This window comes from Protomyctophum parallelum (genome assembly GCF_964188405.1).
Source record: "Protomyctophum parallelum genome assembly, chromosome: 16".
In the NCBI taxonomy this organism is placed as follows: domain Eukaryota; kingdom Metazoa; phylum Chordata; class Actinopteri; order Myctophiformes; family Myctophidae; genus Protomyctophum; species Protomyctophum parallelum.
In genome coordinates this window covers 12,928,268-13,000,356 of record NC_139711.1, presented here as the reverse complement: position 1 = coordinate 13,000,356, position 72,089 = coordinate 12,928,268, and the positions used below count along the sequence as shown (strand labels likewise).

Below are 72,089 nucleotides of genomic sequence, written 5' to 3'. Positions count from 1 at the left end.
GCCTCCCTCTGGGAGCAGGCAGCCAGTGCGGCTGACTGTAGCGCTGACAGCCAGAGAGCATTAAGCACAGGGGCTCCTACGGCCCAGTGCAGGGGCCCAGTGAGCCATGACGGTGTCATTTCTTTTAATAGGGCCTCTCTTTCTCTCTCTGTATCTCTCTGTCTCTCTTTAACACTCTGTCCAACTCTCTTTATCGCTCACTTTCTCTGCTTTTTCACTCTCTCCTTATCTCTCTATAGCTCTCTCACTTTGTCTCTTCTCATTCTGTCTACAAGCTCTATTATATTTGCTGTCTGGGTTCTCGTGTATTCCAACCCCCACAACACCACCCCACCTCATCCCATCCTCAGGCGTCATTTCTCTCCGAAAAGTTGTTCCTCTCCTTCACTCGCCCACTTCCTCCCATCCGCCCCTCGTCCCTCTCCCCCCGCCTGCGTGGAGTGTTTCAAATGCAAGTGGAGATGCGGTTTGTTGCAGAGAGAAGAACCGCAGTGGTGTGCGGGGAACTCTAATTGGTTTGCTTAACCTTCAGAGCAACAATGAGCGAGCCATGCAGGCTCATGATTCACGCCCAGGTAATACAGCTCTCACACACACACACACACACACACACACACACACACACACACACACACACACACACACACACACACACACACACACACACACACACACACACACACACACACACACACACACACACACACACACACACACACACACACACACCTCGAAGACGCCTGCGGCCTGCAGCATTAGCACACAGCTGCATATGGGGCTTTAAACACAACAAGCGTGAGTGTGTTTGTTAGACAAGCTTGGGGTCCCTAATAAGGCCTTAAGCTATTCCGTTGAAGGACGATTGGGAGGCGTTCTTACATGGCGAGAGCATTTTGTTTAATCAAAAACATGCAAGCGGCATGGCGACCAGGTGTGGATAATTTAAACATTGCATGCCAACGGGGGGAACTATCAGGGGGCTAAGGGGGGGGGGGGGGGACTATCAGTCCTTGGTGACAGTTGACAACATAATGCAAACATTTTGAGCAGTCAGCAGCACTGGCGTCCAACAGCGCGAGCCGTTGACGCGCCTATGTGGCGTGAAAACCGTCAACACGACTGAGACTACTTGGAAAAACATACGTTAAATATTGGTGCTGTCGGGCAGAAACATTGTATCTCCACATTTTTCCACGGAAATGTATCAGTTCATCATACCATAGCGTCACACAAAACTATATAAAATACCAGTACCAGGTCTCCGAGCTCACAGCGCATAATAACATCCTTGGAAAAAAAAAGATATAAGTGGTTAATTATGTCTTGTCTGTGGGTTTTATGAACACTTCAGTATTCATACAACCCACAGACAGACATAATTCATGGTTCGGTATTACTGAACCAATGGAAAGTATTATTAACAAGAGATTGTGTGACTACATAATGAATACGTGGAATCCACTGGAACACATGGTTCTTACAGTTTTTCACCTATTTCCAGAAAAGTACGTGTTTTGGACATACTGTACATCAATTAAGGTTTCCACCCATCATGAATATACTGTACATGCCTGAACAACCTATGTTTCTATCAGTGGTGCTCAACCATTTTCATGTCAAGGACCCCCAGCATTATCTGTATTTGGCTGTGGACCCCCATCTGAAAATATGTTCTTCCAGGGACCCCCCAAGAAGGAGAATATATATTCAAAGATTTGCACATCATTTTTCAAAGATAGCAGATAGCTCGTAGATGAGCTTGTAGATCTGCTATTAAATAGCTAAAGCATAACATAATGCTTAAAACACCAAAAGGGGCCCGGACGGTTAGCTCAACCGTCTGGGCACCTGGGCCGCCAAGCCAGCCTGACGGCGTGCCGCGGGTTCGACTCCCGATCCCGACGGCCTTTGCCGCGTGTCATCCCCCCCATCTCTCTCCCCATTTCCTGTCAGTCTACTTTCAAGTAACCTATCAATAAAGGCAGGAAAAGCAACAAAAAAAATATTAAAGTACCAAAAGTAGAAAGTAGTACTCATTATGCAGAATGTCCCATTTGAAAATAGCCGAGTAGATCGGACTATTTTCAAATGGCCGAAATGTATAGGGCTGAAGTGGGTAATGTTTGTTTTGTAACATTTACCAAAACCGGTAGTAACTAAAGTTTTCAAATAATTGTAGTAGATTAAAAGTATTATATTTGACTCTGAGAAATAGATCAAGGCTCAAGGTTGTACATAAGAGTAAAACTTATTTATGTTTGGCTTCCTTACAGACAGGCAGCATTACATATAGATAGCATAACATTCAAACAACAAAACACAGAGGGATAGAATAATGAGTGCAAGAAAGAGCATTCAAAGAGTAAAAGTAAAATAAAAATAAAATAGTAACATATGTGCATGTTTTCCCTGTAGTAGCAAAAGTTAGGTAAACTTTATGTGAACAGCTTCACAGTAGGTCATGTTCCATATACAACACAATTTAGTTTAAGAAGGTGTATGTTCCGTATATATACAGCAATTTTAGTTTTAAAAGGTGCAATTAAAGCCTGATAGTGCAAGATGAGGTGGGGGGGGCAACGTTTTCCCGGTTTCGCTCTGGTTCTTATCAGTTCATTCGTGTATCTGATCGTTCGGGGGAAGAAGCTTTCTTTGCTTTCTCTGTTTCCAGTGGCTTTGAGACTGAGAAAACGTTTTCCATGTGGCAGCATCTCAAACAGTCTGCGGTTGGGATGGCTTGGGTCTTTCATAATAATTCCACAAGCCTTGCCGACACAACGATGGTCGTACAGGGCTTCGATGGGGGGGGGGGGGATCTGCTATTTTCAGCAAGTGTAGAAACAGTCATTACGACGGCAAAATACATTTTTGTCGACTAAATCAACTGTAGATTTAGTCGACTGAAATCTTATATTTAGTCGACTAAAACATTCCAGGTGACTAAAATGTAACAAGTAAATGTTCTTAGTTACTTTCCACCACGGTACTGTATACACGCATCAATCTAAAATCAGTCCGTTTAGGAAGGTGTTGCGCGTGGGAACGAAGTCGAACGTCTGTTGTGGTAATTAATGAGAGTACGCTGTGATGAGGAAAGGCCTTCAGGAATTCAGAACAAACTATCCCACTATACTGCATGCAGGGGGCCGAGGGAGTCTTGTTATCACCATAGGGCACAACACACACACACCACAAAACTGAATTAACTTGCCACACGTGCAGAGTGTGTGTGAGTTTGTGTGCGTGCGTGCATGTGTGCGTGCGTGCATAACGTCAAGCCTGAATGTACATGCATGAACACAGTACGTGTATACTTGTATGTGTGTACACACACCTGCATTGGTATTAAGTCTGAATGCAAGCACAAATGTGCATGAATATGCATGAATGTGTGCATGTGTGTGTGCGCACATGTGTGCCTGCATTGATATTAAGTTTGAATGCGTGCCCGCATACACATGAATATGCATGATATACAGTGCACACACACACACACACACACACACACACACACACACACACACACACACACACACACACACACACACACACACACACACACACACACACACACACACACACACACACACACACACACACAGTCTGAATGCGTGCCCATATTCATGAATATGCATGATATATATTGTCTCTGTCGGGTGGACACCTCATATGTCCTGCTTTTCAGGATTAAAATTCAAAAGTATAGCAAAAGTAGCATGCATGAGTTAATATGGAGATAAGAGGTTTCCGCCCGACAGCATAGATATCTGCGTGTGTGTGTGTGTGTGTGTGTGTGTGCGTGTGCGTGCGTGCACTGATGAGGTGTTTTAATGAGGCGGAATAGAGGCAGATTCCGGGCAGCAGGTTGCTGCGTCAGGGTATCGTCTGCCTATTTTAAGGGCCCTCTTGAATAAGTGATGATATTTGTGGAGATAATGAGACGGAGGAGGGACGGAAGGACAACCAGGACATGAAGGAGGACTCTTCATCAAGCGAGGGGGGACGGGGGGGGACGTCCCTGAGAGCAATGACGTGACAGCTGGGAGAGGGAGGCTGGCGGGGTGACGTGTTTGTGGCACGCACGCAAGCGAAAGGCGCAAAGGTATTTTTCCTTCAAGTTGTTGTTGTACTGCTTAATTCCCAAAGGTGTAAATTGCAGACTTGTAAAGAAAAAAAAAGGAAAAAAAGGGAATCCAAATAAAAAACAAGACCTACGAGTTTCGACCGATAAAGGTCTCCGTCAGGGTCCATCTGATAGAAAAATACCTTGTTTGTCTATTATATGGTCCTACCTGTATTACCAAAGAGCACCCATCTAGAAGAGCCACTAATTGATCCATTTCTCTATTTTTAATAGATCTGTTACTTTAGGTATTTTTTGAGGCATAATGAGGGGTCCACCCGACAGACAATTCAATTCAATTCAAAGGGCTTTATTGGCATGAGAAAACATACGTTTACATTGCCAAAGCAGAAAGAACAACAGACACGGTATCCGTTTAGGGCTAAAACTATCCATTATCTTCTTAGTGATTATTCTATTGATGTAATATTTTTTGGATTCATCAGATAATCAAAAGTGTGATAATCTTTTTGTGAGTTTGCATGTTCTCCCCGTGTCCCCTATAGGGTAGGCAAAACATGCAGTAATCCTGGTCTCTAAACAACCTCCCCCTGGCCAGTCAGGGTGCCTGATGGTGGGGAGAGGAACTGGTCGGAATAACATGCTCCTTCCACGCGCTACGTCCGGCCCAGGGAAATTCCCCCCTGTCAGGTGAAAAGAACCAGCTTGGACTCCTCATGCGTATAAGGAAGCATGAGGTCAGTCCGCTGCCCCCCCCCCCCTGTCTATATTATGAGATATATTGTGTAAGGTTGACATTTTGGCCTGAGGGTGGCGCAAAAGTTCAGTCAAGGACTGTGCACATGTGCATGTACAATCCATCCACTGTGCACAGCATGTACACGCCATCCACACATTGGATTTTGAGATATCTCTTGTGCAAGTATAGCAGAGTGTAGCCAAAGGGTAGCGCTAGTGGAAAGGCCATGAGAGATCATCCAAATCAGTATTTAAAACAACCAACTCCCGCACACTGTCTTCAAATGCAGTTGAAAAAGTTTTCATGGGAAATCACAACATTCCGGTCCGTTTTATCAGGCTATATCTGTAAAGATAAACAGACTGAATTTGTGTTTTCCCATTCACAATTTTTCACCTGCAATTGAAGTCAGTGTGTCGGAGTCAGTATGTTGGGCCCTGGCTTGGTCTTCTCCTACGCACCTGTCACCGTTGCAAGTACCCGTGCAAGAGTCTTTCTTTCTTGTGCAGCCTTATCCTTTAGCAAATCTAAAGTCAGTACACTGCTACCCTTAGAGCCTCACCGCCTGCAGGGTTAAAACTAAAAAATAAGCTGAAAGAGCAAAAAGTATGTTTGCCCTAAAGCAGGCTTATTTAGTCTCTGTGGTGTTAACTTCTTATGCATAAACTTGGTAAACAAAAAGAAAAGAAAAGTGTCTCTTCGGTCATTTGGGAGGTATATAGACTATTCTTGAAATGTGCCTGGAATCTCCATGCAGATCAGATAACTGCTGTTGATTCACAGCACTGCTGTTCTTGTCTTCTTTAATACTATATAATATAATAATAATAATCATCATACTATAATTAACTCAATGTCTGTCTGAAACACTGTCATAGCTCCTCACTGCCTGCACCAATCACTCACTGCCTACACCAATCACCAAACACAGGCATTGACCATAATAATATGGAGGTCTTGATGAAGCCCTTTTTCCCATTTACCACATTCAAAATTAATAATTACTTTATTAGTGAATTAAAATGTCCCGAATTTTGCGCCGCCATCTACCTCCGCCCCCTAGCGACACCTGCATCACAGGCCACCGTTATCACTGTTACCTCACTGGTATGCTTCCTCTAGCTACCGCCGCAACACAACAAACAGTGGCCTATACAATTTTGCGCAGCCATCTACAGCCAGTCTACAGCCCAGGTCAAAATTACAGCTACTTTCGCAACGCACGTGTGTGTGTACAGTGGCCGATACAACCATGGCACACAGTGGGGAGACACGCGTGCACACACACACACACACACACACACACACACACACACACACACACACACACACACTTCCGCCATCTACAGCCCAGATAAACAATTCCAGCTACTTTCGCAACGCACGTGTGTGTGTGTGTGTGTGTGTGTGTGTGTGTGTGTGTGTGTGTGTGTGTGTGTGTGTGTGTCTCCCAACTCACGCAGCGCTATGGCTTACAATTACTGCAAACAGCAACCAAAAAAATATATAATACAAGTTAAAATGAACGGCAATAACAACGGGTAAGGACTAGTAATAATAATATAAGGAAGTGGATCATAGTGGACTTCAGTTCTTAGATCTTTACACTGGCTTCTGTCAGTCACAGCATTGATTTCCAAAATGCTACCGTTGGTTTGGTTTATAATATGCATTGAATGGTTACATTTCTGATCCCGTACGGTACAGTACCACATGGTGAACCATCCAGACATCTCAGGTCTTGTCTGGGACAGGTCTGATTTCTGAAAACACGCAGCGTTCCATTTTTACACAGACGCATTATCTGGAAGTCACAGAAAACTGCGGTGGGTCTTTTTTTACTGAGTTTTATTTCTCCGGCTGTTCTCTTATCTTTCTTTTATTGTAATTCAGATGTTATAATCATAATGTCTGGACCGTTCCCGGAAAGGCTTCAGACGTGCCTTCTGCAAGGGGAGACTTGGCTCAGATCTTCAGATTTGATTATATTTATTTTAATGTTCTCAGAATTCACGCTCAATGTTCTGTGTAAAGCATTTTGAATTGCCCTGTTCAAATGTGCTACAGTATATACCAGTGCGTCCCCAAGTGGGGTCCGGGGACCCCTAGGGGTCCTTGAGAGAGTTCCAGGGCGTCCCCATCTAAATTATAGTTTGGAACCAAATGGACCCTTATGGGTCTGTAACTCAGAGTGTACAAATGGAACAAAATGGTTCCATTTGTACACTCTCAGAGTAAAAAATTAATCAATTTTACAATATAAATTGGGGGTCCCAGAGATAGAAATTCCAATAAATGGGGGTCCGTAGACTAATGCAGGTCAAACTGGAGGTCCTTGAAATTAAACGGGTTGAGAATCCCTGGCTTACCTTTTCAAATGGGTGTCAATTTGGGGGTCCTTGACATGAAAAAGGTTTGGGAACCACTGCTCTATACAATCCAACTCCCCTTTCCTTTCTATGCCTGAATTGCCTTACTTTACCTTGCAGTCTGACAGACTACAGGTGAATTTAATGCACGAGGAACATGTAATAAATGTACGTAGGGGTCAGAATTCTGCCCTCTTGTTCTACACCTCAACTGTGACATTGCCCTTTGACCCTTTCAAACCAAAACATAACAAAAGGTCTATACTCTATTCTCTCCTACTACGTTTCATGAAATTCTACCACCATCCGTTCTCGGCAGGATCAAATTAAACCACGAAAGTTTTCTTTCCACTTCACAGAAAAGTGCATCACTTTCAACCTAGCGTCTCTATTTTGGGCAAGTCATTATACCGGTATGTGAAAATTGGGAAGGTTCACCAACTTTGCTACTACATGATCTTTTTTGCATTTTCTTGAAACTCGAACCTTGAGATAGAGAGAGAGAGAGAGAGAGAGAGAGAGAGAGAGAGGTGGTGTCATACGGTATATGAAAGGTTGGAGCAATAAGAATATGACATCATATTAGTGTTGAATTAGTGTAGGATAGAGTGGATGTTGAGTGGAGGTTGGTAACATGTGGGAGGTTCCGCTACAAGACACACATTGTGTGTGCGTAAGTTGGGTCATCAATAGGTCCGTAATTTTCTCGAGCCATATGGGAAGGCGAAGTTGCCATTTCCATTTCATAAGTACATAGGCGTCTTGCCAATAATGTTACAAAGGCTATCAGGTCTGCTTGAGAAGGTCAGTTGAGAATTAGGCTCAAACAGTGTCCCGGTTAACTCTAATCTGGAAGAGTATTAACAGTCTCAGTCAAAATATATATTTTTAGAGCCTAGCTTTCATCCAGTAGTTTCATTGGACAAATTTACACGGGAGTAGGTCATGTCTGGCATATCAGACTTTAATAAGGGGGTGTTGACTAGTCCTCTGTGTACTTTATGGAGGCTGGCAGAGGCTGCTCTCTCTGAGAACATGTGTCTCACCTGAGCATCAGCAACATGGTGGAAGGCATCCAGGAGAACATAGAGAGGCTGTAAAGCACCACACTGCTGCTGGCACGCACACACACAACCATGCAGGGCACACTGCTACTGGCACGCACACACACAACCATGCAGAGCACACTGCTGCTGGCACGCACACACACAACCATGCAGAGCACACTGCTGCTGGCACGCACACACACAACCATGCAGAGAATTCCCCGTCCGGGTCATACCAAAGACTGTAAAAATGGATCGACCCAATGCCTCCCTGCTTGGCACTCAGCCTTGGCACTCCAAAGGGATTGGGGGGGGGGGGGGGGGGGGTAGATCAACTACAAATGATTCCTGAGCGTGGCACGGCTGCGGCTCACAGGGGAACAAATCTTGCATACAGCAATGTATGTGACAAATAGTAGGACTTTAACTCATATTGCAGAATGTCATGTTTCAGAAGTTTTGAAAATAGCCAATCTACAAGCTCACAATGCGTTGCATGCCGCATTTGGCTGAGGACCACCAGTCTAAATAGATACAGTCCACCAGCACAGGCCGGGGGTGAATATGTTCTCAAAGTTTTCCCACTCTTACTCCTCTATCTACAAACAGCCGCCTTGTCCTTGAAAGGCGGCTTCCCCCTGCCAAGTTCTTGCCTATTTAAAGGTAATTTATTAAACAGAGTTGTTTTTTGCTGTGAGAGATCTATTTTGGGCCTCCGGCTCTGAGCGGCATCTCCTCTGTGACTTCTCCCTGTCTAGTACAACGGCGGAGGCATGCGGTGCCACTGGTGCAGTCACGCCTCCGTAACTGTGTTTATTAATGAACAACATGGGGGTCCTGATTGACGCCCGCCACAGAGGCTGACCTCATCCCCGCAGAATACGAGAGCACCGCAGAGCTGCCCGGTGAGATCAACGACGTGACAGGCGAGCTGATAACAATCTCGCAACCATTAAAATATTACATCCGATGTTACACAAGCCGCTTTTCCCCCCCTCGCTTCCAAGTCACGAAACGTCTCAGAGGAGGATATCTGTGGAAAGAATTTAGCAAAAGAAATAAAAAATAAAGAAGAGGAAGAATAAAAAAAAATTGGAATCAAAATACATTGAGCTAGTTGTCCAAGTCATATTTTCATGGTCGACTGCCAACTCCAGCATACGAGGAATGCGTGTGTGCTGGAGGAGTCTCAGCTCATGTTGCACAGTAACTCGGATCAGGATGGATGTGAGATGAGATGTGTACCTATATGGACTTGTATCTCGTCGTATTTGTGTCATGCAGTCGCTGTCGCCCGGAAACCTTGTATCTCCGATTCTCCATGTGTTGATGTTTTCTACGTGTGTGTGTGTGTGTGTGTGTGTGTGTGTGTGTGTGTGTGTGTGTGTGTGTGTGTACAGTGTTTATAACCTGTCTCTCACAAAACACAAAAGTAGACAAAATAGCCGATCTGGAAGCTCACGAACGACGCAACGCATTGCGATTACAAACCAGTGAAAGTGTGTCTGTGGGGTTTTATAAAATATAAATATATATAACCAATGAGAAATATTAGATTGTCTGTCGGGTGGAAACCTCATATGTTCAAAACTGCTACTGAGTAGCAGAGACGGGTGCTCGCTCGTGTAGCGCAGGAGTAAAGTTCCTGTCCACAGAGACTATCGGTTTGAGCATTTCCTCCGGCTTGGTCGGGCATCCATAGGAGCACATATGGATTGTGTCCGTGGGAATTGGCAACTCTACAAAGATATATTTGAGATACCGTAGTGATCGCTAATATTTAAATAAGGATCCGTGGCTAATAAGCCAAATATATCTTAATACATCATAATTGACCTCTATAACAAATAATTATGTTAAATTAAAAAGAAAATGTATTTTAGAAATCTTTTACTGAAGGGGACAACACCCATTGATGATGTAATTTTGCCCATGTGTTGTATTGTTTTGATGTTCATATTAAACTTTATTAGGTTGTTGTTTTGACATGCTAATAACATTCCAGGCCATGTCTCCCCTGGACTACACATGGAGTCCAGGGGACTCAAATTGTGATGGGCATTGTACCCCTTGACTAATTTAGAAATAAATACTGTAAAATATTGAAGGTGTTTTTAAAATTTAAATTTAGAACACATACTTATTAGCTAGGGATCGTTTTAATCACAAATGAAGAATCAGCTTGTCACATCACGGGTTTACAGATGTAAATAATTGGATGAAATTCGTTTTCGTGCAAGCTCAATTTTTGTTTTTCAAGATGAGAGAAGAAGAAGAAAAAGGATTACCGTAAATAATTCATCTAGTCATTACACTTTTAATGAGGACACACACACACACACACACACACACACACACACACACACACACACACTAAAGTTTGCAAAATAAAAATGACTAGTAAATAGATCTGTGTGGAGCAAAAACAAAACAAAAACAAAACCATTAAAGGGAATACCAAAAGCATTCACCACAATGGCCAGCAGGGAATAGGGGGGGTGTAGCTGAGATGGATGGTGGTCTCAATGGCAGCACTGTAGAGAGACGAGGCATACATAGCCCAGTCTTCATCACAACTCTTAACACAAATCCAAAACAATACAAGTTAATTAATTATCGACTTGGGGGCAATGGTGGGTTGCGTTTCAATGCACACACAGCGGAAATTATAAGGTTGGTTTATTGGAGTGTGGGGTGAGGTTTGCACCACTGGGATCATGTAAATTAGACAGAAAACACTGGCACTTCGGGCCAGTGTTGTCAATAGGCGGAAGATGCGTCAAGAATTAAGAATGACGGGTGCAGAGAGGTATGCGAGGAAAGTGGATACAACAAGCACACATCTGAAGCGAGAGACACCGGCAGCAGATAATGTTCAGCATATTTACAATAGTTTGGTGAAGACGCAACAGTCATAGAACGGTACAACCTTAGGCAGTTTTGGAGCCCTTCTGGCTCCAAAACTGTGGAATGCACTTCCCATTGCAGTCAGAACTGCAGCATCACTCCCAATCTTCCGCCGTAGTCTGAAAACCCACCTTTTCAGACTCCATCATGGCCCATAGCACTTACCCTACCCCCTTAGATAGCATTTCTGTAGACTTAGATAGCATTTGATACAGACTTATAGCATGTTATGTAGACAGCACTATAATTGCATTGTATATAGTCATAGCACGCCATAGTACATAATGTATAGCATAGTAGTATATATATATAGTTTATATGTATAGTCTCATAATATAGATATTCCACTGTTACTTTCTTAGCTTACGCATGTTTCATGATAAATGCTTTTTTGTGATGTATTCCCATACTTTTTGTTCTTGCTTAATGTAAGTCGCTCTGGATTAAGAGCGTCTGCTAAATGCCTAAATTGTAAATTGTAAATTGCAGTAGAAGTCCTCCTCAGTGTTCGTTGAACTCCTTTAAGTGAACAAAATAAACCAAACTGACACTTTTACGGGTCCATTTGGTTTCATTTGTATACACACTTCGGAATTAAACCCCAGGAGCCATATTCTTGAGGGGAAAACGTTTGCAGAAAACAGCAGATCGACAAGCTCATGGCGTGTTGCAACCAAGCTTGTCGATGGGCTATTTTCAGCGAAGACATTTACCATGTACCATGTATGAACATGTCAACGTGCCATCTCCCACCTCAAGAAGACAGCAGTACTTGCTGCAGTTCATCTTTAAATGTATTCACTTCAAATTAGCCACAGTATCTGAAACAGCTCCTGGAACTCTTAATTCACTTTTAGACTTCAGACATTGTTCACAGGTTTACTTTGAAGTTCCAATTGTACCTAAATCAGTTGGCAAAAGAATTATAATTTATGTTGAAAGCTCCTTCTGACATGAACAATCTATCTGTCCATATTCATTCAATAACATATTTCATTGTTTAAAACTGCGCTGGAGCAACTTGGACACTCATGCATGAAGGAAGCATGAGTTCAAGTCCGTTGCTCTCCCCAGGTTAAAAATAAATAAAACTGCGCTGTCCTCTCACCTTGAGATTACCTGTTCATGTTTTGACTAATCATCATTAACAGATCTATGACGCAATGATGTTATGTTGTAGTTGTTTCATTGTATGTTTTGTTTTTTTGTTTTTTTTCTGTTTAGTTTGAATTGTCTGTCAAATATATGTTGTCTGTGTATTTTGTCATTGCCTTGAAAACGAGATGGTTCATCTCAAGGGGTAATTCCGAATAAAGAAATCTCAGGCGATATTTAATGTAGAGCAAAAACAGAAAATACACTGGCATAGAGCCCTGAGCAACTCCGTTCAACCATATGGGGTTTAAGTGGTTAAAGGAACCCTGGTGATTTTAACATGCGGCAGCCAACCCTTCCTCCCATGGTAAACAGTGAGCGCCCATATTGGTTCTGCAAACTCTGTCATCTGGCAGCGAAAAACCTCTAAATCTTGTTATAAGCTCAGAGAGGATAGAGTGGCACAGCGTTTATGAACGGTGCATTAGAGCCATGGGGACATTAGAAGAATTATTCGTGAGGCTTTTCAATGCCAAAAATAATCACAACAATAACAGTTCTGGAATGAGACTCATTTTAAAGCCGAAGCCAAGCTCGTGGGCCGCTCCCCGACAGGGCAGAGGGAATAGCGAGGTGACTCATGCAGGCCCGGCAGTACTCTGATTATTAGTGTTATTTTTTACTTAAGTATAATAAACAATGCCACAATATGACAATACTCTATCAAGAAAAGGCCTGTATTAAAGTTCAGTTCAGAATTATTGCCAGCAAAATATACTGCCAAAATATACAGTACTTATAAGTAAAATAAATGTGTCAAACAGACAACCGTTTAACTTAAAACAATAGCAGATCTACAAGCTATTTTTGAATAGTCGGAGTATAAAATAGGTCTTAACTGTATGTTTTGTAATAATCTAAAGCTGCAAAGTAACTTGTAACTATAGCTGTCAAATAATTGTAGTCGAGTAGCAGGAGTGTAGGCCTACAATATTTTACTTTGAAAACAGAAAATACTCAAGTAAAAGTACTACATAATTGTACAGTACTTGAGCAAAATGTAGTTAGTTACATTCCACTACTGAGGGTCCGGCTTTGTTTATCATTGTAACCTTTTCCTCAAGGACATATGACCTCCTCCGCGCTATAGCACAAACGAACAGCAACAAATCATTTAACGATAACAATTACATTTGATAAGGTAAACAGCCAAGAGCGACCCTTTCACGTTGCTGCGCAGGCTACTATACGCAGACTCGAAATCCAAACAAAAACAAAATGGATCGAATTAGAGAAAATGAATGTGGCTGACTGTTCCAGGCCTGCACAATAATCGCCCCGCGTCTCAAAGTCATTGTGTTTTCTGCTTGAATGAAGACCGTGGCAAACATGCTTAGGGTGAGCCCTCAGTCAACAGCCCTGTGAGGGTTCCCCTTTCTGTTGCACTATCTCGCCGCTTCCAAAGAGAAGCACACAAAACAAGATGTGAGAACATCTAGTCCCACTTGCCTATGAGGGCCCTTGTGGAGTCTTAGAAATGTTGTGACAGAATGCTTAGTTTGTATTTAATAGTAAGTCACCATGACACTTGGTATAATAAGAAGAAGAAGAAGAATGGTCAGATACAGAATTAGTGCAGTATCCGTTACGAGAGTACTTTGGAGGCTATGACATTAGCCATCTATGATGTCAGTACATCATAGATTATGTCTATGTCTCATGGACATAAATCGACAACAGACATTACTGGAATTCTTTGATTCCTTCTTCTTCTTCTTCTTGGTGCATTTACTGTATATATATAGCACCTTTCTCCGAAGTGCTAGTGTGCATTACATTCACGCGCCGATGTTGGAGACTAAAACCATGCAAGGCGCCACCAACCTGCTCATCAGGATTCAGTGTCTTGCTCAAGGACACGTCAACACACGGCCAATGCAGGAGGAGCCGTTTGACCGAACCGGGAACCTTTTGATTCCAACATGCCAGCTCTAGCCTCCTGCGCCAGTGGCGACACTGAGCGTTACTGTGATCTGAATAGACAAAGAACTGAAGCTTAATGAATTGCATCTAACTACCTTCATGAGGTTCAGTGGATGATGAGTAGGTAGCACTTTTTCCAAGAAGGGTGGGTCGTGGTTCAGGTCAGGTCCCACTGGGGGGCTGACTGGGGCCTCTCTGTGTGCAGTGTGACACCCCCTCCTCCCCACACAGAGGATTTCCTCTGGGATCTCCCATTTATTCCTGAAAACCAGAAGACAGACATGCATGTTAGAAACACACTGATGCCAGTATCCTTGACCGGAGGTCGGTAGAGCTGGAGCTGGTCACGTTGCGATGGAGAATGGCTGGCCGACGCTCCTAATAGTTGGGAAGGGTTAATCACATTCAGCATGGCGACCTGCCATTATAGGTTCATTCTTTCTACTTACGGTATACATTTAGCAGATCTGCATGTCCACAATACAGCACAATGCGACACATTGTGAGCTTGTAGATCGGCAAATTTCAAAACCTGCGAAATCCTTACTGTTCATATAATTGCAAAGAGTGGACAATACAAATGGAACCAAAAAACCTATTAATCGTTATTGTGGTATATTAGCCATGTAGCCTACATTTTCACATAGGGGTCCCCCAAAATTTGTCTTCTGCGTTTCCTAACTAATATGAGTAGTGAGAGGACAACTATTGAACAGCACCCAGAGAGCAGTTGGGATTCAGTGTCTTGCTCAAGGACACTTCCAACGCAAAACCGGGAACCTTCTTGAACCCTGTGAGTCATGGATGCCCCCTACCTGGCAGTAAATAGACTGCAGTGTACATGTACTGCTCAGTCGGTTCCATGTGGGACAAGAAGACAGCTGTATTTCAGTGATATTGATTTATGGCTTGGCAATGCTGCCCTTCAGTGGCAGATGACTAGAATGACTTTCATTGCAGTTCAGTGGGAAGCCAATGCAGTATTGTAATGATGTGGTGTCAGTAGAATATAGCAATGGCAACTTAACCACATTAACCCTGGTGTCCCCATTTCTGACACATCTTCAAAGAATGTATGTATTTTCAAAAACAGCAGACCTACAAGCTTACAATGTGTTGCATCGTGACGTGTTGTGAGCTTCTGGATCGGCTATGGTCGACAAAGCATATAGGGCTCAAGTGGTTAAAATATCTGTTCAACCTACTACAGAAAGACTCAAAAGTCTGCATCTTTACACGGCAGCCATTTTTGCATCCCAGTGTCTATTGAATTCCAAGACAGTAAGTAGCGTACCCTTGATTCTGCTCAATACATGACGTACAGATAAATCACTTAATAATAACTTAAACCCCGGCCTCCTTATTGTGGGGAAGGCTTTCACAGACACGTTGTGAGGTTGTCGATCGGCTATTTTCTGCGAAAGCCTTCCTCACAAATAACATAAAACGGAAGAAGACACTAGTTTGGAGCCCTGAGGGACTCTGGTCAGCCAGGGTTTTCAACAGGTGGTCCGTGGAGGTATTGCATGTGGTCCCTGACCAATGACCATGCACATGTAATGTAGGATTTGTTGATTTTTCTTGACATGTTCTTTCCACTAGTTGAGAAACCGTGAACTGAATGACCTGGTGACCTATAATGATGACCATCCATGTAGTCATTTACTGACAAGTTGGAGGTCAAGAAATTCAACAAAAGATTGAATCTCAAGAGGGGGAAGTGCACCGGATTGTCTGGTTGAGTCATTGTTATTAGGAAAGTATTAGTAGTATAGGGTGCACGCACAAAGCCAGGCATTGGGAGAGCCTAGTGCCGCTCAAAAATGGCAAATCAGAGGAACTGATCATTTTGCAGTGATCTCTCATATATATATATATATATAATGTTTGCATTATTCAATAATGACTGTCTGTCTGTGTAAGAGGCCAGGACAAGTGCACGCAAAATGTCAGAAGTTGGCCAAAAGAAATAAAGACAGATGTTTTGTGGCAGCTGTCTGAAAAAATAAACTGAGTGGGCAATCCATCAAATCCCGAGTTCCAGCTCTGCTTAGTGTACAAGTTTCATCATCCGTGGCTCAAGGACAGAGTATAATCCACACGGCCTACCTCTGGTTCCCTGCTTCAGAGATCAAAGTGTCTGCGTCTGAGGAGAACAAAACGAAAGTCCAGCTTTGAATCCTCAAACTTGAGAAAACACGGTGTCACAGTCAATCTGGTGAAAACCATGTCCTCAGCTGGCCCCCCCTTGGTACCGAAAATGTCAAACGGTTTCTTGAGTCGGGGTGACTGACGCATGTTTAGAGAATTTGATGTTGTTGTACACAAGGCCTGTGCTGTACTCCGAGTGATCATTGCTCCCCCACCCCCCACTCTTCCTGTTATCATAACGTTGAGCCTAACAGGGTCCGCATGTAATTAGATGTAATTGTGTACATGGGTATGTATGGTGGGTCTCCTCTATACAGTATATGTATTCTATATGGGAACGTTGGAAGAGCTTCATGCCGTTGTTTAGCGATATCATGATGAAATGATCCTTTTTGTTTTTCTTCCACCACAATATTGTGAAATATTTACCGTATTGAGATTTATACTTCATTCTTCATCTCGGTGGCAGGCCAAGAGGAAACACAAACAGCATCCACGCCCTCCCTGCATCCCACCTCCCCACACCACCCACACAACACAAAGAAAGTGGCAAACAAATATGACAATGAAAAATAGCCTACTTGGCACCCCCACCAACATAAAACACATAGGTAAACAAAATGTATCAACAATTATGCTCTCAAAGTGGGCTCTGGGGGACATGGGGTCCCCCAGCAACACCAGGAAACGGTTTAATTTCACGATTATTTAACCTGCAGCTACAGTAGAAGTTAGCCCCGTGAGAGAATAAGAATGAATATTCATATCATACTGTATAGGTTTCACTCTCGCCACTGTTATATCCCCACCTACAGTATAGCCTATAGACAGCTGTCAGTTGACATCTGTGTTAAATCTGATCTAACAACAAACATCTCCGCTTACGGAAATCCTTGGCACAAAATGTCAAGGTCTCTGGCCTAATATATGTCAATTGTTGGTGGTCCCACGCACGCGCACGCATGCACAAACTATTATTAAACAATGAAAAGACACACGTGTGTTGTGTGGGGAAAAATAAAAGCATGTATGCTATACATGCAGGCCAAAAGAACGTCAGTGATTCAGACAATACGTGTAATAACGGCCACATAAATGAAGAAGCCAGAATGATGTGGGGAAATACTAGAAAACCTGTGAATGGTCTGTCTGTCTACCAGAAGCTTTTTTTTGCAAAAACGAATTTGTCCAGTAGGTGTCGCTAAAACACTGACTAACATAGAGGCAAACCCCGCATAGACATTTATCTATGGAGAACCTATGCCCTGGATTGTCTGGGTCGTAATTGACCCGAACCAATCACAGTGTTCGTAGGCGGGTCTCCATTGTTACTACAGATACACGAACGAGTTTGCACCACCACCACCGACCTGACTGCAGGGCTGCACCTATCTATGAGCTCCTATGTAGGCGCCGTCCGGATCTTTCATAAGCTTTTCATGAAGACCCGCTCGCACGAAGACAACACAAACGACCCGATTATGCCGAGATAATAATAAATCAATAAAAGTACTTGTACTTTTGCTCTCTACACCCGATAATGGCATGCGATGGTTCTCCCAGGCAGGACTTAGCGGATGAAGTGATGCCCAGACCCCCTCCGTGCACATGCAGCAACAGTAAGTGCATGAAGAGCAGGAGTTCAACAGCCGGCACCACCACCACCACCACCAGCAGCAGCAGCAGTATCACCACCAGCACCACGAGTCTGATCTTCTTGGGATTATTCATGCTGTCGCTCTCGTTGCACGCCGTCACGCTAGTCTGCTATTTGGATCTGCGGTCCGAGGTGAAAAGGGAAATATTCCACCAGAAAAGGGACTCGGCGATGTTGACACTGGCCGGAGCGGAGCTGGTGGCCGAGCCGGCGTTGAGCGACTCAACGTCCAGCGGCGGCGGCAGCAGCAGCAGCGGAGGAGGAGGAGGAGGAGGAGGAAGAGGAGAGGGACACGGACACGGAGGAGAGGTAAACATCTTCCCCATCCCACAACCCGAGATTTAAGAAGCCCCCCAGTGGGCATTTCGACATTGTTTCCATTCCGATCAATGCGGAGACGAGACATGTTTCGTGTTGATTCACCTCTGCTCACTTCTCCTGTTCCATAATGCGGGTGTCAGGTTGTGTAGTGTGTTCTGTTATGGCATGTTTTTCTGGGCAGAGTGTCTTACAGTAGCTTGTCCAAATAATGATTCCCTTTCCCCCTCCTTCCTTCCGCACACCGCACAGTTCAGGTGCTGCTGCTTGCGGATCAGTTTCCATGTCAAGATTGCCTCAAACATATTTTGCGAATAAGTAATGCTCTCCGCGCGTTGCGTGTGATTCAGACTTATTACAGCAAGGAGGAGGGTTGGATAGAATAAACCCTAGAATAAATGCTGCTGTCAGCTGGCCAAAGCTGTGTCGGCCTGTGTGTCTGCCTCTGATACTGTACTGTGTAGGACAGTGTGATCAAACTTTTGAATTTCAAACTGATATGCACAACAGGCAACAAAGCATATTTTAATCTGGAACCCCAATTTACACTGTATTTGCCTGTAATTTACACACAGACATTTGCGTTAATTTAACTGAGTGTACAAATGGACTATAATTATATGGACTATAATTACAATGTAATTTACGCCAACTAAAATCACCTGCGTTCATTGACCTGAGAGTGTACAAATGGACCCCTTAAGAGTCCATTTGGTTCCATTTGTACACTCGAGTTACAGACCCGTAAAGGTCCAATTCGACCCCTGGTGGTCCCCGGGCCTGATGTTGACAACCAGTGGGGAGTAGTAACTGTAGTACCAGCCAACTGAGCCAAGGGGTCAACTCTTAAAAGTTGAAGAGTTTAAAATGTTCAACTCTTAAAATTCTTGCCAGAAAACAGTGTGTAGTCTATGGTCTGAAAAATGGGTTAAGGCCTACTAATGACAAGTTAGTTAATAAGACCGATTGTATCCCCAAAAAAAGGATAAAAGATGTCTTGTCCTAGTTGCTCCAAACCACACAGATCACTGTGTGATCCACATAGAACATGGATTATGATCCTCATACAGTATCTTATTCACACAGATGGGGTCAGTCGGTGTATGTGATGGAGCAGGTGGAGGAGGGAGGGGGAGAATGTACTTAATTACCAGCAGGTGCAGCGCCCGGGGGCTAATGTGAATTCATCAGGGCTGGATGCCGGGCACTTGGTAACATTACTTGGGCCACGGCCAGATTCATCTAACATACATGTGTTTTCTTTTCTGGCCCTGGACTGGACATGTTTATTCTGCTTTACTCGTCTGCGCCTCAGGTTAACTGTTAACCCCTCCAATTGAATTACTTAAAAAAGCAATCCTTTGCATTACCTGCTCCTTTTTAGCTCGTATGTAATCTGTGGCGAAACCATTGATTAGGCCAATATATCTATTCGGAGCGCGTAACTGAATTCATAATTTTAGTGCTTCTATTGAATGGCAAGCACCTTTTGAGGGGTTAAAATAATTCAGGCTACAGTCAAGTCGTCTTTAGATAACTCAGACACTGTAGCATCTTTGGCAAAGCAACCAAAGATGCTGACGATCAAATCCCAGATCCAAGTTCTGCATCATTTTCCTGTCATAAGGAGGCAGGCAACCCGAGGGCCCTATTCATTTAGGCCTTTTCATTTAGGCCCCACAATGTCCTTTGCTAAGCTTATTTTAGATAGTGGTGGTTTTCCCGGTTGAACCCGATTGAGATGGGTTTGGTATTCAGCCCAGATGGAGATGCTTCATGAGGTGAAAGACTGTGGCCCAGCTGTAAATATTTAACAGCGCTGTGATGCTGTCCTACCCAGATGTCTGCATTAAACAACTCTGATTACACATCCCACAGTTTACATAGTTGGAGAAACAGGAGCATGTGGCATTTGGACGTAGAGGCCGCACTTGTTAGCTTTTGAGACATTTACTTTGAAGATTTTTTTTTATAGGCCTAAACATTGTTTATTGGATTTTTCACACAAGTCGACATCAAAGGCACGTCAGATGCATCAATGAGATTCAATGTGATACGCAGGTATACAATCAAGAATAATTGAATACGAAAAGTCTGCATAGAAAAACAAAGACTAATCCCAAAAGGAAAAAAACAAACATAAAGCAACAACAAACAAACAAGCATCCACACGACATGCTACACATACCACAATCTAAATATATTATGAGACGTTACAATGTATAGCTGGTTGATCAGTGTAATCTCAAACAAACATTCCAAGTTCTGGTTAAACTAAAATAAATCTTAAGTACAAATAGATTGGAAAGAAAGCTTTCTAAATGTATGTCATGAACTGCTTTTTCATACTGTATTGATTCTCATATGCTACTTCAGAGGGAGAAGGACACCAGCTGTCTCCCTGTCCCATATATGCTGGGAGGGCAGAGTCGGGGTAGAACTCCAATCTGTTTTGCAAGCTCCAGACTCATGAGGAAAGAACAGCCAAAACACTTGTGCAAGGATGGATGAGGCCAAAACACAGGGTGGGTTGGGTGCAGGGCAGGCAACACTCTCGCCCAGTGATTAGAAAATGGGAGTTTCGTTACTTTTCACTGGGTTGGTCGGTGTCCAGCATGGATCAGCCTCGACAACTACTACAGTAACTATGCCCCATAGTTTTCCTCCTAAACAGCTTCAAGTGTTAGAGATGTGAGGCGCAAAGAGTGCATTTGCTCATGAATGAGGTCATGCTGCTTTGTGGGTAAAAGTTTTATAAAGAAGCCAAAAAGGTGGGGCCCTCGGAGAGATGGGGAGAGTAAGCTTCCACAATGGAAAAATATGAATCTGTAATACCTGAAGAATTATGTCTCAAGACATGGCTAAATCCTGACTGAGTAAAACTAAAAATGTACCTATAAGGAAACAATGTTTCTGATAGTTCGAAAGGACGCAAAGCAGTCCATGATTACATCATGTAAATAATGTATTTTTAATGTCAAACTCTTATTCCCTAATCCTAATTTGTCGGTTAGGATTCATGTTTTTCTTTCCGTTTTTGCTTAGCTTTAGACGACAAAATGTAGAAATAACTTATTTAATTGGCTATAGATCATACCTTCTTATGAACAATGTAAGTATTTTGCTTGTTGTTGAAGGACTAGATAAACCTGATCTCAAGCAATTAATGGCTGATAAAACTCCAAGCTCAGGATCTACATTTGCCCCAATACTACAAGTTTCTAAATCATTTCTTAATCCTTGGCGCATACAGGTAGAGTGTGCATACAGGTAGGGTGTGCTTTTAACAGTGTTAGAGAGCTCAGAAGTTGTGAAAGGATGGCAGGGACCGAATAAGGAGTACTTGCTTGTGTTTTTCAACTAAATGCAACATAAATCCTTATGTAAAACAGTTTCAGTAAATTGAATACCCGTTTGCGTGTTAACAAATGTTAATCTCATACTTCTGAAGAGATACAAGTAGCCGTAGAATTTCAAGGTGGCATATTTTTGTCTGATCCGAGTCGAGTTTAAGTAAAAAAAAAAAAAAGTTGCCAAAATGAATACCTCTTCATCTTGCCAGAGAATGCAGAGTTAACTTAAGGCATGATTTGTGACGAGACAGGCAAAGGTAGCAAAGTGTTTTTCCTGCTCAAACTGGCATTTCAGCACTCCTCCAACTGCCAGAGAGGGAACAGGAGAAGGCAGGATTTGTGGCAAACCAAGATAAGGTGGAAGTGTTCTGGAGCCTAAACTGGCACTTGAAGCATTTCCAGATCTGCTTTTAGTGTAACAGAGAATGGACATTACATAAGAAAGTGTATGGTAGGTCACACTGACCTCCAAATCCAGTCACGCCTTCGTAGGCAATTGAAAGTATGCCCATGTGACCACCTGGATTCAAACCAAACCTCTACTTGCTCAGGGGAAGAGAGATGCTAGGCTCCTGGGCTACAGGCAGGGCTACTCTGCTATATCCCCCACCCCCCTCCCCCTTGACCTCCACCCAACCCTACCGGGAAACCCAATCCGGAATGGATGAGTCCCCAATGTGACCACCTGAATTTGAACCCGGGTTTCCTGCCTAGTGAGAAACCAAACAAAGGGGATTCCCCCCCTTGGCCAAAGGGAGACATTAGGCTTTGATATTCAGGCAGGGATACTCTGCCACACCACGCCTTCAAGTGATTTGTAAAGTACAAATGAAATGGATTGGAGGATTAGTCTAATTAGATTGTCAACCCGGACTTGAAAAAGACTGAACCCTTTTAGTAGGATATTGATCCACGCACATCTTAACACGATGTGAAAATATCAAGTCGATGACACATCTCTGTCTTTGATCCATTGTATCTGTTTTGAGACTAATGATTTAAAGATGTTGGCAATGTAATCACAGTTCTTCAATAATATGCTTGTCAACAGGATAAAACTAGTAGAAACTCAGACAATCTGAAAATCAGTTGTCATGCCCTACTTAAACAGTGTTTTGCCTCCCAAATTTAACACAGTTAACATACTCACACATAATCGAAAATTAAGATGCTGTATTTCCATTTTTTTTTTTTTTATCAACACAGGTAGTGAAAGGTCACATTTCTAATATTTAAAACAGAAACCTATTACAGTCTACAGCATATAGATCTGTGGCCTGCTCACATGTATAATTAAATATGTTTCCTTGGATTGCCTGTAAATTTGCTATGGCTCCGTTGTTATGGCTGAGTGTATTTAAATCTGTATGGTTTAGCAAAGTGTGTCATTTGATATAACTGCCAGCTAGCAGGATCTTACCCACCACATAGATGACGTCTTAAGTTACCGTTTAGGATCTATCCAGTGCTCTGCTTTGAGAGATTGTGATGGATGCAGCATAATTATGCATACATAAGCATTAGGGCTGTCTCCTCGATAGTCAATCGCTAATCAATTGGTTTGGCCTTCGTCAGACCAAGGCTTTATTAGTTGATTTAGTAGTTGTTGGTTTTTCTGTTTACAAGAGACATGCATGTCTCTTGTAAACGCTACAACACATCTACTGTAGGCCTGATCCTTTCGTTCTGCCAGTCTATAACGTTAACTAACCAGTAGTCAACTGTCATTGTGAAATTCAGTTCTCAACGTCACCAACATGAAATGGCTGCTCTGCATGATTGTATGCAGTGAACATTTTTTCATTTGTTGATTCAATCAATCAATCAAATCAATTTGTGGACAAATCCCTATGACTGTTAGTCAACTCAGAATGTCTTTAGTGGAGGATAACCCTAATAAGCAGGAGATGCCCGTCTGTATACGTATGCCGAGAAGAATGCCTTAGAAATAAGCCTGCGAATGGTGGTAGGTCATGGGTTTAAGTCTACAGGCCCTCTGGGGGAAATCTGGGCTGTGGAAGAGAACAAACAACACTTTCCCCTTCAACAGCCGCAGTTAATGTGCCCTTGAGCAAGGCAATAAAGCCCAGCTGTCTGTCCAATGGAGCTATGAGATTCCCAGCACCAAAAGACTGCGGTTGCGTTGCACTGGTCAGGTTCCAGGTGTGAACGCGAGCCTTCCCTGCTGGAAAAAAACCCAGCAAGTGTCTTTCTTAACGCAGGGTAAATACATTTTAATAAAAAAAAACTTGTTTTAGAAGAATGATTAGCTGCCTTTAGTTCAGACACTGTCGATTACTTAAGCTTAAGCGTTTTCTCATAACCAGTATATGAAATAATCTCTCCTCTGATGTTTGCCTTCAAAGTCTCACAAAGAACAGATGCTGAAACATCTGGAGTCTAGTTAACAGCTATTAAAAAGAGTCAAGTTTGATGGGACATAACGTCCTCGGCAGCCTACATGCGCTGGGGGGCGCCAGGGTGTGCTGTCAACCCCATCAACATCTGAGTTAATTGTGACCAGGGCATGATCAGATATAACAACAGTATCGTATGAACACACACGCACGGAACGCGCCCCGTTCCTATCAGGAGTTGATCGATGATGTTGAAGGTGTGATTGGAGCCAAAGGCAGATGAGTTAAAAGCACCACAGAGACTGAATCATCTTGGCGGACCAAGTGCAAAACCGGGTCAAAGACGAACTTGCACACCCTGGCAATATATATATATATATATATATATATATATAATTTCTTTATTTGATAAGTGATAATCCCCCCCACCCCCCATTTGTTGGACAAACCGTGCGAGCGCAAAATTGCACATCCCCGGAGTCAGTGAAATTTAGTCATATCCTCGGAGCAACGGGGAAGCATGTCCTCGGCGCGCAGCAGCACCCCCCACACACTTTGAAGATTTAAAGGGCCTCTAATTAATAGTTTTTTTTCCCCTCTCCCGTGCTGAACAATGAAAGGTTTACTCAATAGTTGGCACTTGGCATACATACCAACACATTGTCATCCTGATTTACTGTAACTCCGCATGTCTTTGAAGGGTATAGGAGCTGTAAATACTATAATGGCATGAAATGAAGCAAACAATACCACACGGTTCCAAAGGCAGTCTTATAATAGGAGCGGGAGAAAAAAGAAACTCCTGTGAACTTTGACTTTTTCCCCCCCGTCTGTATATAGCTTCCATGTAATGTTTATTAAGGCACCAAACAACGTACTAGCTTGGTAGTAGCCTAGCAGATTGTTTGTTTGTTTTGTGTTTTTTTTTGATGGAGCTTAATCTCGGGGCCCCGAAAATTGGCCGTTGGAAATCGTGTTTGGCTGTCAGAACAGACGAAAGTGTGATGCCATATGCTCGAACATACACCCAGAACCCTTTGAGGGGTAAAAAGCCCCCCTATATGCCAACAGCTGGAGTGAAGATGTGGAGACAGACACCTGCACACCAAATGAACAGCGAACGTCGCTGCTCGCAGGGAACATCTGGAGGCCTGTGTGTGCCGATAAACCGTTCCAACACATAGCTCTGCATCAGGATGGAATTCCCGTGCTTATAAGGTCAGACATGGTTGGCGGCTGGTCAGGGATGTGGACTTTAACTACTTTCAGCTTGCCTGACACAGCCCTGGCGGGGGTGAGGCTGGGTGTCTGTGTGTGTGTGTGTGTGTGTGTGTGTGTGTGTGTGAGCGTGCGTGCGTGCGTGCGTGCGTGCGTGCGTGCGTGCGTGCGTGCGTGCGTGTGTGCGCGTGCGTGCGCGTGCGTGCGTGCGTGTGTGTGTGTGTGTGTGTGTGGGGGGGGTGTTCGACATGATACAGCTCATCCCTCTCTGGGGGGGTTCCACATCTGAGTTGAGGTATAGACAAGACCCGAAACATAACTTTTCCTGTCTGTCTTCCTATGGGTCTTTCAGTGGCTGGAGCGTAAAACCACACAAAGAGACAGCGAGGGGTCACCCCGTATTCAGTAGACTGATCTGTTCATTGTTGCCATTGAGGTTAAACTACTATGTTTATTTGCCTGTCACAGATGGAGAGACGAGGGCCTCGTCGTTTCGGGGGATCAAATTGGGTTTGCACCAAAATTGGAATAAAGAGGTGAAAGTGTCCGTCAGCAAGCCTGCCTAGCCTGCTGTTCCGTGATTCATTGGCGAGCAATAGGATTAAATGATACATCATTATTCATCATTATTTGATTCAGGCTTTCGGTGCCGCACGTGTCAATGCTCCGGAGATGTCAGTTACACAAACTCTGAGCAGATGTCCAGTACAATAACAGTTATGGGCCTATTTGTCCTCAGCCATTGACAGCCTTTATGTCTACACTTCTTGCCATCACTCACCCTGACACTCCAAAGTGCGACCGAGAGTGATCTCCTAAGATTGCGAGGCTCGACGAAAAGGCGGCTGGGTGGTCTTGTTGTGTACCAGCGTAGAGCTTCTTTTGTCTTTTTAGTCTCGTTCTGGGAGCTCTCCCAAAGATGTGATCACACACTGGCTCTCTAACAGCATGTGACTTTGAACAATAGGATAGGTTTTTTGGGGGGGGAACGTCGAGTTTTGCGGCGAAAACGTTTAACTGTCGGAGTTGGTCGCGTTTGCATAAGTGTCGGGCGGTTACAGTGGGGTCAGGGCGTCCCGCGGAGTTCATGTGAATGTAAGTCGACCAGAGCCAGTCACATAAGAACACAGGCATGCGGTTTGTCCTGCCACTCACACCCCCATGGGAACACACCCCCCTGCTGTAGCATAGCCCTTCCTGTTCTTAGAGATGAGCTCAGACCAGCTCCATCAGATCCTTTCTTCACCTCCATTTATTAGCTTATTCATGCCACTTCTGAATAGGGTTGGAACCAGGTGCCACATGAATGGGGTATTACTCTCAGATTAACCACAATTCATGTCCTCCTTTTGTATAAAAAGGTGAATTTTAGAGCAGTCGTGCCCAGGTCTGTGTCTCAAGCGGCAGAGACACAGACAAAAGTGACTTGGGTTACAGGATAGGTTACAGCACCATTGGGACAGACAATGGCTTGGCCCCGAATGAGTATGTTTGGTTGGCACTGTCTCGCAGCTTTTCAAAAGGCCCAAGTTGTCTCTGTGTAAACATTATACCCCAAGAATAGAGAGAACACTTGTAATGTGGCTCTCACTCCTCAAAATATCCTATCACGTTTTTCTTTTTGTTACATACAATCATTAATCCGCTTAAGCTTTCTCCAGAATACTATTCACATTTAGACATTTCGGCTCCGCTAAATCTCTCTGTCTTGGACTTTTGTGCAAAAAAAAAAAAAAGTTTCCATCCTCACTCGTGTTTATTTTTGTTGTCTTCTTTCAGCAGGAGAAGTTACTACACCGGCATAGTGACTTCCACGCCACAGAAGACAGCCGAGGAATAACTCAGCGATCAAAACGGAGCCCAGGCAAACAATCAGACTCTGGTATGGACTTTTTTTTGTTTTGTTCTTTTTTCATTTCTTTTTTATGGTTCAACCACTTTTTCATCACTTTCATCCTTCTTCCTTTGGTTGTGAGACCGTGGTTACCTTGGCCCCCATGTCCCCACAGTAAACCTCCCGTCCACTTCTGTGAAGCTCCAATGACTAAATTCAAGACAGGGGACAGACTTCCAACGTTCCAACGCTCTTTTCTGTGTCCAATCAGTCAATATGGAGCTTCAATACCACAGACCTTGCATTGACGTCAACACATCATATATTATACCATACATAATGTATGTAGCTTATATTTTAAGAACCATAGTGTGCCTATTCCGTAGCAGATCTACAAGCCGACGAGGAGTCACAAACGTGATGCCTTGTGAGCTTGTAGATCTGCTATTCTTTGCGAGAGACATTTGGTTTAGAGGAAAACAGGCCTAATACAGAGCCCTGGGGGACTCCAGTCAACAAAGTACAGGGTTTAGTGGTTAAATACATCGACCATACATTTCTGGAGAATAACAAACGTCTCTGCTGGACACATGTGGACACACACATGTACTGTAAATTATGTTTATTTAGATCCAATTAACAGTGGATCCATCCAGCAATAACACTTGATCCGTGACTTCTCTTACCATTGTTTGTTTGGGGCGATTTGCTCTAATCCAAAAAGCTGTCTTATGGTGGATTTAAGGCTCTTAAATTTTTTGTGCAAACAGATTGTTAATGGTTTCTCACTTTTTTGTGGAATTGATTTTTTACTACTCGGTGCTTACTTAACAAAGCAGCTCCACCGCATAATGTTGCTCGGTTTATAGAGCAAAGGATTTAATGGAATGGCATTGATTATTACTTGGATAGCTAACAAGGCAAACAGAGTTTGGGAGACTTTTCACCAATTTGAAACAGACAGCGAGGCCCGTGTTGATTTCTTACTCTCAAAATAATATCAATTCCCTGAAATATCTTTTGAATCGAAGTTAGCCCGGTATAGACTCGGAACTTGGAACCGGCGGTGTTGTCACTCTGGCCCGCGACCGTCGGAAGATAAAGACACAAATTTATCATTTCTTTTAGTGGAACACGCAGTGGTTTCAGGGGGAACCAGGTGGCCATTTAAAAAAGAAAAGCGCTGACGGGCTATCAACTCGGAGGCAGAGAGGCTTTGATGGCTTTCATTAATTTTCATTGATTTGATTTATCACAATCAATAGCCCAAAACAGAAAACCATATGGCCAATATGCTCAAACTTTCTTGTAGCTTTTGTTTAGAATGTGAGCTATGCAAATAAAACAGCAAGGCTTTTGAAGTCCCATGTCTGAGTGCAACAAGTGCAGCATGATCACAAGGCATTCCAGCGTCTGTGGCGTGACACTGAATACTTGGGGGGAAGTTTAGTGATTGTGTTTAAATTAGAAGAAAAAACTCACCTTTGAGACTTTCTACATAAATCAGTAAAGTCCCGAGCCCTCTAAACACTAATCATTACCAGGTCTCTCCTCTCTGCTCACAGCATACAGACAAAGGCTTTTGTAATCTCAGCCTTAGATCTGTGTGTGTGTGGTGTGTGTGTGTGTGTGTGTGTGTGTGTGTGTGTGTGTGTGTGTGTGTGTGTGTGTGTGTGTATCACACGCGCGTATGTATGCACACGTGCGTGCGTGCACAAGTGTACACACGTGCATGCACAAGTGTACACACGTGCGTGCATTCTCGGCACTCCTAACGGGCACCAGATTCCAGATAGGGCTGCTCGTTAAGAGAAATCCATGCGGATGCATACACTCATTTACCCAGAGGAGAAACGCCAGCCATATGTTTGAGGGTCTCAAACTGTGAGGTTTTAAGGTTAAATGGCCTTTGTAGTTGTAATGACATGGTAAACACAAGAACAGCGAGACGGCTTTTTGAAAAGGATTCCTTCAGCTGCGCACACAGCCCTGCACACGCACAGATGCACACACAAGTGCATTCTGTCTTTTCAAGGCACTGACAGAGATGCCCTCACCGAAACACATGCAGTCACTCACTCGCGCACGCATATGCACGCACGCGCTCGCGCAGCTGTAAAAGTAACACACACTCAAGCAGACATGCGCACACACCGCCGTGTACACACACTTTCATCTGCATTCCCCATCTGGGCCTAATTCAAAGAAAAGGATTTTGGCAGGATGAAGTATCTCTCTAATGATCTTCTCCAGTTCCACTGCCTGTGAATGCTTAAGGCACTTGTTCATACAGAGGAGGTGAAACCACACTTACAAATTACTACACTAGAAGATACCACAGACTGACATACCTCCACTCAATTGCTCATTGCAAGCACATCTGAATCTGTTATTGTAGCCTGTTTAGTGTACCTACACGCAACGAGCTGGATACACTAGACGTTATCTGAGATGATAATTGTTCAGGAGACCATTTCAAACCTTAATCACTTTGTTTTTGTTCGTTTTCTTTCAGAATCAACGGGAAAGGAGAGAAGGAAAGGCAAGAATAAAGGTAATATGAAGTCCAGCCTGAATTTCTTCTACACCGTTGCCATTGATTAGGTCTCCCGCTGCTGCCTGCCTGCTCAGCGGCAACACACCGCCAATGTCATCCAATATCGCAATCCAATAACCGTCTTGGCTCACAGTGAATGATAAGCATCCAGTTTCCTGTGTTTCTTCTATCCTCCGGGAAACCCCAAGCGAACCAAACTGAGCCCTTATAACCTCCCCTCTTGGCCTTTTTTGAAGATTTGTACAATTCTTTGACTGACTGACTCTTTTGTTATTTTCTTTCTCAACCTTCCCAGGTGGCCGGAAAAGGCCGGGTGCGCAGGGTCCCCCAGGCCCGCCAGGCCCCCCGGGGCCCCAGGGGCCACCGGGCATCCCGGGGATCCCTGGCATTCCAGGCAGCAACGCTGTGGGGCCAGCAGGACCTCCCGGACCCCCTGGGCCTCAAGGGCCCCAAGGCCTCCAAGGTGTTCCAGGTATATACGTTTTCTCTTGTGTCATTTGTGTGGTGTGTGCCATACCGTAGTTCAATTGTTCAAAGATAATTTGAACCGCCAAAAAAATAGAAACTTATAAGCTCACAGTGCATGTGACACGCTGTCGCTAGTTTGTAACTTCGCAATTTGTGCGACAAAGTATAAAACAGGGCTTACGTGTTGCTAGTTTTGAAATTCACGCTACTACATTCGCCCAGTTTAATAATCAGATGACGCTCCTCACTTGCTGGAGGCAGTCACCATAACAAGTCACAGTACTCGGTGAATAATCCACTGACTGAGAGAGGTTTGGACTTGGTTTTAGAAACAGTCAGAGATTTCAGCACGCAATCTTGCACAAGAAAAAGTCTTCCCCTTCCCACACTACAAGAGGGGTCAAACTGCCAGAATCAATGAACTCATTGTCATCGCATTAAGTGATTTCGGTGCAAGATGTCAAACATTGTGTGGGAATGCAGTGATCAGGGCTTTATACTATGTCACTGGCTGTTTTGTTTCAACTGTCATCTCTTCCTTTTTCTGTTGTTGGCTACGATATGACGATCTCTCTCTCTCTCTCTCTCTCTCCCTCTCTTCTTAGGGGTTGTCAAAACAAAGGAATTCCAGGTATAGTACGTCATATCTTTAAACACAAACTGTATCCCATGTGGAATGTCCCTAATTGAATGGAATTGTGATCATTTATTACTCATCATTGTTTCATCACCGATTGTGTTTGATCTTATTTATTGTTTTTTCACAGCCCGCAGTGGTTCATTTACAAGGACAGGAAACCACCATCCAAGTAAGGGAAGGTAAGGACAGAATATATATGTTAAATTCATTAATGTAATCTCTGTTTATCTTTTTATATGTTCGGCTACTGTTAGCATATATGCCCGGCTCTTTATTAAAAGACCACTTCACCCATTTTCAGCCTATCTTTGTATACTTGGTCTGCACTACTAATGCTCATTATAAGATGGCACCATTTCTGTCTACTCGTTCTGTGTCTCAGAGGAGGGCTGTGGACAGTTCAGAAACCTGTCTACCAGTGACATCGTTGGTAGGCAGGTTAGGTTTGGCTTTTCAATGGCTATTCAGCACGCTAACTTTTCAGGAGTTAGTTAGTTTCTATTACCATTGATGATGTCAAAGGTAGGCAGGTTTCAGCCAGTTCAGTCCAGAGCCCACCAATGAGACAGAGATTGACTAGATGGAAATTGTGCCATCTTAAGCATGAGGTTAGTCCATTGCTCTCCCCAGGCTGGCAGAGCGTAGCACCCAGGATTAATTACACTACTAGACAATTGACACTGGGTGAAAAAAAATGAGTTACAAACATCCTGGGATAAAAAAGGAAATTGTGCCATCTTATAATAAACATTAGTTTGGACCAATTATATGAAGGTTGGAAATTGTGCTCCTTTAAAGTAGGAGTGAAAATGTGCATACTGTAGTTGAACTGTTTAGGGTTAGTATTGTGTAAAAGCTAACTAACTAAGCTAACTTAACACAAATGTGAATGCTTGTCTTTGTTCCATATAAGACGGAAGTTATACTTTTTTCATATCAATCATATCATCAGTGCTATTGAACACCATTTACATCGTTCAAAACTATTGAACCAATGGAAAGTAGTAACAGGTGCTTCGGACAAAACCTCTTAACTCCATTGGACCCTCAAACTGTCTGCTAAAGCAACTAAGTCCACCACCTCTCACAGTCTCATGGAAGTAAATATATAAAGTCACAACACCAACTTAGTTTGATGAGGCAGTATTGCTTTGTTTTTCAGAATGTATGGTTTTCTTCATTTCCTGAAAAATTAACATTTTGGAGTTAGGTGGTTTCTTCCCCACAGCACAGATATGTTAATCTTACTACTATTAAATATTATTTTAGAATGTAACATATCAAACATATTAAGCAATTCCACGATGACTGGGTTAAACTCAACTCTTCAATCTGAATTAATAATAACCGGTAGATTAATAGATGAATCAGTTCAATGGCTAATTGCAGCATTAAAGGTAGCGTTAGTGATATTTTAATAGTTAAAACAGGGGGGGGGGGGGGGGTGTTAAAAGAAAAAATATAATCATTATGTGTTTATTCATTCAAAGGGGTCTCCCATCCCTCCAGCTATTTAGTCAACAGAAAATACATTTTCAGGGGGGTTGCCAATTAAATTTCGTCGGGAGAGAGTACCCATTAATCAGCTCCAATCGTAATAGTGTTCCAGTTCCAATGTTGTGTCATCAGTTCCAATTTTAACAAACACCCTACAGCAATGATGATCACTATCAGAACATAGAACTATCAAAGTGTTCTTTCTTTTAACAGCAGCCTCTCGTTTCCTGTCCTGTCTCCTAGACCTCTCGGAGGGCGTGCTGAGGAACTGGAAGACTGTGTCCATCCACCACCGCGTCTTTAAGATGCACTCTCGCTCCGGAGAGCTGGAGGTGCTTCTTGACGGGGTCTACTTCATATATAGTCAGGTAGAAGTGAGTACGGTCCTGGACCTAACTCTTATATATTACAGCTGTGACTCCCTACCTTTAGAATTCCTAGGACCCCCCCTCCACCCAGTTTGATATGCGTTAGGCCACAGACCCCTGTTTTGATACAATTTGTTATCTCAGGGACCCCATATGTATCCCTTTGGGACCCTCAGAGGTGTTCAGAGCTGAGTGTTGAGACACCAGAGTTTTACAGCCCTCAGTCAGCCATTCTGGCTGTTAAGCTTCTCTTTTTCTTTCTTTGCTTTTTTTTAATGTCTGACCATGAACCGTTATGATGTTTAACATGAGGTATTTAAATCATGAATTAATAAATAACTTAATAAATCTCTGTTTCCCAGCCCCTCTCTTGGCCGAAACTTTAACATTCATAACTCAAACCACTGGGCCACATTCCACCGCACGATCCCTATAAATTTCAAACCGAGCGGTAAAACCATCAATATGAACTTGTCCTATTACCCGTTCACGGGTCTTATTGTATTTTATGTCTTCCTGCCCTCTCGTTCCCCAGGTATACTACCTCAACTTCACTGACATCGCCAGCTACGAGGTGATGGTGGACTCGACGCCGTTCCTGCGCTGCACCTGCAGCATCGAGACGGGCCAGCGCAAGTTCAACACCTGCTACACGGCTGGGGTGAGCCTGCTGCGCGCCGGCCAGCGCATCTCCATACGCATGGTGTACGACGACACCCTCATCAGCATGACCAACCACACCACCTTCCTGGGGAGCGTCCGGCTTGGAGAGGCACCCTCTGCTGGACACCACTGATAACTACGCGTCTTTTGCCAAAAAAAAGAAAAAAAAGAAGACCCACCACACTACAGCGCTGGTTCTCAACGTGGAGGGGCGGGGGGGGGGGGGGGGGTGTCTAGCCCCTACAGTGTCCTTGAGCAGGCACGTGCACACATAAGACACCAAAGGGGGCTTGAGCCCCTGCCCTTTCTACCCGTCTGTAAAACAACTGCCCTCTCCAGACCATGAATGCAGCATTTACTATGGTGGAAGAAAGAAATGCAAATGCCGCTCCTTTCTATGCCATACCCGAAGGCAGCGTTCAGGAGAATTGTTTTTTTTTCCTCCGACCTCTCTTGAACTGGAACGCACCGTTTTGCGCTGAAATCATTTCTTTAGAAATACATGTCGTACGCTGCCTCTCCAGTAGATAAAGAGTGTGGGGTCGTGCCCCAAAAATAGCTGATCCAGAAGCTCTCAATGCGTGGCAACACGACACGTTGTGAGCTTGCAGATCCGCTATTTTCACTAGGTTTGTCCAAAAGTGCCCGTTACGGAATTTCAGCCCCTGCCTCTGTAACACTCTCTGCACGTCCCCGTCCTTGCGGAGTTTCCTGGGGGTAATCCTCAGCTAAATGGACCCTTTATATGTCTGCCACTTCGAGAACGTACACAATGTAACCAAATGGACCCGTAAGGGTCTGTTTGGTTACATTTTGTACGATAAACTGAAATTAAAAAGTGCTCGAAGCAGTGCACGAACAGACTGCTCCCATAGACGTTGCTCGCGAGGGCAGATTCAGTCCAAATGAAGTTTCCCTCCCTCCCTCCTTGTAGCTGTTGCAAGGATTAATAACGATTAGATTTTGTTTAGAAAAGCGACATTCTAGCGAAAACTATTGCTCACGACGTTACGATGCCCTTTGAGACCCTGTTGGGTCTGTGGGGGGGGTTGGGGTTCGCCCTCTCTCGGTTCCGTCTTTTTGGGAGAAAAGAGAACATTTGGAACAAGGACAATAGAAGCTCTTCCCATGATGATGGTTCCGTGAGAAATAACGACAAGCTTTTAACAAGCTCTCATCATTGAAAAGATAAGAGTTCTTATTTATAGCTACGATTGTGTTTCAACACATAGACATCTCCCTTTATATCAAGGAAGGACACTGCGCTGACAGATACTTTTATATTAACGTACCTTAAGTGCTGTCGAATGTTAACCTTGTATCTCCAAAATAAAAACTAAAGAAACATATATTCAGATAATAATAAACATTTGTACCGTCAGATTGTAGAACTTGCCTAGTAGAAAAATTAGCAACGAGAATGAATGGGGTTTCAAGGCTTCCAGGTTCCTGGAAAAATGACTCACGACATATGGAACAAGATTACGTCAACAAATCCGTCAACATTGGAGTTATAAGGTTTTCACATGACAACAGCACTATGTTTTTGCGCACATTTGCACTACAGCATCCCTGCAGAATATCAGAGTGATATGTTTTGTTACAATGCTATTGTTTAGTTACCGTATGAATGAATCCATGTTGAAAAATGATAGTTATGTTTATATGTCAACTGTATATATTGTATATAAAATGGGATATACTTTTGTAAATGGATTTGATTGATGAATTAAAGTGTTTCATTTTCTGTCTGACGGCATGTGTCTGTTTCTGGCGTTTTCACAGCTGGTGGTATTGATTTTAAAAGGTTACAACTGTGCTTTCATATTGGACTCTGTTGGCACGAGTACTGACAAGAACAAATGATGTTCTTTTGAATAAAGCCTTTGTCTATATTAAAATGTGGCTTTTAAGTTGGACTGAGAGTTTCACAATGCGCTGCAAATTTGGCTGTAATCTTCATACAATCTAAATGAGTTCCATGTTGCGATACAGAGAGAGGACTCTCGAGGAGATAGTTTCTCATTAAGAATCCCATTTTGAAACTCAACATTTTGAGTTTCCGGGGGAGAACTGATGACTCTGACTTCACCCTTTTCAGTAACTCGAGGACACCCACTCTTCAAGTGTCAAAATGCTTTACTACATTTTCTTATCAGTAAGTGCCTTGGTGTTTTGTCTCAGCTTTTCCCTGGTGTATAGAGTAAGTGTTTTACAGAGTGATTTTGGAGCACTCAGACGGGACATAATTCACCAACTTAATCAGCCGTGCTCTGAGGGACTCATGAGTGATGGGAGAGCGGCCAAGATGTCTAAGGCGAGGAGGGAGGTATGTCGCAAGTTAAGCTGGGATGGAGTCATGTTGGACACTGCACTACTGAGATTTGTGCTGTTATCAAGTCCTACTCGGATAGCCGTGCAATAATACATTTTCTCCCAAACGTTGTGTTCTCTCAGGACGTAAGGCCAAGTGCTTTCCAGCACATTCAAAAGGGCTCTCTTAAATCCTCCCTCGGGAGGGCTAAACGGGAACCGGGTGGTTCTAGAGGTTGGTTTTGTCAGTCGAGAGTCAGATCATGAGAACGTGTACATCGGCTTAAATCTAATCTGGAGGTGAGGCCAAATATGTCATTACTATAATTGTATGTTTATTTTCACCCGTTACCAGCTCCGCTGTCATTTCTGCAGCTGTCGGCCAATACTAACAAACAACCATATGTAAGAGGTAAAGTTAAATTGAAGACTTTTGGCTTTGGTGTGGAAATGTCTGTCATTAATTTGACTAAGTGAAATTTTACCCTTTCCCATAGGAAATGTAACAGTGATCCCTTGGTCCATTGCAGTCCAGAATGGACAGGCCATTCCACTGAAGGAAAACAAAATTGTTGTCCAAGAAGATGGATATTACATGTGTTTGGACAAGTACTGTGTCGCCCCCACTGCCTGACTCTTGAGCATAACTTAATTGATATTAGAGCAAATATGTTCTGACTAGGCTGCCAATGTTCCACTTAATTCACAGGTTGTGTTCCAAAGCCCCGGCAACATTATGGGCCATGTAGTTCGTGGCTGGAGTTCCAGTGAGTCCGCGGGGATGAGATTGGCAGAGCTCCTGCGCTGCCTACAAGAGATGCCCCAGAAGAAATAATGGTGCCAATAGCTGTTACACTGCAGTAGTGTAACAGCACTATACTGTATATCAAGCTGTTGGTTTATTTACAATATAGGATAGTAGAGAGAGACAGCAAAGGACATGCAATGCAGGTCTCCTGTCAGAACTGACTTTTCTTGTTTTCATCCATTTAGCAGGCATTGTATTGTACTGTACTTACTGTACTGTACAGGCACAGGGCTGTCCTTGCAAACTGTTAAATAATTACATCAATCAGGGGGGCTGCCCATTAGCCATTCAATATTTAGATTCTGAGATGCAATACATCTATATTGGCTCAAAGTGAGTTTAACAGATCATGTACGTTCTGTCAAAATGGTCAACAAATGGCTGGGTAAATTGTCACATAAGGTTCAAAAGCTACAATGCAGGACTAACAGTATGTGTAAACAACAAAACAAAATGGAATATTTTTTATCAACAATGAGTTATGTGGTCCACTACCAGCACAGCCCTGTCAAAGCTGTACTGTACTGTACTGTACTGTACTGTACTGTACTGTACTGTACTGTACTGTACTGTACTGTACTGTACTGTACTGTACTGTACTGTACTGCATGTCGTGACAGCTATGCCTAGGCTTATATGCCCCGAGTCTAAATGACACCTATCCCGGGTCACAGGGACAGTGAAACAACAACAACAGGATGGGCTTGAACTGCTGGTTCCTAACCGGCCCGGCGATATACGCTGATCTGCACGGACGCAGACTCGACCTTCTTCGGTGTCATGCTGCTCAACTGACTGGCTGAGGAAATATGAACGTGTGCGATAAGGACGCAGCTTGCATGCTGCAGGATGTGAGAACCCAACAACGTGCTGGCTGTTAGGACGCTGATAGGGAAGACAAAAGTGAAAGCCTGTCATCTAGCCCGAAGAAAGAAAGAGGCTGATCCTTGCTGAATTCCTGTGACAATCCATCCATTCTGTAAAGACAGCCACAGTGCTATTAGATGTCATTCTAAGAGCTGTGTGTTAACATGTGTCCACATTAAAGCAACACTACAGTATGTCACTGTTTGTTAATGAGTGACTTGGTTCAAATCCTTAATTAGTCAAGACAGACCAGACTAACCTGTCAGACTCCAACCTTCGATCTAAAAGGCATCCAAACCAAAACCTTAACAGTATTTTCCGACAAGGTGAAAAGGACGGCAGCTTAAGACCCTGCATTGACTACAGGCCAGGGGACTTAATAACATTACCATCAAGAACAAGTACCCATTGCCTCTTCGATTCAGCATTCACCCCCCTGCACTCTGCCACCATATTTTCTAAACTCAATCTCAGAAACGCTTATCATCTGGTTCGCATTAAGGAGGGTGACGAGTGGAAGACATCTTTCAACACCCCCATGGTCCATTATGAGTCCCTTCGGCCTGACAAATGCTCCTGCAGTCTTCCAGGCCTTGCTCAATGACGTGTTTCGCGACATGCTTGGTCGCTTTGTCTTTGTCTACCTACAGTAGACGACATTCAGCCCTCCTCCCGGGCTGAGCATATCACCCACGTCCAGAAAGTTCTACAACGCCTGTTGGATAACAAGTTGTTCGCCAAGGCCGAGAAATGGGTTCACCGTGAACGGCCACGAGCTGCAGATGGATTCCGCTAAGGTTTGCGCGGTGACTGACTGGCCGTTCCCGCCACCAGGAAGGACCTCCAACGATTCTTGGGCTTCGCCAATTTCTACCGTCGTTTCATCAAGGACTACAGCATCATCGCTCATCCACTGACCTCGCTAACTTCTACTTCCATCCCCTTTGCCTGGTCTACCAAAGCGGCTAACGCCTTTACCGACCTCAAGTCCCGCTTTACCTCCGCTCCTGTCTTAATCCATCCCAACCCTGACCTTCAATTTACCGTGGAGGTCGATGCGTCGGACTCCGGTGTCGGGGCCGTGCTCTCCCAACATTCCCCATCTGATGGGCAACTTCACCCCTGCTCCTACTATTCACGTCGGCTTTCCCGGCTGAAAGGAATTATGATATTGGGAACCGAGAACTTTTATCCTTGACTGATTCTCTTACAATTTGGCGGCACCACCTTGAGGGAGCCTCTCTCCCCTGTGTGGTCTGAACTGACCACAAGAACCTGGCTTATTTGTGTACAGCTAAGCGTTTGTCTAATATCAAAAGGAAAAAATTAATTGAATGTGAAAAAAGACCATTACTGCACATCTAAACTAAACTCAGGGTGGGGGGTCCCCAGTCGTGGCCTGAAAAGGTTGAGAACCACTGCTCTAGGACCAGTGGTTCTCAAAGTGCATTCCAGGGTCTCTCAGGGTTCCTTTAGGCTGGGGGTCTAAGTTGACCTTTACAAGTATGTTCCATTTGTAGCTGTCAGAGTTAAGGGGAGACCTTGACATTTTAAAGTTTGGGAACCACTGCTCTATGCACCATATCCAATAATTCAAGATAACAATATGCAATGTGCCCCCCTTGCAATTAATGTGGCTAGCTCCACCATCAATGTTTCCCACCCCTGCTGGCCTGCTCGAGACCAGGGGTTTTTTGGTCTACACATTTCTGGCCATGGACATACAAAATGAGTGGACAATAATATTACCGGAAAACCTTTAATATCGTATGTAAGCAGATTAAAATCACTTTCACCTGACTGAAGACACATGGTGCTGGTGCGCTCTGGTGGTGCAGATATCTACTTGGTGCAAGATATATACCCTAGGCCTAATATATCAGAAATTATTACACATGAGGGTCAAGAAATGAGCCAATTAAGCTCTTACAAGCTTTATCATTCTCTATATATACGTATATATATTTCTATCTATTTATTTATTTACTAATCTTATTTTATTTTATTTTTGAGGGGCTTATACAAAGATTTAATGTTTGTCTTTAGTTCAAAGTTTTTTTCGTTTACGTCATATTGTCTCTTTATTGTTGGCGTTTAATGTTTGTGTTGGCACAGTTTGTTTGTATGTCTGGCCTCGTGGGGAAGGTGGTGGGTGGATGGGGAGGATTGGGAAGGGAGTTGTGGGAGAAAATATAAAAACAAAAAGTTGTATTTTATTTTATTTTTGCGAAACTTGCATAATGATGTCATGCTCATACTCTTTGAATAGTTTATTTAAAACAAAATATTACCAGAAACACATAATGAGCTAGTCCTAATGACCATAATGGGTCTGTAACTCTGAGAGTGTACAAAAGGAGCCAAATGGACCGTTACGGGTCCATTTGATTCCATCTGTACACTCTCAGAGTAAGGGCCGGGTCCTTGCAAATAAAATGTTTGAGAACCACTAGTAGTGTCATACATGTCCCAAAGAAAACCTGGAGATTGACATTCAGTAATTAGGTCTAATGATCAAATCAAATAAGAACATGGTGTGTAAAACAGAAAATACAAAATTTGCCACGCACACATCTGTCCGTGTACAGACATATTGATGACCCCAGCTCAAGACTCTAGACCACTAGTTCCCAAACACCCATTTGTGGGGCACGGACCAGTTTTTACCCTTTTGTTTCCCTTTTTGAAATTTAGTTTACATATTTATTTCAAAAGATTTTCAAAAGATTTCTCTGGTCTGTGACCCTTGTTTGGGTCACAGACTTAAACGTTTGGGAACCACTGCACTAGACCACCTGTACGTCTGTTTGTGTCACACAAGGCCAGTAGGCCTAGTGTGTGTTTGTGTGCTCTGTCACCTCATTCATCACATCCCTTTATACCTTGCCGGGGGGGCTTCCGTCCACCTCCACACTACTCTGTTTATTTGTTCCTCGTCTATTTTAGAAAAAAGGGTTTCCGTTTTCCCAAGACTATAGCAGGAACAAACATTATAATAATCGCTTGGAGGTGGTGTTTTCCACTGGATATGACAGCCCCTTAGTCAATTCCAAATGTTAGGATGTGCTCAAATGAAAGAAGATAGAAAACAGGGTAATTCTAATTCATTATGTTAAAGTGACTTGAATCAGCATTCATTTTATTGACTAATAAAATCTTAGTTTTTATTGTTAATTTTATTTTCTAAGATTTTGATAGCCGACTAAGACTAATCAATTTCAGATGATTTGCTGTCAAAATTAACACTGCTTGATTGATTTAAAGACAGTAGGCCTATTTATTACCCCAGCCCAGAAACTACTTTATAAATAATGCTCCATAGTGTTCTGTCTGTTGTGCATGCTTATCATTTGTTTTGTTTATTGTGTTAATAACACAGTGTTCACAAAGCCTATCTGATGTCCACAGCTGTTTTTTTGTTTTTTAGCGCAGCTATAAATGGGTGTGTATGTTTATGTGTGTCCATGTGAGCTCTGACAGTCACAGTACCAGACTACAGTAGAACGGTGTACAGTAGCAACAGCAGCAGAAAGACAATGGCCTGCCATCATCTCCTACTACTCCTCTGGACATTTGGCCATGCAATGTGTGTCTCTGGAACACTGTACTACAATCCACAGGTAGGCCTGGCCAACTCTGCACGCACACACGCATGCACGCACACACACACACAGATATGTATTGGTTTGGCCAATGGCCGATCAATGCATCAGCCATTATGTCTTTTTGACAACTTCGGTATTATATTGGCAATCATGCAGTCGTCCCAATTGTATCCTTTAAATTATTTTCACACATTGCCGATCTAAGAGCACACAATGTGTTGTGAGCTTTCACATTTCTGAAAACCTGTGAATAGGGCGGAAAAGCTTATGTAAAATAAAGTTTGTGTACAGTATGTTATATATTTACTGGTTTGCTTGGTCGTTTCAAGTTACCGGTAAGTTATTTTCATATATTGAAAATTAACATACATAATTCAAATTTGTATCCATCAAAAATGTAATCAAATACATTTCTCAATTTTATTTCAATATAAAATAGATACAAAATAACAGTCAAAACATCAGATATTGGTGAACTCTCTGAAATTGGGATCGACATATATGTATGACCCCCATCGGGAAAAGGTTTTTTGCCATGGACCCCCATAAAAAAAAGCTTGTAGATCTGATACAATATATAAATGGATAAAGAGGTTAAAATGATTACTGTGCTTTAACTATTTTTGTTGGGGATCCCACTCAGTGGGGACCCCGCTTTGAGAGAGACTCATAGCAGACTCACTGCTTGAGTTGTGGGTTCCTTAGACTTGTGGGAGACTTATAACTTTCACAAATTTCTCTTATTGTAGGAACAAACTTGGAAGAAACAGGACCTCTATTCTGTTCCTGATAATCTGGACGCGAGGCTTAGGAGACTGGATATGTCCAATAACTTCATCACACAGTTGCACACACTTTGTTTGCCACACCTGCAGCGCCTGGACGTAAGCTACAACCAGCTGGATTTCATCTCCGAAGGGGCTTTCGTAAACCTGGCTCGGCTTGAAGAGTTAAATCTGGCCAGAAATGCTCTAAACAACAACCTTGGCAGTAACAGCAAAGCCCTCCAATCCATCAGCAGGCTGAAGACGTTGGATATATCTATGAACGGTTTGGACGACGACGCAGCAGAACTTTACCTTCAAAACAAATCCTCACTTGTTCAGCTCAAACTTGCGGGCAATGGCTTAACAAGGCTAACACGCAACTTGTTCCAAGACAGCAAATGTTTGAGAACCATTAGCATCGATAATAATCTTATAACCCACATAGAACAAGGGACATTTGAACCACTATGGAAATTAGAGTCGTTAAACTTGGCCAGAAACAATCTTGCCCATATCTGCGATTTTAAATTATATCGGGTCAAATACTTGAATCTCAGTCAAAACTCAATTGAGTTTTTTGTCACACAGGAGGACCACAAGCAGTACAGGCTTGAAACCCTAGACCTGAGTCATAACAAACTCCTTTATTTCCCAATTGTTCCAAAGATAAATCGTTTGAGGTATCTTTATTTACAGAATAATATGGTTGGCGCCTCTCATTCAGAGGAGGCAACGCTTGTCTCTGACGCCAGCTCTCTGTATAAAGAGATAACACGTGACGAGGACAACGCGGTCGAAAACGAGAACATATACTCCAACTGGAGGCTCATGCCATTGGTCTACATTGACCTAAGCAACAACAACTTCAGATATTTCCCGATGGAAACTCTCAGTCTTCTCACATCATTGGAAACCCTGAATTTCAGTCATAACTGTCTGCAAACCATCAGCTATAATATTACAAAGCCTAGGCTGTTGGAATGCCATCAGCCGCCTTCCTTCTCTTCCCTCAGGAAGTTCGCCCTGCAAAACAATGGACTTGTACACATTTCTCCCCTCTTACTCGAGGCCCTTACAAACCTAGAAACGTTCAATCTGCAGGAGAATTATGTGAAACCGTGTGCCCCCACGGACCATTTAGGACCATCCGATTCAGCACAACAAATCATGACATCGTCAAACGTGTCTTGCGTTGCATTTGGACAAATGAAGACTCTTAAACATCTCAACCTTAAAGAAAATGGCATAAAGACTCTCTACCCAGATACTTTTGAGAAGAATCCTTTGGTTTCCCTTAACCTTGCAGGAAATCCAGACATGTTCATGCAAGTGGGTGCACTAGAGGGCTTGCAGAGGACTCTAGAATCCCTCAGTATTAGTGAAACCAACACGAATAGCCTGTCGTTGCCCTGCCTGCCAGTGCTAACTCATCTAAACATCTCCAACAACTGCCTGGACGCCGTGCCCGGCAGCTTAAGCTGTTCTCCTCTACGAGAACTGGACATAAGGAATAATGCCTTTAGGTCTTTAAATCATTCATTGACTAGAGACATATCTGCACACCTTGACGTCATGTATATTAGCGGGAATTATTTCAACTGCTGTGATTCACAATGGTTGATGATCCTGAACGAGTTGGAGACTAAAGTGCCTGACATTGGTGGAGCTGAATGCATTGCAAGCATCAATAACGTTCTTCTGACGGACTATTTGAAAGAGCCTGCCATATACTGCCTGTTTCATACAAAGTCCCAAGAAATCAGCATCGGGCAAGCAACTATAATTGTCATATTTGTAAGTGTAGTATTTACAATGCTAATCATATTTATCAGAGAAGGATTGTGCCACCAAAAATCCTTTATCGTGTGATATGTCCCATATCGTGTGATATGTCCAATATTTAATATGTATTAAGTGCATTATTCTCTCCATAGATATGGAAAACATAAAAAGATATTGTGATCACTGTTTTTTTCATTGGCACGTTTGACTGTCAAGGTTTCAGCCTCCAGGAAGAAACCCTAAATACAAAGGGAAGACATCATTGCACATAAGAACCACACCAAGGGGTCTAATGAAGTACTGTCTGAAATCACAGCACTCCATCTTTAAAGAAATGTAGTGAAAATGGCATCCTTCAGCTCTTGAAACGAGTATGAATCATTTCCTGAAGCCATGGTACACATTTTTAAGTATACAATATTGGTGCAGTTAAAAGACCAAGTTTAAGTTTAATTTAATTTAACCAGTCAACATAACCCAAACAATTATCAAGCAAGATGCTTTTTTTTCCTAATTGGGGAATTGTAAAGTTGTTAAGTTTCTTTAGTTTGTTTTCCCAATATTTATTTTTTTGTTCAAGGTTTCAGTAAAGTTTCTTGTTTTTTTGTACCTTTTTCAAATACGACAGAAACGCATTTATTAATGCACCCACAACCCTCTCCACTGTCCCTGGCCTGTCTGGGCATTTTTAAGATTACATTTTGGATATGTATTTACTAGATTATATTTATAGCTCATGATTATACTTTATTATTAAAATTCTACTTCATGAATTTCTACCAAATGAATAACAAAAGGGAGCATATGATAAATGGGTGCAAGGACAAATTAATGCAGTTTGTTCTGGTGACAGATGAGAATGGGTTACTAAATTAATCTCGTGCCAAAGAAGACACTACAGTATAATCTCTTGCAAGACTCAGAGTAGAGTCGCTGTTTCTTTGCCTGGAAAGCCTTAGGTGGTTCGGGCATCTGGTTAGGATGCCTCTCAGTTGTCTCCCTAGGGAGGTCCTCGAGGCACGTCCCACTGGGAGGAGACCCCGGGGCAGACCAAGGCACAGTTGGAGGAAACACATCGACTCACTGGCCTTGGAACGTCTCGGGATCCTCCAGGAGGAAGTCACTAATGTTGCTCTGGAGTGGGACGTCTGGAACACTCTGGTGGAGCTGACTACGGATAATAAGCGGTTGAAGATGGATGGATGGGTGAACTTTCCAGCCATCTTTATCTTGGGTAACAACCGTAACATACTGAGAAGCAACAGATATCGGTGTGAATGGGAAAGCCTGCTGCAAATTATGGCAACATGATGACCAGTGGTAGAAAAAGTACTCAAATGTTTTAAGTAAAAGTATCAATTCTGCAATGTAGAAATACTCTGTTTTTACTTGGGTAAAAGTACAAAAATATTGGTATCAAAATCTACTTGAAGTACCAAAAGTAGAAAGTAGGCTACTCATTGGGCAGAATGTCCTGTTTCACACGCACTGTGAGCTTGTAGATCGGCTATTTTCAAATGGCCAAAATGTATACAGGGCTGAGGTGGTTAATGTATGTTTTGTAATAATAATCAAAATCTACAAAGTAACTAAAGTCTTTAAATAATTGTAGGAGTAAAAGTATAATATTTGCCTCTGAGATGTAGTGGAGTAGATGTAAAAGTATTGAACATTGGAAATACTCCAGTAAAGTAAAAGTACCTAAAATGACCTATAGTACAGTACTTGAGTAAATGCTACTTTACACTATGAAACTGAATACCCCAATGAAACCTTTTATTAGTATGTGGGTAAGTAGCAGTACAGCTTCCTGCCACTAGAGGTATTGTAGGGAACAGAAACACTGTGTTGAATGGTAAATTTACACAGAGCTGCCTCTGTGGGTCAGTAACCTCGCCTCACCAGGATTTCCACCTCGGAGGAAAGCCTGGTCTCTGTTCCAAAAGTGCTGTGTGAACCGGTCTGGAGCGGATGATATCGTTACGTCATGTTGTAGTATTGTTTTTTAGTCGACAGGCAGGAACAATCAAACGGAACTTCCTTTTACCTCAAACCCGAAGAATAACAATAAAATCTCTCGTAACCTGCAGCTTTTATTGAGAAAAATCGGTTTGAGGGAAAAGGAAGTTCCGTTTGATTGTTCCTGCCTGTCGACTACAAAACAATACTACCCGCTCCCGACCGGATCATATACCCAAAATGAAATGGTGCCCAGGCTAGTGGGTCAGAGGTTCTCAAAGTGGGGTCTGGGGACCCCCTGGAGGTTCCAGGGGGTCCCGGGAACCTTGTTTAATATAGCATAAACAGCCGTTCAACCACTGTAAAACTACATTATACCGTACAACAGGGATGTAAAACTAATACACAGTGGGCCAAAATAAAGAAATTGGTACAAGTCAAGGGCCGGACTGTGTTTCAACACGCGGGCATGGCAGTCATGAGGACGTCCCAGACAAACTCACCAAGCACTGCTTTCATAGTAAAATGAGAACGTAAATCAAATCAGTTGCATTAATTTCTTATCATAGTCTTCTTAGGTAATATTCTTTCATTACAGCCACACTGTCTCCACACAGAAAAGACCCAGAGGTTTGCCCTCTGCCTCCCACCTGACTTGAAAACCCCGTCTTCAGAGTCTACCTTTCATTTAGCCATTTTTGGGGAGAGAGGTAGATGAAAGTTGACCACAAGCGATATACTTTCACTGCTGATCAATAGTGAAGAGTAGACGCATGCTTGCGCTTGCGGGCCCTCGATATGTGCCAATGCACTCGCAGTGCATTGTCGGACTTGTAGTATTATGGTGGTCTGTACAATATACCAGAGGGCCAGTTCTAATACTAATTAAATAGCATCCCGCGAGCCAAAGATAATTCATTCACAGGCCTGATTTGGCCCCCGGGCCTTGAGTTTGACATATATGCCGTACAACATGTCCCACTGCATTGCGATGAGCTTCATAAATCTGCTATTTGCAAAAAACAAATATTTTACAAGTATACAAGTTATACAAGTTCAAATAATAAAATGTTCAAAAACATACAAAAAAAACTTCTCTACAAGTTGTGAACTTGTTGATTGGCTATTCTTGAACATTGTCGAATAGGGCTTAAGACAAGTGGTTAAAATGATGCAAAAGACTGCTTTGAAACTATTAATCCAACTCTAATACTTTAATATTATGCCATCCAGGGTTCAGGTGTTGTCTTCAGCATTAAGCCTAAATGTCAGAGGTCACACACACACAACCGATTTCATGCAAGTTATACTCAAGGAAGTTTCCTCCTCGCCCCACCCACAAGATTTACTAGATCAAGTAGCAGCTTGACATGTTGGAGCAAAGAGCACTCAAAGAAAAGAACACGGATAGTATTAGCAGTAACACCATAGGAATGCATCATTCATTCATTCTTCATGGTGTTTTATGTCATTTGGCATGCTTGCGTTACTAGCTGCCGGTTCCTTTAGAAGTAAATAGTGCAAATAGACAGGCGATATTACAAACTAACTTAAATTGTAATGGTTTTAAATAATAACGTGTTTCTTGGACATGCCCAAGCGTCCATGTACAATACAAGAGAGGACAATTCTCCTATGCTGTTGCATCTTTTAATATACTCAGATGTCCCCTCCTGTCTCTCTTCCTCTAATCTTCCACAGCAGCTTGTTACCATTGCAATCTATTCGCCAAGATGCCTTGTTTAATCCAGATGAAGCCGCTTACTGTTTGAGCTGCTCTCATGTCAGCAAAAATCACACAACTTCCGTCGACTCTTCGCTGCTTCAGCACTTCTCTCTCCTTCATCCTCGTTTCATGTTTTCTTGCCTCCTATAGTTCCACTTGGGACAGACACCACAAAGAAGAATAAACCACCACATGAACCATATAGCAATCGCTATTCTGGGGGACGAAGCTTGCAACTCAGTAGCATAAGATGTGCAGGTGTAGAGGGAAACAGGAGGGGGGGCCTACAAGCCCTAAAGTTCAAGTGGTTAATTTTTTTTACAAAAGCACACTGCTCTCCTTGCACGTCTTTAAACCACATCTCTAAAGTCAAATCAGTTCCCTTGTAAGACTGGAACATGGCCATATTGCTCACAACAAGTAGCATTTCAGTAGAGGACATGCATGGTTTCAGATTAATCCTCACTGCCAACTTCCCATCCCGATTACCACGAAACCATCTCATTTTCCTCTCTCTCTCCGTGTCCCCAGTGGATACATGTAAATCTAGCTTCAGACACCTGCAGCCCTCGCTGAATCATTCCCTGGCGTTTGGCTGACTTTGATCACGGTTAATGTGCCAAACTTGCCAAATGTGAAAAACTTGTCCCACATGCTTTAACTTTTTTTCCCCCTCCACTCTAATCGTGATGCCATATTGCAACAGGCACCAGAGAAGCAGAAGATAAATCAAAGTACCCACCCCACCATGCATTCCTCCAAAGAATAAAGAAATTGGCCTATAGTATGTGATAATCAGCTGCGCAGGCTCAGCAATTCCATCTTTGTTATTGTTCATGTGGCACACACATTTTCAGAGGCCGAAAGAAAAATTAGGTTGATTTTCTTTTTCACTTTTCCATGTAAGTAAAGCCATTGACATACAAAGGTTTGCACATTATCCGTGTCTGTCAGGCTGTTGCGCAGGCACTGAGCCCTGTCAGCATGCCAGTTATAGAAGCTCCCACCCACTGGCACTACAGTATCACATTTTGTCAGTGGTGGGAAAAGTACTCAAATATTTTACTACTCAAGTAAAATTATCAATAGTGCAATGTAGAAATAGTCTGTTACAAGTAAAAGTCTGGAATTCAAAATTGACTTGAGTAAAAGTACAAAAGTATTGGTATCAAAATGTACTTAGTTACTTTAGTTTACACCACTGCATTATGTACATGGCTCACTGGGAATCATGTTTGATATCTGCTGCTATATGTGATGTCTTTATTTGAGAGATGCTCTGCGTTAGTGTTGTGGACTAATTTCTGTGGAGGAGAGTGGTAAGTAATGCCACAACAAGGAATCTCCAGTGCAGGATGTTTACTGACAGAACAGCACAATACAGTACACTTGCAACAGATGGTACGTTGGCATGATAACAGCAGCACTATCAGGTCACAATTGGCTGCGGTTACATGCAGAAAGTGTATTCAGAATAAAAACTTCTGAATAAAATAATTTGGAAGTAATGTTTTTTGCTACGAGTGTACATGGGAAATGGTCATTCCAAATGAGCGTTTACATGGACGATACACAATACTTTTCATATCGGAAAGGCTTCTGATTGAATAGGGGGCGGGCGAATATGTTATGTCTTTACGTTCATAGATATTGTTTACGTTTACCGGAAGAAAACATACCCTTGGCACGCACTGGTGTATATAATAATATACTTGCTGTATGTTCTCTCGATAATTCCTAAGTCTTCTAATGTTTGTATTAAATAAAGAGTCTCTGCTCTCGACCACCTCTTGTTCTTCGTCGCCTTCTTGTTTGTTATGCTCTTCTCGCGCCAGTGTTCAAGGAAATGACCAGAATGAACTTAAATCTGAATGAGTGTATGTATACATGAGTAAAATGTTTTTTTTAATCGCATTCCAAATCAGAATAAACCGGTCAGTGGTTTTTAAATCTCATTGAGCATTTTCATTCCGATTTAAGTTTCTGTAGGTGTTTACATGACACCCTTAATAGGATTTTACTTTTATTCTTAGCATGCATACACTGCCATACAGTCTTTGTGGCTGTCAGTCCTTGGTCCCTGGCATAGGCGGAGGAATATCACTCTCTGTGCCTGGGAAGTTCTGGGCTCTTGCAAAGTCCAACCTTACATAGCTGTCACCAAATCAAAATGTTCAATAATAAAGAAAATGCTAAACAGTTCAACAAGGCAAACGATACATGTGACAGTGTCAACTTTGACTGTTTTTATTTTAGGTTTGTCTGTCCTATCAACTTTTTATGAATGGTATACTGCTTACCATGGTGATAATGGGTAACAGAATCAGGGTTGAAGTCCACATCAAGGAAGGCAGGCAGCAGGCGTGCAAATCATCCACTCCTGGCACGGTGAGGCAGTGCCAAGAAATAGCAATCCAAGGACTCTTTGGAGACCCTGTAATTGGAATGAGTTGGATGGACATTAATTCCTTTTAACCAAGCCTATGGCAACTTGCAAGCCTATAAGGCAGTTTCAATGGCACAGGCATGACATAACATTACAGATAACTTCCCCTTAACGACTTGAGCCCTATATCATGGGTCTTCAACATGGGGTCCGGGACCTCTAGGGCATCAATCTACAAGCTTTAAAAAAAATGTTGCAAGGCGACACATTGTGAGCTTGTAGATCTGCTATTTTATTTGTATGTAGAGGGGGGGAAAAGAGCAGAACATGGACAAGGCCAAATGTCAAGTATTAAGGATTTACGGTAAGTGGTTAAATGTCTGAAATACACATCAACATGAATTATGTATCATGTGTAAGCAAACTATACATTAATGTAGCACAAAACTGAAGTTTATGAAGTCTATGATGAATGTTTAATCTGCCACACAATTTTATTCAGTATGTAGTGGGTATCCCTGCGCTGAAAATAGGCAATCAACAAGCAGACAACACTGTGCACTTTTCTTTTCGATTTGGGGGGTTGATTACATTATTTGAATTTATTTTGTTCACATTTTGAGCATGCCCAGGTTTAATGATGTTAGTGTCTTTGTCTCTTTACACAATGCATGATGATATAGGTAAAAACCCATCCATTCACTTGCTCAGCTGCAAGGAATGTGGGACAGAAAGCATAAGCAATAGAACAAAAACAAGCAACTCATCCCGTTATGTCATAAACAATCCTAAACAATGTTGAAACAACAAACTGTGCTGCCATCTAGTTGTTAGTGAAGTTAGAAGCAGTGCACAGCTGATTGATAACAGACTTTTAGGTCTAAATTTAGGTTTAATACACAGGGGTGGCTCAGGGGTAGAGTGGCCGGATGGCAACCGCAAGGTTGCCAGTTTGAACCCGGGCTTCCCCAGAATTAGGTGCGATTCATACTCGTACTTTAGAGCCGAATAAAAGTCGGTTCGGGTCTGTAGAGCCTACAATGTGACGTCATTTGAGGTTCGAGGGGACAAGCGAAAATCATTTCGGCACTACAGCGGTAAAATAGAAGTATGAATCGGCCCTTAGTGTCGAAGTGTCCTTGAGCAAGACACTGAACTAGAGTTCTCAAACTCTGCCCGAACCCGACCAGGCCCGACCCGACATTTTAGGGCCGGGCCGGGCCTAAAATGTATGCTAATCAGTAGGGCCGGGCCGGGCCTGGGGCTCCATGAAAAAAATATATATATATATTGAATTTGTTTAGAATAATAAAAAATAATAGTTCTGTTCTGTCTATTTGTGTATTTATCCATTATGAAGATGGTGCTGACTGGCGTTTCACTTTTACTCTGTGTAGAGTTCTCAAATTCTGCACAAACCCGACCAGGCCCGACCCAAAACAACGTTTTAGGGCCGGGCCGGGCCTAAAATCTATGCTAATTAGTCGGGCCGGGCCGGGCCTAGGGCCTGATCAGTTAGGGCCCAGTTAGGGCCGGGCCTTAATTTTCGGGCCTGATGAGAACTCTACACTGAACCCCGAATTGCTCCTGATGTGCTGGTTGATGCCTTGCATGGTTTCCACTGCCATACAGTAGGTGTGTGAATGGGTGCATTAGATAAAGGTGCTATATATATATATATATATATTTACCACTTACACAGAATTTCTAAATGCAAAAGGCTATAGTAAATGAGCATATTTAAACACCTTGGAACTCGATCTGCATTAGAAATACATGCCCCTCTAAACATCTATTAGTCAGCTTTTAATAGAGCCATCTGAATTGAGGCTGTCTGTCACTCTGTCCAAAATTACTCAATATAACCTGCGTCATCATCAAATCACAACACAACACAAGGTGTACTTGACAGGGGGACCCCCTGGCCCAGGGCTCTATACTAGTCGGACCACTACTTTATTCCCTCCAATATAAATATCTTCACTGAAAATAAACGGTCTACAAACTCACATTTTGGGCTTGTAGATTATATATTTTTTCCTAATGTCTGCCCCAGAACAGGAACACTAGGGTGCAAGCGGTTCATTTAATATTGGATCTGGTGCAACTTGATGATCAATGGTCAAAGTCAACGATGCTGAGCCATGCAACTCAAACATGCACATAAACTAGGTTGTCAGCCCAAAGGTTTCATTTAGCCGTTGATGGAATTATAATGCATAAATAAGGTTTGCCAAATAATAAACTTTGTTGTTTTGTTTAGGAGCCGTCTGAGGAAGAAGTCATGAGAACGACTTTTGATGGAATTTTTATTTGTATTACACACTTAACAATGTCTCCAACCAACTGACTCTTATACAAAAGGAGGGTGCGCATTACACAACTATCAATGTTAGCCATGATTCCTATACCAAATTGTACACATAAAATACATGATGTAACAAACTAGAACACATGAATGCCTCCAACACATATTCTGTAGCAAATTAACAACAGTTATGCAACAATAAAAAAACAATGTAAGCGCATCCCTGAGGCAAACAGTGCCACACTGCACTGGCTGCCAGTAACTTTTAGAAATTGATTTTAAGATTTTACTGTTAACTGTTAAAGCTCTAAACGACAGCCTTAGTTGTTGTAACTGTTATATATTATGATTCACTCTTGTTTTTATGTTGTTAAACACTTCATGACTTTGTCAAAAAAGGTGCTATATAAATAAAGTATTATAATTATTATTATTATATTGCCTGACCAAAAATATTTTCAGATGGAGATGCACGGCCAAATTAATTTGGGTGTCTGCAAAAAGGCTTGAACGACCAAAGAAAAAAATAATAAAATTTTAAAACAAAGTCCACCAATAGACCGATTCCGTAGCGGGTCTCATGGTCGCAGCCTACGTATTTCCTGTAGGCGGACTCGACGTAGCTGCGGGGGTAAAACCCTCACCAGGCGCACCTCTTCCACTACAGTGAACGGCAGAGTGACTGATGTTAGTTTGCCTCAAACTTTACTCTTTTACCTGCTTTTTTACTAACACTAACATTACAAAGATGCCCAGAACATCGAGATGAACCTGTGTAGTTTATGGCTGCTCCAACAGTAGTGGCAACATAAAAAATAAATAAAAACGGAATGTCTAATATCCACCGCGTTGGCGGGGACCAGAGCCATTGAGTAATGGTTGAGACGAAGCAGTGAAAGATACATAACGCCAGTCTTACCCAATACCAAATATTTCTGTTTTATTAACACAAGGCTGCTGTACTTTATACCTCATACTTTAAATGCTTGCCTTGTGTTCATAAAACAGAAAGATTGGGTATTGGGTAAGACTGAAATTATGTATCTTTCACGACCCTTCACTGCTTTGTCTCAACCATTACTCAATGGCTCTGGTCTCAGCCACCACGGTGGATATTTTGACATTCCGTTTATTTTTATTTTTATGTTGCCACTACTGTTGGAGCAGCCATAAACTACACAGGTTCATCTCGATGTTCTGGGCATCTTTGTAATGTTAGTGTTAGTAAAAAAGCAGGTAAAGGAGTAAAGTTTGAGGCAAACTAACATCAGTCACTCTGCCGTTCACTGTAGTGGAAGAGGTGCACCTGGTGAGGGTTTTACTCCCGCAGCTATGTCGAGTCCGCCTACAGGAAATACGTAGGCTGCGACCATGAGACCCGCTACGGAATCGGTCTATACAGGTTTTTGTATTTACCTCTCCAAAGTGCCGGTTAATTCACAGACTAGTGCATGGCAGTCCTGGGCAAAAATAAATAGTTATATATATATATATTATATAAATAATATTATATAAATAACAGAACTGCATAAACACTTGATAGCTAAAGAAATCAAACAAACCAAGAAACTATAATCATCAGGGAAGATATTCTACAAAGGCCCTGGTAGCTCTCCCCTTGGGTGACAAGTTTGTGTTTCAGGGCCTGTGACCAATAGGTCACAGGGGGACAATAGGCTTCCCTACAGTAAAGACCCCTCAGTGTCACCACATTACTGAAGATATGTTGGGCTCTGTCGACAGGGATAATGATGACTGGTGTTTATAGACTTCAAAAACGAATGAAGAAAAGCCGGGCTGTGTCCACCGTGCTATAAAGAATATCAAACGCTCAGTGACACAATCCGAGAATATATCATAATTATTGGAGAACACGATTACTTCCTGTAATTCAGCATCGCTTGAAAGTAGAGGAGGATTTTTACTTTGAACCCATTAATGACTAAATTATGGAGGAAAAATATGTAAAAAATAGGCTATTCTAAATGAACTTCTGGTGTGTGCTCACTGCTCAGGGAGACTGCTTAGGAAGAATGCATGTTGACACTGTGCTGTCCACGGGGTAGTACTTATCATATAAGTCCAGGATGTACTCCTTAACTTCTGACACAGCAGCACACGGCTAGCCTCAAGCCAAACTGAACCCCTACCTTCACCTGTAGCATGTCTTTTAAAGGTATATTCAGTGATTTCACTTAATTCAAATATCACTTATTTTTTTGTTTTGTTGTGATAATCCTCTCTACTATAGAGTGTGCTGACCATATAAGGAGTTCCTCCCTGTCCCCAGTTAACCCCTGGGGGTCAAAAAACCTTAGGTTTCGTTTTTGACTCTCTATCCTGATTGGACGAAAGGCTGGGTCCCACAGCCAAAAACGAAACCTAAGGTTTTTTGAGTGAAATCACTGAATTTACCTTTAAGCAGGTAAGGAAATGTTAACTAATTAAGGTCCGAGTTATTTTACACAATTACATAATGGATGAGGTATTGAAGTTACAAACATATTCAATATTGTCTCCCACCCAGGCGCCAATTCATTCACAGAAAGCCAAAACATGATACAAACAAGAAACACCTCTCCTCTGCTACAGTTTACAATCAACATGATTGCCAGCACTGCAGAGGAGAAACAGGTGACCCCACAAATAATTCCACTTCCCAACAATAAACATTTAAAAACCCTTTCAGTCATTGAGTGTTAGAATGTCTTAGATATATATACATGCAAACATTACTAAACCTCGTTCCCAGCCTGCATTGGGAAGCAGTGGTACAGTGTGTGCATGAAAAGTTCCTCATTAATGTCTACAGGGCACAGGTTGCCCCATGACAGTGTGTCCATGACATCAAACAGTGTGAGAACCACTGCAGTAACTCAACAAACAAAACAAAAAGTCCTGGGATGCTGAGACTGCACCTCCTTCGCTTCTGAGGCCAGGAGGCTCCGATGCCCAATTGTTAAGAGTCGCCCAGTGTGGTGAGGAGACTCTCCATCTGGTTCCCTTCTTTCTTTCTAGGGCAGCCACAGTTGAATGGGAGAGAAACCGACCGCCTGGGAAACAGATGGTCCCTGCCGGTTCATGCACTGGCCTGGCCCCAGTCTGTGTGTCGAAGTGTTCCCGAGCAAGACGCTTAACCCCTAACCTCACTGCTCTGAAAATACACAGTAGCTAGGATGGGTTAACCGCCATCCTAAACCTTCTGGAGTCTAGACTTTTTAAACTGAACCTGGATTAGCTCTGTACATTTTTTTGTCCCATCTACACCACGTCTTCACCAAAAATAGCCGATCTACAAGCTCTGTGAGTTTGTGTTCTGGATGTACTGAAGCCTTTGAAGGTTCTCGTTAGTGGGATACCGATGAGAAGTGCATTGCAGTTACCCAGCCTGGAGGAGACAAAGGCGTGGATGGGACTCCAGTGAGTGTGGGACAGCGCTTCGCAATATCTCTGAGGAAGGAGGAGGTTTTACACAGACGTTTAACGTTCTTAAAGTTCAGGTGAGGCTCCATTATTACGCCCAGAGTGGTTATGACTGATGAGAGGGAAATGGCCCGGCCAAGAAAAGGTGCTGCTTGTTATGGGAGATGATTGAACCTGGTGTGTGGTGCCGACTAGAATGGCTTCAGACAGTTTTTGGAGCCGTTTCATCCACATCTTTATCTCTTCCAGGAAGGTGATGAGAATGATGACAGGGGTTGCCCTGCCCTGTAGACCCATTTCTGGCACTGTTTTCATGTGGCGTGCACACCGGGTAAGACCCTTCTGGTCAGCAGGTGTTTAAGCTCTGCGGTAACTTAATAGACGTACCCGTCCTCTGCTACAATGTTTTCATCCTGGAAAGCAGCTATCGTCAGTGCCGGTACGGACCACTGGGTGGGTGTCGTTTGTGAAGTCAAACCCAACTGGCTGGACTCCCTGTTGATCCACACAGCATTCTGGATGGCTGGCTGGGAGGTTAATGCCGTTTCGCACACGTTTCCATTGTCTGATGGAGAGTGGAATAAGCGATCAGGGACCCTAGGGTACCAACGTCCAAACTTCAGAAAAGGTAACAGAGGGTCCCGAAAGGGGCTAGCTGGGCTGCTGTATCAGTGCCTGAGACACCTGTCCTGCAGACATTGAAAGAGTAGTGGTCCAACAGTTAATCGAACTAGTCGATTGAATCCCCTTTTTATTTTAGGGTGTGGATGTTTGGGATAGGTGTAAAGGGTTAAAATGAACCCCTTAGGACTTTTTTCCAGCCAGTTACCAGGAATCCTGTTAAAAAAAGAAAACACGTACATGGACCCCATTACATACTGTAGATTTTCTGCTCATTTTTTGCAGTTTTTGTCCTGAAATAGTCAAGATGTGCTTGAATCTTAATGATACCCATTTAACCCCCTGGGACATTTTTCCAGCCTGGTACCTGGCAGAATCAGAAAATACACACTTCAAGGCAAGCATTAAAACAGGTGGTGGTGGTGGGGGGATCCACATAGGGTCTTTGTACGTGTGTGGCCCCTTTCCATCAACTAGAACCATGATACTTATGCTTCATTAAGCACCAATGAAGAGTATGGGACAAATTATTAAATCATTTCAACCAACATGTGAGGAAGCCAGTGTGCCATCTTGGCCAGAAAAAAAGTATTTTTTTCTGATTTATTGCAGCAGGAATTTGTCCACAACATTGTGTTTGATTTGTTTATTCTTATTGTTTTGTATGTATTCTATTGGCTTCGGATAAATTATTTTTTGATCACATGCTGTGATTTGTTGAACAAATCACAGCATGTGAACACATTTTGTTCACATGACATGTATTTGTATGCTCCTCCAAGTCCCTAATCGATGTGGCTTGAAACAGAAACATGAATACATTTACAAGGCCTCGGACACAACTGCATTAATAGGTGTGGCGTGGCGGCCTCAATTAAAAAGTTGTAGCCCTGATCATATTTACTATAATAGGAAACACGTGCCAAGGAGTTGGGACGTTGGCAGATGAAACTTTGCAGGATACCTAGCCCTGGAACATGACTGCCATGATAATTATCATGACAGTCATGCAGTAACTTTGCCCTGTTTTTTGCAGTCGCTGCATTTACAAGATTTCCGTATATATAAACATTCAGATTTCAAATATAAAGTACTCACAAAGTGTCCCACGGGTGTTAGTTAGTAGCAGCGCGAGCGATTAGAATTGCTGCGTCCCGCGTTGTTTAATAAAAAGCATTTTTGTCCGAGCTCTCCGGCTACTTTTTTCAAACGGGGTTCGTTTGGGAAATCCACAGTTGCACACCGGGAGCGCACTCGCCTATTAGTCTGTATTGGCAGGGCGGTCAGCGTACCTATATCGAACACACCGAGTGCCACCCTCCTCCCGACCGATAGGGGCGCGTAGTTGAAAGCCAATGGCAAAATAACACCTCGGATAAAAATGCTTTTTATTAAACAACGCGGGATGCAGAAATTCTAATCGCTGGCGCTGCTACTAACTAACACCCGTGGGACACCTTGTGAGTACTTTATATTTGAAATGCGAATGTTTATATATTTTTTATTATTTGTAAATGTAGCGTCTGCAAATTCCAGGGTGAAGTTGCGTCATGACTCTCGTATGAATACGAGAGTCATGTTTACAGGGCTAACCATTACCATTCATTGTCAATGGAAGCCAGCGACAATCACGTTGCAAAGACGCAATGATGCATAGCTGCTCCAAATCAACTCGTAAGACAGCAACGCGTCTTTGCACCGTTTCATCCGCCCATGTGAACGCACCACAGATTATCACATAAAGACATTAATAAGGCTGGGTGCCAGGCCACCGTAAAACAAGAATCACTCAGCGACGACAGCACACGGTCGCCAACCGCCATAAAACCCCAAGAAGAAAAGGATTATCAGGTTAATGTTATGTTACCTCGTTACTTCTTCCACACACCGTGTTTGAAGAGAAAACGCCAAGGTGAGTCGAGTTCAGTTCCTTTTGACTGAAACAGAACGTGTTGTGCAACTTGTGCAGCAGCTTCAAAGGCAGGTCGAGAACTTCTCCGGACCAGAACACAACCAGAATTCTTTCAAGTGGACAGTTCTCCGGGCTGAAGAAGGACCAGAACACAACCAGAATTCTTTCAAGTGGACAGTTCATCGGGCTGAAGAAGGACCAGAACACAACCAGAACTCTTTCAAGTGCACTGTTCCACCCCATAGAGAAGAGAAACACGTGCTCGTCTTCTTCAGGGTCCCAGTAAAGAAATTGCGTTTCAAAGACTCATATCTTTGCAGAGAGACAGAACCAGAATTCTTTCGGGTGTCCAGTTTGAGGACACCACCACGTGTCAGTCTCTTGTGCGTGAGCCGTGGTTCAGTCACACGTGCATTAATAGAGACAGAAGCACCTGTGCGGAGCAGCTTCATCAACGGGCGTGACTGCTAAAACCCTCCTAAACTGAGGCGAGGAAGAACCCGCGGCGACGTTTTCCACCAGAGTCCTGTACCACAGCACCATGATGATGATGATGGCGACCAGACCACAGCAACCCTACTACAACAACAACGGCCCAAACATGATGTCCAACATGGCGGCGAAATGTCTGGTGGTTTACAAAGTCGTCATGTTGGATAACGCCCGCAGGGCACTGGAGCAAGAGCTTCGAGACTTCACCAGCCAGGTGGGTTCAAATTAAAACTAGAACCAGGTGTTTACGTTTAGCTAACTAATTAATAGCCAATTTTACGTGGAGGTGTCCAGATGCCCTGGGCGCAGCCACAGTTGAGGTGTACCTTTATTTTGCCTAGTTTTAACTTGACCCTTTAATAGTTGAGCCTAGCCTGGGTCCCATGAAATTGTTTGCCTATGCTGTTTTTAATGCAATGCTTTTAAACCCTGTAGCAATCTGAGATTCGAAAGAATGTAAATTGCTTTATAAATAAAATGCATTATTATTATAGTGCCCACCTAGCCCCTTTCGGGACCCTACGTAAAACTTTTTTGATATTTTGTTTAGTTTTACGTTGGGTCCCTGCTCGCTAGTGTATTTTCGTATGGAAATTCCTAAATGCGGATGTGGAGATTCTCTCTAAAATAGGACCCGCGGCATGTGACGCCATTATTTTCCTTGAGTTATTCTGAATTCGGTAACTTTAAGTAGCTATACATCCCGGTGCGAATATCTCCTGTGGCGCGGAAGCCGTTAAGTATTTTTAATCTTTGTTTGACCGATTTGGTCGCTTTATTTCTTCTTGTTTGTTTACCGTTTATTGTACCGCCTCCCGGTGTGCGGTTGGCTTGTGAGGCTACGTCCCTGCCTCTGATCTGCTGTGTCATAGCTATAGCGCCACTAGCTAGCCAGATAGGCGGTACAATGAGGTGTCAATAAACAAGAAGAATCCAAGCTTCCAAATCGGGCAAACATATATTAAAAATACTTAACGGCTTCCGCGCCACAGGAGATATTCGCACCGGGATGTATAGCTACTTAAAGTTACCGAATTCAGAATAACTCAAGGAAAATAATGGCGTCACATGCCGCGGGGAGGCGTTTTAACATGTAAACATGAGCCAGTAAATGTTTTAATCAGGTGGCATGGACGACGTGGAACAGGACCCAATGCACTGGGTCGAACAAATGTCAGAAACTTCAGTAGCATTTGGGTTCTGCTTGGAGGGCTAGTGCCCACCTATCCTTTATCTGTCTAGCTGCATGGAGGCATTGTAGGCATAGAGGCCTTTATTCTCACATGATGACCTAGCCCCTCTTGGAACCCTCCATAAAGCTTTTCTGAAATGTGGATGTCGCTTTGTGTAGGGTCCCTGTCCATATTTATATTTTCGTATGGGAATTTTGGAACGCGGACATAAATATGCTCGCTAACATCGTATCTGCGCCGTTTGACGGCCTGTTTTCCTTTGAGGGCTTCTGAATCTGTTAACTATAAGTACCTATACATACCGCTGCGACTACTATAGAAAATGTTGTCTTTGGCCTTGAAACCATCTTTTTCACAGTTCAAATCCTTTCATGCTCTTTTGTGTATGTAGGCCTATATCTGAAATAGTTTTGAATAGTATTTCACTTTTATTTCAGTAGCAGCAGCTTGCCTTGTATGAGTAGTTTTTTGTCTTATGATTTATTGAATACTTATATTAGGAATACCGGTAAATGTAAACAGCACAAGGTCTACAGGGCATAACCCATAGGGATAACCCCTCACTATGCCCAGCTTTCCGGGTTTGTGAACACAAACATTGTCTAACTCATGTTGCTATGATTAGGTGATGTAATGATTAGGCTTGTCACGGTGTAAGAAAGTGCACACATTTCTCACTGCAGTGCTTTTTTAAAAAAACATGAACAGTCGGTAGTGCTTTTTTTTAACATGAACAGTCGGTAGTAGCTCTCTGTCAGTGCTTTTTCTTTTTTTTTACATGAATAACAGTCGGGACTCGGAGTCGGTAGTACCTCTGCTCTTTGAGCAAACTGTTAATAAAGTGACACAAGTTACTTCAAGTGATCAAAAAAGCCTCTTTGATCCAAAACTGTAAACAGCGGTCGTTAACCCCGCTAACAATGACATGAATACACGATCGCATCATTCACATTTCACATGCTGCAATAGCAGACTTGCATAACTAACACACACGCACAATGTCGCATATACACATAGTCTTAAACAACCGGCCTGCATACTGTGCAATTTAAGTTAAGCTGCCAACTCTTAATGACCAAATCAAAGTGTCATTAAATGAGAAACTGAAATAAAAAACTGCCAGACTTAAACAAATAAAATACAGAATAAAACGTCACATAGGCCTAACATTGGCCTTAATTGGCTGCAGACAGTAACAGTAGGCCTAGTAGTAACAGATCTATATTTCCACTTATATTTTTGCTACATATTCTTTGCCTTTTGTGGGCTCAGCAGAAATCTAATGGGTGTACATATGTTGCCCGATGTGCTGAAGAGCCTTTCTGATGCGCAGCTTGTTGCACAAATGCACAGGTATTTTCTGGCTACGTTTGCCAACAGGGGAAACGAGTGTTCATTTGTTTCCACCAAAGGAGGGGGTTCTCCTCTAGATCCAGGAGTGATTCTTGGCAATATTTTGCCATCTCGGCATCCACCTTTTCCGGAATTGTCGCGGGTGTGGTCGTGGCAGTTGCCCTTCGCTTGAATAAACTCGCTAAAGTTTTCTTTTTGGGCACGGGGGGCTGCTGCTGTGGGCCAGGGACTTCACCTCCCTCCTCCTCCCTCTCACGTCCCAGTCTCTCCACTCACGGCTGGGTCTGCTACCGCTGCGGGGGCTCTCTCACGGCCGATGAAGACTGCTTCTTCCTTTATCTCGATCTTGGTCTCTTCCACATTTGCATCATAGTCACCCTTGTAGCGCGGGTCCATGAATGTTGCCTTGCGCAGCAGGTCCAGACTTTTTTCGGGTAGAGTTGGAGCTTCGTATTTTTCCTGCAAAATCGTTACGATTCCGGCTTTGAACGAAGCTGTCAGTGTGGTGTCGTCATCACTAGGGCCTAGCGTCTCATCTCTGATCAGGTCGAGCACAGGTAGTAAGGCTGAGGCGGTGATGCAATTCTCGCTGGACAAAACATCTGTGAACTCTCTCACTGGCTTTAGCGCCTTGTTCATAGACTCCAATACTTCCTGGGTTTGCCAGTCAATTCTTACATCTGCTTTGCTATCTTCAGAAAGAACTCTGTTTATTGCCCGCCTCTGTTCCAGCATTCTGTCGATCATCTGTTGCTTGCTGCCCCACCGAGTTGGACAGTCCTATAAATACACAATGAAAAAGAAATGGTGTTACAATAAAATACATCTTATCCTATATTTATTTATATTATTACATATTATATTTATGTATTATTAGTATTCTTTAACATCCCCAGCAGTAGGAAATAATGTGTCCTTTCCTCAATACTCAACAAACTAAGCTACCGGTATTATTAATTATATTAATAAATGTACCGTCACTAGCACGTGCTCGTCGATTCCAAGCTCTCTCTGCGCCGCTTTTAGATCGCGTCTCCTTTTCCAGCTGTGGGAGAACAGTTCATTGATTCTGCGACAAACAGCCAGGGCATGATCGGTTCGGGTTTTCTCAGTCTTGCTGATTGTGTTGGTCACGGTGAGGTTCAGGTTGTGCCCGAAGCAGCTCATCCAGGGCACGTCTAACTTTCGAGCAGCAGCCTTTATGTTTGCCCCGCTGTCGGTCGTGAGACAGGACAAGTTATCGATGTTTAATCCCCATTCTTCCAGAGCAGTCAGCAAAGCTTCTTTTAAGTTATCGGCAGTGTGGTCCTCAGGCAAAAAGCTGGTCTGTAGACATTTGGCTTCCAGGCTCCACTCTTTGTCGATGTAATGAAAAGTGAGAGACATGTAGGGTGCCATTTTGGGGCTGGACCACAAGTCGGTGGTGAGGGCATAGTAATCAACCGTTGTGATGACATTCTTCAATTCACTCCGAATACTTTCGTAGGCATTTGGGACGGCGGTTTCAGAAAAATAATTCCTTGTTGGAACCTGGTACTGGCAGTCGAATGTGGCCAACATGTCTCTGAACGCTCTCTTTTCAACTGTCCTGAATGACACCATGTCTTTGCATATGTACCTGGTCACAGCATCAGTGCATCTCTTCCACCGCACACTGTCCTGCTTCGTTTTTTTTATTGCTCCAGCAATCGACGGCTGTGTGTGTGAAGAAGCAACTGACATGATTTTACGCCGGGCAGCAAGACCCAATTTGCAGCCGCAGTCTTGTGTTTCGCTACCAGGTGAGCCTTTAGATTAGAGGTGTTGCCTCCAGAAGCTGCCACTTTAGCGAGGCACAGTTTGCAGACAACCTCGTCGGGATTTTCAGGTTCCCTATCAGCATTGGGTATGAAACCAAAATAACAAGTGATTTTGCCTTGGGCTTTGACACCAAATCCGCCGCGCTCGTAGCCTCCGCCATGTTTGTTTGTTTGTACTTTGTAGTATTCTCCTGTAACCTGTTGTAGCCTGTCCTAAACCAACTCAACTGCATGCGGCCTTCTTTCACCCTCCCCCAGTCCCCCCACTCTCGTCATAGGCTTCTGTGATAGGCTTACTCAGTGCCTGCTGCAATTTACCTCTATGAAGAGCAGGCGGGGGAGAGTTGAAGACACATTTGTACTACTAAACATCGATAACAAGATAGTTAGTTTATCGTAATTTAGTAATTTACAGAATGTGCGCAACATAGAATGGATGCAAATAAAAAATACAAATAAACTTTACTTTTTTTTACCTTTAAAAAAAATATATAAACGGTTTAATCGGTGCGCAATTAAAGTACTCGGTGGTGTGCCCGCCCACCGGTAACACCGGACACCGTGACATCCCTAGTAATGATGATGTAAAACAAACTGTCAAAACAAACTATTGTTTATTTATTATTAATGGGATTTAATGTTGTGTGTTAAGGACAAGATGACGTACATTTTCCCTTCATTGTCAATGGTGTTTTTAAAACAAACATTGAACTAAAAGGAAACATTAAACCTGTATATAGGAGGGGCTAGCGCCCCTTAAAAATGAGGGCAGAAAAGTGAAGATGCCAAAAGTTATTGGCCGGAATGACTTTTGTGTTTGATTGGCTGATCACAGAATGTGATGTATAAGAGCACGAGTGTGATTTTTCTCATTGTGTGCTGCTGTTTTTATACTTTTTTGAGGGCGCTAGCCCCTTCTATATACAGGTTTAATGTTTGTTTTTCCTTAAACATTAAAAACGCCATTGACATGGACAGAGTTTAATGTTTGTTTGATCGGGGGGGGGGGGGGGTGTAACCTCAGTATCTATCAAGCTTAAATAAGTTTTACAGAATACTATTAATGTCTATAACAAGTACTGGAATTTGTAGGAGGCATGACGAGGCATATTTACTTATTTAGCCCTCACATTTTCTTTTGTAACATTAATAACGATAACAATGGCCCTGTGTAATACCTAAAAGATTGTTTAAAAACATTTTAGGCCAGCAACTACGTCCAAGGTTTCCTAGAATCATGTCCGCTCTCCAAAGACCTCAACCATGATGACCTTGTCGTGTCACTGGACAGCAAATGCCGAGCCCTGGACAAGCTGTTGGGCTTCTTTAAAGACCTAATACAACGTAAGTAAAAAAATCACACCCGTGTGAATCTCTCTCTCTCTCTCATTAGCAGGCAACAGCGCCCCTACTGGTACTCATTATATGATGCTCATTGCTCAGCTCACACATACATAGGTGAACGTCACATACATGAACACGGACAAAGCTGTTCCTTGGAGTGGTTGCACCACTCAAAAAGGTCAAGAGTAATGCTATAAATGTGACTGTTCATAGTAAGTGGTAATACGTGTTTTGTGAATCGTGTGAAATGATTGTTGTAGCCGATTTGAATTGTGGTTTATTTATTGTATGAAGGTGCTATGATATTCCCTAATGCCTGAACACAACCTGGGCAGTGAGGAGTCAGCCAGTTTTGGGGCACAGCCCATTTGTGGGTGTCAGTCACACAGATGCACAGCAGGAGGGTATTGGCAACGCCACAGGGAGGGCTCAGCAGCCTAGGTGCCCAGACGGTTGAGCCAACTGTCCGGGCCTGCCATGGAGATACAAGGTTCCTGCCTGAAAACTGATACATTATGTTCAAGTCAACAGCAGATGCTCTCAAAGTTTAGAGGGGGATTTTCTGAAGCCAAAAACACAAGAGGAGATATGTGGGATATGGATTAAACGGAGTGGAAGACCTCACTAATACTTTAATCCATGAAGATCAACAACAATCCCCGCCCTCTCTCGATCTTTCTCTGCACCAGAGAAGATGAGAACAACCAATAACCAGATCACACAAAAGATCAGTGCAGTCCCACAAGCACTGCACTGTGACTGTGCATACGATAAGATAAAAATATGCTCTCCAGGCACTGACTGACTCCTGTCAGAAGAATGGCATAGAAAACCATGTCTGTGGAGGGACACGCTTTAAAGCATGCATGCACAGCTCCTAATGTTTACGATGAGAACTAATTAAATGTAGAGGGCGAATTTCACGTAGCTCTGTACTGTAACACAAAAAGACCCCAGCAGCAATGTGCACCCACTCTCCAACATTGTTTTCCCTCACTCACCGAAATGGTTGACAACATTGGTGAAGGTGAAGGCAACAGGTAATCAAGGGAGGCAGGACCGTGCTACGGGCAAAACATGATGGATATAAGTAACTAGTTATTATTAAGATTACCTGGTGTAGTTTTGGGTAGCACAGAAAACCTGAATACACTGAAACCTCAGGTGATTAGATAATATAACACACTTGCGTTGCATAATAATTGTGTAACCATGATAATGTCTATTATGGTATGGATTCAGTATTAAGTACTCTCTCTCTGTCTCTCTACCGTACCCTTCTTTTTAGCAGCACAGTCTCGTACTATTCAACACTCTGAAGATGGAGTTGGAGCAGGGTCGATGACATCAGATGTGCTGAAGATTGAGAATTCCCTATTGGCCAGCCCCATAACCAAAACAGAGAAGGTGCTGTCGCAACAAGTCAAACAGCCGCAAATCCCCCCAAGTAAAGCCGCCCAGGGTGATGATGATGTGATCTGCAGTATTTCATCTAGCCATGACACTGTTGTTGAGACTGTCACTTCTCCCTGTCACTTAAAAGGCAAGGGAAAAGATGCTTCATCCTGTCACTTGAAAGACAAAGAGAAATATGGTTTTGAAAAGGATTCATCGGTTGAGCTGCCAACCAAGGTTCAGTGTCGCAAGGTGTCTGTACCAACTGTTCAACCTTTAAATCCAAAGATCAGTAACCCAAACCCCAGGGAAATGTTACTTGACAGGGCTGTCCACGTGCAACACCAGAAACAGACCACATTTCAGCTGTTGCACTTCCTGAAAACGAGTGCCAGGAACAAGGGTACGTTGGAGGTCACTTTTATAGAGTGGAGGAGCAACGCTCGTGAGCACCCCTCAGTCCTGAGCCGGCCAGCTTCACCTGTCATGAAAGTACAGAATCGACGGTACAGCTACGATGTGGCAGAACCACTGGCCCTAAAGAGGAAGATGATTGGAGACGTGGAAAACCAAGCACCGGTTTTCCAACTGAAGCGAGTCGATTCCAGCGGTGCAATGACCTACACCTACGTGAACGCCACAAAGACAGAGCTGTGGGATGTCGGAGACATCACTACAGACTCGTCCGAAGCCAGCACGTCCGAAACCGAAAGTGAAGGTTCTACCGTTGGCCTCAAGCCAGCAGAAGGACCTCCGAACGAGAAGAGTTCTGTTGTCGCAAGCGTCGTCAACCACGTCAGCATTCCAGCCTTCTCGATCAAGAAGTTGGACGAGATGGAGGTTGTGGTGTCTCATATCGCCAGCCCAGGAAGGTTCCATGTCCAGCATGCAGATGCCGTTGCGTGTCTGAAGGCCCATATCTCGGAGTGAGTCATTAGAAAGACATTCTCATTTTGTGTATGTTTTATACTTTGTTTAAATTTATGTGACTTTTATCATGCCTGAATTATTTTTGTGTGCGTCGTCATACAGAATTCTCTCACTTTTATAGCCCTACGCTGCTTTTTTGGACTACATTTTGTATAACTCTGCTTAATTGTTCCAATTGACTGTACATGTTTGTTATTTATTAATCTATTCCACATGACACTAAGGTCCTATTACTTTCATTTTGCAGTGACTGGAAAACCACTACCGGTAGTTCATTTGTGGAGCGAAACTGCATTCCAGATATTGGAACGCTGGTACTGGGTTGGCTCCCAAAGCAGGAACAATGGTGCAGGGCCCGTGTCACAAAGATATGTGGCATGAGAGGAGGTGAGGCCATTTCTCATTGTGTGATATTGATTTAGCAAATGCTTACCCCTAGATGGTAGTAATGTCACTCGTAGTGCCTGCAGCCACTTAAGATCTTAATAGTACATGTGTACACAGCTAGGTTTTCATTTTGCAATTGAAAACCGATGGATTTAAGTTATTGTCTTCACCAGGCAGAAGGCACACACACACACACACACACACACACACACGTGTGTGTACCGGAGATTAGCTGGTAACACGCACATACACACGTGTGTGTGTGTGTGTGTGTGTGTGCGTGCGTGTTACCAGCTAATCTCCGGTACCATTAACACACTCCTTGTGTTATCTGCTCAACTGATAGTGTTCTCTCTCTCTCTCTAACTCATGTATTTAAGGGAGAACCACCGACAGCGATGTCATGGATGCCACTCCAGACATTGAGGTAGAGGTGAAGAGGCTGGACTATGGAGACACTTGCTGCGTTTCTCTGAGGAACATCAGAGAACTGACCCCTGAACTGCTGCTCCTTCCCCTCCAGGCTGTGCAGGTCTCGTTGGCAAACGTAAGTGGTTGCATAATGGGTGGAAAACTAAAAATAACTTTCTATGTAAAGGAGGCTGATGCACTTTCTTTTTTTTTCTTTTTTTTTAACCAAAGAAGTGAGCTGTTTTAGATGAGAGCACGGTTTCCCAAACACAATTTGTATGGTTCACGACTCGAGCTCACGACTCTTCGTCCTAAACTTTAAAAAAATATATTTCAAAATTGATTAATAAGCTTTGTCCATGTCAAATAAATAAATAAAATAAACCAGTCATGGAAAAATGGAAGTGCTCCGTAAACACTTATTTTCCCTTCTGTTCTAAAACGCCAGTATTCGTAGAAGGTAAGGGGTTAATATGTTGTCCCGCTCTGAGAGTTTGTTTAGCCAGGATAATTGGCCTTCAGAAATACAATTAGTCACAGCCTTATCTTTAGTCAGGTGATAAAGGAAACAAATTAGCACAGGATGACAAGGTACTTTACGTTTGTATCCTCACCCCCAGGTGACTCCGGTGGATGGGAGGTACTGGTCGGAGGAAGCAGTGGACTGGTTTAGAGCCATAGTGGACAACAGGACCCTCTATGCCAGGCTGTACCCGCAGGGGACCAGAGTGATGGCAGAGTTGTTCTTGGATAGGGGAAAGATCGGAACCACGAGGTACTTGTTTTTTTTGTCTGAAACACATTAAATGCATTCCCCGGCATGCAGTTGTTAGCTCCAGATGAAAAGGAATGATTAATGACGTGCAAATGGAACTTGATAATATCACCCGCAGATTTTGGCCGTGTGTTCGGGAGACATCATTCTCATCACTGGAGATATGCATTCCATTTTAATATTATTATGCCTGCTGTCGTTATGCAAATGACATTTATTTTATTATACATGTTGGGCTTGAACAATGGTAACATGGCATTGGTCCGAATGCGCTCTGAAAAAGCAGCTTTGAGCGCTTCTGATATCTCCGCGCAAGACGGCTGCTTTAATGCGCTCTGAAAAAGCTCTTTTGACAGTGGCCGGAATATCGGGAGGTCGAACCAACCAAGCGGGCAGCCCCCTGAACAATATCGTTTCAGCATATACATTGCAATGTTGTCGGGAAAATTGGACGCTAAACCTTTTTAATAATTTATTTTACTGCTTGTCCGAAAAAAATGCTCTACACTCCTCATAAAACATTTTGAGGAACATTCTAATTAAATATCATAACACAATTTATTCTGAATTAAGTAACTTTGTTGTTACCGGTCTGGCACATACATTCTCAGGAACATGCTGATTTGATTCCTTGAAAATGCAAATTTGCATGTGTAACCATAACATCATCACTAATTCCACTGTGTTTTCTGTTCACTTCAGGAGAGGTGCGTCGCTGTCTGTGAGGTTGACCCAGAATGGACACGCAAAACATGACAAACTGAAACAATTCAACGGCATGAAGAAAAGAGGTAGGTAGCTTTCACAGCTGCACGTGTCATATTCAAGTGTCTAGGTGGCAGTATAGTCTTTCCTATGCTTGATGCAGAACTTGCCATCTCATCCAGAATCTTGCTTTTCTTTGTTTAGGTACGTTTAAAATGAAAAAACAAGATTCTGCCTGGCAGGAATACCTCATCTCATTCTGTGCTCAGAAGAAGTAGGAAGCCAGTCTAACTGAAGTGGCCTGTTCTTTTGTAAATTGTTACTGTAGAAACCTCCTCGTTGGATCAATGTAAGCCTGTTTTGTCTCAATTGTCTGAAACAAGAGTCCGCGCCTAAGTCTAATCCAAAACCCCCGTATGGCAGTCCTGACATATCGGATTTAACCACAGAGAACGTTTATGACTCATTCATATTTTAAAAAGCCTGGTATTGATCATCTGACTTTGATCGTGACCAGATTCATTCATATGACATCAGTTTACAAGCAAAAGCACGATGGGATTTTAATTAAAGGTCAGATGTGGACGAGCTGCTGTTGTACTTGGCTTTTTTGCAGCGCTCTGAGGAATCAATAATGTTCAGGCTGGTTTAGATCTCAAGTTGAAGGCAATTGATTGAAGCAGCACGAACGGCATCTACTTTGCATGTGTGTGTTTTGTGTATTAAAATTTGTAACAGTAATTGTGGACCCAGCACATAGCGTTTTGTATTCAATGAGGATGATCCAATCGCTTACACCATATTTTAAACTCCTAATACATTGTCATCACGGAATCATCCTTAGAGGAATGATGCAATGATGATGTCACAGTAAAATGTATCAAAACTGCCATTTTGACACATTTGCTGTGATTGATACACACACACGCAAAGGCATCAGTGGCATTGGCACTTTCCTCTGGAACATTCTTTGTGTGTAAGTTCACTCTGGATTAGGCAAAGGCTTTATCTCCTGGTTATTTTTTTTATTCTGAGAGTTGAACTTGGTCAGAGATGAGCAGTACAGTCTTCTCAACAAGTTTCCACCCAGCATTAATATATACTGTATAAACTCCTCACAATTTAACCATGATCGATTATTTTTCCCCAATACCAACAGAAGCCCATTGGGAGATTTTGGCAATTGTTTTGGGAGGGGGGTGCTAGTCATTCCACGATTGCACAATCCTTAAAAGTTATACCTCGTAACGGTGACTAATCAATGTTAAAAAATTATGTAAAATACAAAACCAATTGGTATTATTGAAGAGGGGAAATAGTTGACCATAATTATGTTTCCGAACGTTTTGTGAGAAGTTTATATTGATGTTTACTGTTTAGTATACCTTGACAATGATAATTATCAGAGTATCTGAATGTAAAATTGTCTGCTGTGCGAATGGATATTAATTTAGTTAAGACTGCTTTACTTTTTCTTTTCTGTTTTAGGATGATGTGCTGTTCACTTTTGTATTGAGTAATTTTGATTACTGTTGATTTGGTTTGCTTTATTTTAGTTTTGGTAAAGTTCTAACCCATACTGTTGATTTGGTTTGCTTTATTTTAGTTTTGGTAAAGTTCTAACCCATAACGTTTCATTAATATGTGTGTGTGTGTGTGTGTATATATATTTGTATACTAATTTGTTTTGCCAGGATATACTTAAAAATAAAGTGCATGTTATTGAAAGTCAAGTCTCAGTCGATTGCTGAATGAATAGCGCATGCTGAAGGAAGAATGCAAAATTAGGTTTATTTCATTCAGAGAATTGCCAGGCCACCCAAGTCCTCCCACTGCCTTGTCGAAGGTCGAACGGCCATGGCACGGCAAACTACAGTAGGTCATGCAACTTCATGTGACAAACGGCGGCTGTACCTTCTTTCCCTACATTTATTCTCTTCCTACTGTAATTTTTTTGCTTTTCTTTTTTTTTGTATAGAGAGCTTAGAACAGACAGAGTGAGATAACTGACAGCAGTAGGAGTACGGCTGTGTACACTGAGGTCTGGGGGGGCAAGTGTGTGTGCTTTCATCCATCATTCTCACAATCTCCACGTGACCACACACTTTGCTTTGCTCATTCGCAAGCAATCTAGTGTTTGCAGACGAGGGATTTATTTATACGAGAGGGGTTTATTTATACGGCACAACAGAAAGTTGCAATTGAGGATGGAAAAATACAATAAAACATGAGGGAATAAAATGCTATTATGGAAAGGCCTTTTTTACAAGTAGAGGTTTGCATTGAACATTTGAAATCTTTTTAGAGATACTTTTAAATGATGGTGAAAAGTAACCAATTGCATTTACTGTACTTAATTACTGTGCTTATTAAGTACAATAAGTTAAAGTATTTCAAATACTTTTAGGCAAAATATATTAGGCCTATATGAAAACTTTAGTTACTTTGTAGATTTCTATTATTACAAAACATACATTAGCCACTTCAACCCCATGCATATTTTGGCCATTTGAAAATAGCCGATGTGATCTTGTAGATCTTCTATTTTCATACATTTGAAAACTTGAAACGGGACATTCTTCATAATGAGTACCTTTTCCTTTTGGTACAATTAGACCTGTGCCCATCAGCCATCGGCATAATTGGGAATGATGGAACCTACTATGGAATACCTGTTGTCATGTGTCCCTTTTGTGCTCACAATGGAGATCTCTATCTGTCCGTCCGCCTGTGTCTGAAGAGTGCAAACTGACTGAAATGTGGACTGGTTAAATAATAGAATGGCAGGTCACCATGGCAATCAATGGGCTGAGGTGGTCCACTGGCAGAGCCTGACCAGAGCTTTTTGAGGTGGTTCTGGACAACAGTGTATCCAACCGACTCAAGGCCTGGCACTGCACTCCGTGTGATGATGAACGTGTGTGTCAAATTTTAAGTCTGTGAGGCCAACGGTTCTCGAGTTACGTGGATTACAGACATGCACACACAGAGACGTGGTGCATTTATTTTAAGATGAGTACATTTTGATGCCAATACTTTTTTACTTACTTTCTACAATCTACATTGTAGTATTGATATTTAATGGCGAGTACTTTTTACACCACGTTTTAGTGAGTAACCTAACCTCAGGCAGGTGGTTCCAGAGCCAGCAAAGTATCCCCAGCAGGGCACATGTCCATTTTCCACACTATTATATGGTGGTGGTTAATTTAACCATGCAAAGCTATACTCCGTAAACCTGTCCTCTTTCTCCAGTGAATGTCCAGATATTTGAAGAGCTGAGCTTATGGCGTTATGTGATAAAATGCAAGCCTTGTCAGCCAAAAGGCCTTTGGATTTACTATGAGAGTTTGTTGAGCTCTCCAAATGCTGCTGAATATCTTTCCTTTGATATAATCTGCTCAAGAACAAAAAGCTATTCAAAGTAGTGAATGAGAAAAGTTGCCTGTATTTAAAAACCATTACATTTATTTTAGTGCAATTATTTGCCTGCCCTGTGGCATGAAATCTATGTAAAATTACAA

The 72,089-nt window shown here is 42.8% G+C and overlaps 2 protein-coding genes across 3 annotated transcripts; both read left to right on the top strand.

Moving 5' to 3' along the window:
• The first annotated feature begins 17,754 nt into the window (after positions 1-17,754).
• Positions 17,755-35,058, top strand: eda (ectodysplasin A). 2 transcript variants are annotated; one of them, XM_083785895.1, is made up of 8 exons: positions 17,755-18,340; positions 27,063-27,159; positions 29,627-29,665; positions 29,964-30,140; positions 30,742-30,767; positions 30,904-30,955; positions 32,517-32,647; positions 33,177-35,058. In XM_083785895.1, exons 1-8 carry the CDS (start codon positions 17,915-17,917, stop codon positions 33,435-33,437), a joined length of 1,209 nt encoding a protein of 402 aa, XP_083642021.1. In that variant the 5' UTR covers positions 17,755-17,914; the 3' UTR covers positions 33,438-35,058. The 2 variants fall into 2 exon arrangements, with proteins under 2 accessions (XP_083642021.1, XP_083642020.1); XM_083785894.1 differs by having other exon boundaries at positions 27,057-27,159.
• Positions 35,059-40,832: 5,774 nt separating this feature from the next.
• LOC310873653 (transforming growth factor beta activator LRRC33-like) lies at positions 40,833-58,067 on the top strand (the record flags this gene model as incomplete). The annotated part of the gene is made up of 3 exons (XM_083786202.1): positions 40,833-40,912; positions 41,647-43,505; positions 57,839-58,067. The coding sequence occupies exons 1-3, from the start codon at positions 40,877-40,879 to the stop codon at positions 58,065-58,067; spliced, it is 2,124 nt and encodes a 707-aa protein (XP_083642328.1). The 5' UTR covers positions 40,833-40,876.
• Positions 58,068-72,089: the final 14,022 nt, after the last annotated feature.

What these genes read in the sequence shown, in the direction of transcription:
- eda (XM_083785894.1), top strand. Translation starts at nt 17,915, where the DNA reads ATGGCATGCGATGGTTCTCCCAGGCAGGACTTAGCGGATGAAGTGATG. An exon ending in AGGCCTCCAAGGTGTTCCAG is followed by an intron (nt 30,141 to 30,741) that starts GTATATACGTTT and finishes CTCTCTTCTTAG; the next exon opens with GGGTTGTCAAAACAAAGGAA. An exon ending in TCAAAACAAAGGAATTCCAG is followed by an intron (nt 30,768 to 30,903) that starts GTATAGTACGTC and finishes GTTTTTTCACAG; the next exon opens with CCCGCAGTGGTTCATTTACA.